Raw genomic sequence first — 72,089 nt, forward strand, 5'->3', positions numbered from 1 at the left:
AATAGGACTGTTCCTTGTGTGTTTTGCAAAATGATTTAAGCAAGGCTTAGTATAAAAATTATAAAAGCAAAACTTAGTGCTCCCCACCTACTCAATACCTTACATTATCACAGTTTATACAATAATATCCCAGTATCAAGGAAATGAAACAATTATGAAACCATCATATCAGGCATAAAAGCAAAATATGGGTAATTCCAAGATTTTTGAGTAATCTCATGTTACCAGGTAAAATCAGTCTAGCTTTTTATAAAATACTGAGTTAAACTTTTCCAAAGCAAGACTGTTTCATCCTGTTTTACTGCACGTGGTATGAACTTGAGCAAAATTCCTCAGTGGTGTGTTTGACGTGGTAACTTCAGTAGGTCAGTCTCTTTTTAAATATCTTTCCTCATTTTCACAATAAGGCCTTTCAGTTTGGGCAGTATAAGAAATGATTATGTCTTCCACCCACACACATTTCTTTAATATTAGGTGAAACTTACTACATCATAGCGTCTTTTAATGTATGCAAATTATTTCCTAGTATGAAGGGAATGATGCATTCACAAGGTTTCTTACACATCTCTATGGAGGTGAAAACTGAACTGGCTAATGACTTATTTACACTTTCCCACATATTTTGACTATAGATACTCTTCTACAAAGGACCATTCATTGTTAGCAAAGCTTTGATGTAGCATTCATAGTAAGCTGGCTTCTGATGTGCTCCGCAGAATATCTAGAGTTCACATCATGCACAGAGCATTTTACTTTCACTTATCTTACAATGCAATTTTAATTTAGTGGATTTTGTAAGAGACAATTTACCAAAGATGTAAGCATTCATAGCTATGAATTAGTAAAGCTTTTAGCATTTAGCATGTGACTTGAATTGGAAAAAAAGCTTATGCAGACTGTTCCAGGGGGACATTAATGCTAGCTGTCTCCTCACTCCATAACAACAACCCAGCATGACACTGATGTGAGGTAACATGCCATCCAGCATGTCTGTGCAACCTTCCCAGTGCTATTCTGGCCTAGCTCTCACCTCCCACTGGGTTTAAGATTCCTCCACAAACTCCTTATACTGAAGTGGTCTTACTGCCAAGGTTTTTGAACTCAGAACATCAGTTTATGAGTCCAGAAACATATACAACAATATTATGCCTCCAAATACATTATTGATAGTGACAGCATTACAAACCTAGAAGCCTAAGTATACACAGAATGGAAAAGACATTGAAAATCAGCAGTGGCAAAGAAAAAATTCTGTTTATCTTAAATTATATTTAAATGGCTAACATGGCTAGCTGCAGTTATTTTGTTATGAAAACATTTTCCATAAGTGTTTAGCTGTATGACTTTCCATGTAACTCACTTTGAACCCTGAGAATGAACATAAAACATCATACATGAAACATTATCAAACCTGTATTTACTGACTTTATCACTTGTCATTATGGTATGCTTTAGGTAGCGCTAATGACATACCAACTGAGCCAAACTGTAGCACCTCAGGAAGCAAACAGCCCAGAGCTGGTTGCACCAGTCATAATTGAACTCCCTACCTGACTGTTACAACAATGTCTTATTCACCAATGCCTGTTCATACATACAATGTACTACAGTTTCTTCTTTTAAAAAAATCTGGAGCTCTTCTTATTTCAATAATAGTAATAGCTCTGAAAGCTGATTCAGAAGTCTCAGATACCAATGAGTTACTATTTTCACCTGGATAATGAATTAGGCTGTGCTTTTTAAAAACCTCATTTTATCAATCTTCCTACCTACCTTTGGTGTAAAATGGTTCTCCAGCAATAACTAGTGAGTAGCTCCATCCAACGCTCATGCTATTTGAGTATTATTTGAGTATTTGTTGCTTATTATCTGTGTCCTCCTTAGCATGACAACTTGAGAAAGCTGTGACCGCTGTGTGAGATCTAGCGAGCCCACAAACCAGTTCCATCAATTTACAGAGCAACCTTTAATCTAATGCAATCTTCTGGCCTGGCGACAAGCACAGTAGCAAGTCGAGTGCCATTTGACTTGTAGCAGCTTAGCAGCTTTTCAAAATAAGAGCAGACCAGCAACACTTACCTGGAGGGCCTGGAAGACCTGCTTGTCCCGGAAACCCATCCACTCCTGGGTCACCTGGAAGCCCACGAATTCCACTGGGACCTGGATATCCAACGCCAGGAGAACCAGTTTCTCCACGATGGCCCTTGGAGCCAGGTAATCCTGGCAGTCCTTTTTCACCTGGGAAACCTAGCCCACCATCACCCTGTGCACAACAAAGACAATTACAGCTGATAGTCAAAGACATGTAGAAAGAATATACACCACTATCATTTTAACAAGTCCATAAGAGTTTGGTTGGTTCTGTGCAAAGTTCAGATGGGCCTGGGAAGGTACATGGAAACCACTGCAAATTATCCATCATTATTTCAAAAGGCAGGAAAACTCAGTGACTACTAAAAATAATATATTATGTTGTATTTGCTAGAATGTAAATATTGCATATTCTAAAAGACACTTACTTTCTTTATAATTAAAAAGACTCTAGTGTGATTTTTCTGTTCCAAGATTTCAGTCATAATTATGCCCACAGTATCTTTTATCTTTTAGGACTCAATATAAAAGAGCATCAGGGCCTACCCCACTACTGGAAGCTTATCTTTTGACTGGGTAACCAAAGGCATAATGGTTGCCAATTATTAATCTTGACCAAAACAGATTTTTGCTCAGCGACTGTAAGCTTTTTATGCATTTGGAGACTTACTACAGGGCTAATCAGGACTACTAAGCCAGGCCTTTCTATTGTCTCTGCTCCTTACTCCAGTTCTGAAGCACTGCTGCTAAATTAATCTGAACTTACTGGAGGGCCCGGTGGGCCTGGCAAGCCTGGAAGTCCATCTCTGCCAGGGGTTCCTGGGATGCCTGAAGGTCCTCGGGGTGCTGTTGCACCACGGTCCCCACGAGCACCTCTGCCTGTTGCGTAGGATGAATCTCCTTTTTCTCCCTTAACACCTGGAAGACCTTGCTGACCAGCCAAAGCCTACAGGCCAAAAGACAAAAAAAAACAGGAATATGAACATGCAGAGAAAAGGTTTTGCTTCTTAAAAATGTCATATGAGGACAGGACACCATGACTGGAGCTAGGAAGAATCTCCAAAGGGTTTCCTCTTGTATACATTACACTTTAAAAAAAAAAAAAAAAAAGAGGAATTTTGATTATTTCCAAATGTTTCAATCAAGTCACTACAGCTTTACAGTGGCAAGCCAAACCCTGGTATATAGCACTATAGTGACAGCGATCTTGGATGGCACCTGGGAACATTACATCACTCATGGTATAACAGGGCCCAAGTATTGAATCTTCTTCTCTGTTACTTGGTGTGCTGCATTTACTGACACCGATAAAGATACTCCAAAGACAAAAGACTGGTATCTTTATGCACTGCAATTTTCAAAAGTAAATACTGCCAATGAGCAGTGCTCAGCACTTTGGAAAATCCTGTTTGTTATGGTTGCTGTTTCATAAAAAACACAGCTTAACTCTCACTAATGTATTTAGCATACAGCAGTTGAGAAGGAGACTGCATCTATGGCAGTCCAGTTTCTATAGCTATGAGCAATGATGTGGAAAGATCTCACCATTCAGTTTTTCAGGTCTTCTCCCTGTGCAGATGTATATTTGCTTCCCCAGCCAGCCCTCACTTAAGGACAACCCTGGGTCTAATCCATGTATGCCTACGGCCAAGAAGCCCTGGGATGAATAATTGTTACTGTTTTTCTATTGACTGCTAAACGTGCAGTTCTCAGAACTTAAGAACCATTTTTTCTCCCATTTTTTTATAGGTGATAATTTCTGTACTTTCAGCTTCTTTTCACAGATCAGTTTCTTGATTGCTCTTCTTTTTTTTAATCCAAAGAAGCAGAAGAAATTATGCAAAAAAATGTGTTCTGCTTTCACTACAATCAACACTAGCAATTGCACATGGGCACTTTTTCTCCTTTAGTTCACGACAACAAATATAAACTCTTCCTGCCTTACCGGAGGGCCTCGCAGTCCTGGTGCACCCACAGTGCCTGGGTCTCCACCAATGCCCTTAATCCCAGGCACACCAGGGCTTCCCGATGGACCCGGTGGACCTGAGATGCCTTTTAGACCAGCTCGTGTAACTCCTCCATCACAAGCACAATCACCTGCCTCTCCTGGAAAATACAGTCAACACTCCAAATTCAGTTTCATTTGGATAAAGACCCTTTTCAGTCGCAAAAGCTCCAAAAGCAGTGTTTGATTCAATTAGGACAAAGTCATTCTCATATAATTTGATTTTGCAGCTACTCTGCTCAAGTCACGTGACTGTCAAGCAAGTGGAGCTCAGGTTTTGTCCAGGTTAATTTCTATGCAATGCCCATCACCAAATTACCACGTGCAGCATGAACCTCAGCACTTCTTGACCTCTTCCCAAAGATTTAGACCCTCCTAAACAGATGGTTTTATGAGAGTTTTAGGTCAGAAGCCTTGTGTTTTTTCAAGAGACAGTTGTATGTCAGACAAAGTAAATCCATACTCTCACTCACAGTAGGTTACAATGACCCTCAGCTGGGTATATTTTCCTGAATCGTAACTGGCCATAGATCCAAACAATCACAAAGCACAGTGATGTCTGCATTGCCATAGTTTTTGCTGCTGGTTCTGTCATGCACTAAGACCCAAATTCTCATCATTTTCAGCACAGAGGAGAATAAAATTACGTTTCTCTGTCATTTTCAGCCTATATTGCAAAAACCAGTGAACAAGATTTTACTTCTCTCATTATGTCTTATGGCTTTAAAGTATAAATTAGCTAATTTTCTGTGTATGAGATGTTTATCTGCTTATTTGCCTGAGCAGAGTAGGAAGTAGGAAATAGGATTTTGCTGGCAGTGCTGGGAACAACTGTCTCTAAATTGTAAAGGCTATTCATTCCTTTGATCCATCTCAGCCTCCTGTGATTTGTCATAAAGACATTTCCACCTCATCCCTTAGGATATTAAGCATGTGTAAATATCTTTCTGAGGCCCAAGGACTGCTAAAAGGGTCTCCCCAAACAAGAGTCAATTACCTTTGGACCCCTTTGGACCCAAAGCTCCCGGCAGCCCTCTTTGTCCAGGCTCCCCTGGGGCCCCAGTTCTTCCATCCAGGATTGTGTCTGGGGGGAAGGAAGGGCCTATAAGCAGAAAGGAGGTAAGCAAAAGCCATAAGAAGGCTAGATTTCCAGCTCATTAATTACTTACAATGTTAGTTATGCAACTGACAGAAATGGCACCAGATCAATCTGCAACTGTGGAAGTTACACAAGGAGATGGAACTTGGTTGGTATCACAGGCTGCAGTCCTCTGCCATATGTTTGCTTCTAGCTTCTCATACAGAAAAGCAAAAGCTCTCATAATGTGGATGCAACAGTGTTTCATTCCTTTACTGCTCTACCATTGCACTGTTTCAAAGGTTTAATAGTTGACCAAAGAACTAACTAAACTGTGAACAGGTTGTACAAAGAAAGGCAAATGGCTTAGTTCATGGCAGATGTGCCTTTACAGCTCTGGGAGAAGCTGAGACTCATATCGATAGAAGATGAAGAGACAAATCAATGTATTGGTGATTGTGATGACTGGCTATTGCCCTTTTTGTTGGCACAGAAGCCATCACCCACAAGCAGTGTTTCTGCTGCTGCTGGCATGGTAGAGTCACCTCCAGGGCTACCTGCCTTCTGCGGAGCTCCTCAACTTCTCATTAAGTTACTGCAGCTCAGGAAAGAGACTAAATGGCTAAAAAGTTAAGGGTACTTTCCGTGTCCCTCACTTTATAACTGCAGGATTATTTTCTACCTCTCTTTATATGCTGAATAGAATAAAACATGAGCTGAGAGAAACAGCAGTGAAAGGTGATCTGACATAATCTAAAACCACTGTGTCTGAAAACCCTTCCCCTCAGTGACAACAGTAAGACGGAGTGCTGACCAGCACCAGTCTGATGTTCCATGGAAATAAACTGCAACCATCAGCTAAAAACAGCTACAAGAGCTTTACAGACTCTGCAGAAAAATGAGCCAGATTTGACTAGCAAACAGTTCTTGATAAGAGAGCTCTTATTTCTTCTCCACAGAAAATCATTTCATCAGGCCATGCTCATTGGCTCCATCACTGGAGTGTGCCCTGTTTGAAAGGTTGGCTCTCAAAAATGAAACAGGCCGTTTGAACTCAGTTTATGGCATAATAGTAAAACACAAAGTTTGTGTAAAATCCACCCTTTTCATGTAATACTCAGTTTCTGAGGAAAACAAAACAATGCATAATTAATCCAATCAGGGCATCCATACAAATGAACATGTGAAAATGAAATCACATTTCCTTAGGTCTGAAAGCTGTGTCTTCAGGCATCCTGTCTGACTCCTGGTACCCAAAACACCTACTCACAAGACCAGACATTTACCCCAGGTACTCATGAGGCCATGGTCTATTCTTTATCTAAGCCAGGAGGAGACTAGAGTGGATAGAACTTCAAAGTCCTCTGTGTCATAAATTGTGTTTACACAACCTTGTGCTTCAGTCTTTCAGGCTACCACTCTAACAATAATTAGCTGTATTTTCTTTCTTCAGTGGTAGCTGCTGATACATATATTTAAGGTTGTGAGATACAATCACAATGAGGTGTCAATCAAACATGTAAGGTTTACAGATGAATAATCCTCAGTGACAAAGAAATAAATATATAAATGATTATTTGTCTTGTTTCACTCTGAATTCAATATAAAAAATAAAAATTAAAAATATACATACGTGTGGAACCAGGCAATCCTGGTGCTCCTGGCAGACCAGGTAAACCACTTCTGCCAGGAGTGCCTGGTAATCCAATCGTTGCTCTTCCTGGTTCTCCCACTTCACCCTTCACACCTGGAATACCTGGAGACCCTCCAGGGCCCATTCCGTCTAGACAACAATGACACAATGAGCAGCTCTCCAGCAGCAAACACATTCTAGTATTTTTAATGTTCTGAAAATTACGGTCTGCCCTGAACTGTGACCATGTTAGCCCAGAACAATTTATAATTGCACACAAAGGAAAAGTTCCTAATCGGAGGCACCAACTGGTTCCCATTTACGCACTCTGTAGGTCATCCAAAAAACTTCACAGGGCTGCATTTAAATCCCACTGATCAGTTAGACAATTAACTATGTAAGACTGTGGTTTATTGATTTTTTTGTTTCCTTTGAGTGAGATAATTTCTTTAGTAGTTCCCAGTCTCTGGATCATTGCAGGCCAGGACTTCATAAGTGGCATTCAAGTGAAACAGAAACTTTCGAGTGAGATCTTTGATGAGACAAATGGGTTTCACCTACAGTGGGTTTATCTAGCCAATCTGTTGCCCTCTTTTGCAAATATTTAAAGTCATTAAAAAAATAATTTTCAAAAACATTTGCTATTATTTAAAATGTAGGAACTGTTCTGCCAATCAACTAATTCAAAATGGAAATCAAACAACCAACCTCCTGTGTACACTGCTACACCAAATATTCAGACCTGAAGACCTGCCTGGCCTGTAATTATTGTGAGACTAATTCTGCTCCCATCCAAGTCAACAACAGTTGGTTTCCCTGTGTGTCATCCCTGCCTCCTATGTCTCATACAGCAGTCTGCAAATCAGCCACCTGAAGGAGCAAGGAGAGGCTTGCTCCAACAATACCTTCACCATCTCCATGCCCCTACCCAGAGTCTTCTCGGTAACAAACACAGAAAACAGCCCACTAAGGGCACTGTTAGCAGCTGCTTTACCTCTCTTCAGGCCTGGAAATCCTGGAGCTCCTGGAAGACCTGGTAAACCACTGATCCCTTCATCTCCTGGAGGGCCAGGTATTCCTGGATTTCCAGGGTCACCTGGGGCACCTATTAGATAAATACAGAAAAACAAGGAGGAAAATCTCATGAGAATTTCTGCTGAAAGACTCTGCTCAGTCAACTACCCCAGTGGCCACTGATCTCATTGACAGCAAAGGTTGCAAAGCCGTTGGCAGTAAGCCTGTCAGTCAAAGTTAACAATAATGGGAAAAATTCCTCCTGATCTGTTAGAGGTCGTTTCAAACTTGACTGCATGTGAAGGAGGAAGAATAGGAGAGATTTGTCCCCTTACCTTTATAGCTTCAGAGACTGTTCCCATCCAGGCCTCATTCAGCTGTGGCGTTAATCAAGCTCATTTTCTCAACAATATTCTTACCACATTGAACAACAAATAATAGCAGAATGGCATTCAAAGTATTCATTTCCATGCAACACAAGGAAGGTGTTTTTCCTTAGTACACTGAAGAAAGACACACAGGTAGACACACAGCAGTTCCCTGCGCCCACACACAGTCAGCCTCCCAGGCACTAAATTTCATTCTGCCTTGAAACATATCATTCTGCAACATGGGGATGAAAGGTTTATTGTAAACTCTGAAGTTATAAACATGGGACCAAACGTATTCGTATGCCAACAATACAGAAATTAAAGGAAAAATAACAAGGGATGGGTTAGACCCAATACACAATGTGGAAAAGTGGTAAAATATAGCAAGAAGGAAAGTTAGTTCAGAAAAAGTGCTTTAGATGAGTTCCAAAACAAAATGGAAACGTGTACCTGAAATGACTACACCTTCCCTGTCAATAACAATAGGAGGGCCTGGGGGACCGATGTCACCTAATTCACCCTGTAGAAGAAAACAGATTCACGCCACATTCACATGGGTGATGGAGGGGAAGACTGCTTGTCAGGAAACAGACTGTATTATGGTAGCAACATCTGTGGTCTTTCACTGACTAACCATCATTCTTTGTCTTGGTGAAGAATTCACTTTGTTCTTCTGCTATTCACAATCATCTGCTGTCCTGACTTACCTACTTCCTGCCTGAGAAAACTGATGGCTGCTTCAGGTATAGTGTTTGCTACTATCCAGCTATCCTCTGAAGGCATCCTGCTACCTCAATAGGAAGCACGGACATGTGTATACCACATGTACTGGAGACCAGTTATCATATCAGCATATCGAACAATATCAGGTAGATCATAGTTGTTCACCTTGTGGTAAAAGCGAGAGAGCTGCTCTAACATACCTATTTTTAAAAGCATTCATCACTGCAGCTATCTGTTGCCTTGGAATCCTGAATTTCACTAATAGCAGCTTCCAGGAAAATGGATTCCTCCATAAAATCACCCAGGTAAAACAAGCAAGTTGTGACAAACTGCAGTATCATTCCTTCTTCTCATTCTAACACAGTACCAAATCCTCTTTGAAACAGCAAGTGCAAAATCTGACTGTTGTCCAAATTTACATCGTATTTATAATACAAACACCATACAGTGATCCGAGGCAGTGCACACTTTGTTGCTTCTTCCAGTAATACTCTGTGCATAAACCTGTACTACTACTTCTTCCATGTGCTCTGCACAAAAAAGCCTTTCAGTACTTGCATTTCATGTGTCTGTCAACCATACACCACTCTTGGTGGCAGATAAGTGTTTTTCACAGGAAACTACTATGCAACCATTTTCCACTCAGTTTCCAGATGTCCGACTGCCCAAGTTGTGAGACACCCAGAAAATGTCTGCTATGCGTTGCATATCTTCAGTACGAGAAATTGAACGTACTCTTTTCAGGCTTGTCAATACTTGTAGATCTGTGATCTAAGACTTCAGATAGCCTTGGCAACTAATCTTAACATCCACTTACTTCCATCTAATCTCGCCTCAATTGTCCAGTAAATATGGCATTGGTGTAAGGATAAAGGAGACCAGAGAGACTACACTTACAATTATAAGTCATGAAGTTACATGAATGAATATTGTAAAGGTATTAAAATATTCGAGTGTTCATCGTTCAGCAACCATTCATTTTTACCCTTAACAATAAAGTAAATGAGGAACTGAAACATACTGAAGATTACAATGACACAGAGGTAAAGAAGAGATTTAATTGGGGCAATGACACTTATTTATTCGTGCAAATATCTTTAAAAAAGCAATGCTTTAGTATTTTCATGTGAGAAGTTACCTTCATGCCTTGGACTCCATCCAGTCCTGAATAGCCTGGAACACCTGGATGACCCTACAAAGTCACACAGGGGAACATTATTATACAGTGAGACAATAAGACAGTGGCATTATTTGTTAGCTGAGACATCTGCAGTGCCTGGACTTGAACCACAAACCCAATTCATTGTCCTGCCAAACATCTCCAGAAGAAACAAAGAAAGAGAAAACTGATGGCATCAATTTCTCAGCACTCACAAAATACCAGAGCTGCTTTAGGCCTCCTTGTGCTGCAAAGATAGTGAGAACTTGTGAGCAGGCATGAAGGTGTCCAAATCAGGAGGACACCTTGGAGTTCTCACAGAACTGTAGAAATGCTTGTGGAGTGGAGTCTAGAATATTATTTTCCTTGTCCCCCACACTTTCCTCTCCACTCTGTTCCCCCTCCAACAAATTATTGGCACCAAAACATTTAAAGTGCCACTGGAAGATCCATCTCTCCATCTCTCCATTTCCTGGTAGCATTCTCAGGGACACCAAAATTCCCCTTCCAGGTGTGTGACTGGAAATCTGTTGGGTAACTGTTCTCTGTTGGGTAACATTCAACCTGGCCCGGTATGGATTGCAAATCGCACTGCCACTGCAGACAAAATGGGACGTTGCAAGAGCTAAGGAGCAGGGAACCTTAAGTTTAAATCTTGCCTGTGATTCTGAGGTCTTGGGACAGCTGTAGGCCCCAATATAGCCCATACACAGTATTGCAGTATTGTTGAGAAACTTGTCATATAGATATGAATTAGACTATACTGGACATATCATCACCTTCAGTATATCTTGAAAAGGACATATATAAAACAAAATATACAAGAAAGTGACTGAATTCCAGGCTGCAAAACTAAAATTTTATTTCTGAAAGTTGCTTTCTTGAACAACTTCCATTGGTGTATCTGCAAGTGAAAGTGCTTTAACATGTTTTCAGCCACTTGATCACCTGGCCATTTCCACCCCCAAAAGGGGAAAAGTGGGAGAGTTGATTGTTCCAGGAGGGAATGTACAATTTTCAATCTGTGGAGGTGGTTCTCTGAATACATAGGGATAACTAGAGAGACAGTTAAAGGGATCTAGAGTTTCACGTAGACTTTCTAGTTAGCTCTCACTAGTTTAATAAGGCAGGTGCATTCATCCATCAGAGATCTGAGAGCCACTAGATACAGAAGTCAGTACATCTTAAGCAGTTAGATGGCTTCTGTAATTGTAAGTACAGTAAAAAATAAAATAAATTTCACCTTTCTCCCTGGAATCCCATCAGATCCATCCAGTCCCAAAAGGCCCTAGAACAGCAAAAAAAAACGTTTACTTTCAGAGGCTCCATCTCAGTCTGGTCTTATATCAGGCTCCAAATATTCCAGCACCGAAGAACAAAAAGGTAAAACTTTCAAAAGGAGAAGCTACCACTGATTTTCTGTATCTCCCAAATAGTAACAATCATAATTGAAAGAATTCAGCAGAATATGATAAAATAATTATTATCTTCTTTAGCCATTGTCTTTCTAATTGGCGGTTCAAGTTAAATAAGTCATGGTGTCTCAACTTACTAGGAAGTTAGGTAGGTAGTTTGTAATTATAACACCATGAAACTTAATGCAATCAAGACTTTCCATCTTGACAATTTATTCTGCACATGTAGAACAGAATGCTTTGGTCTTCCTGTTGTGTATAAGCATGTCTCCGCAAGGTCATGGTGGTTTGAAGAATCTATGGTTGGCATATGAGTGAGCATGCTGTTAACTCCTACATTCATTGACTACTTAGACCAGCATCTGTTGCTAGCTTGCCCATTTCATCCCCAAATATCTATCGATGTTCTCTCACGGCTGGTTCTGGCACTGGTTAAAAGCTCCCTAAAGCCCCTGCAAGGCCTCTTTATTATCTTCATTTGGACCTCCTGCAAGCTTCCTTTTCTGTGAAGTTTTCAAAAAAACTGGAAAAACACAGGCTCTGCAGTATCAAGACTTCCACTAAATACTTCCATATGATTTTCTCAGACTGCTTTGTCTGTACATATCTTTCATCTCACCTTTAATCTGACACTTTACTGAGATAAGAACTATCTGTTGGTTCTGTTGTTGTATGGCACTGGCTACTATGGGACCCAGTCCTGTGTCTGAGACTCCTACATCTTTTGGGAATGCTTCTGTTGATGAAAGGCCCACTTCATGTGTTTGAGAACAGGCGTTTAAGGACATTGTAAAGTTACCTACCCGGCCACCCGGTAAGCCAGGCACACCTTTTTCTCCTTTTTCTCCAACACCTCCAAAGCCCTGAGGAAAAATGTCCGTATTAAATCTGTGATACATTTGAAATTGAACAGCCCTAAGACAAATTTACATAAACCCATCTATTAGTATAAACAGCACAACAAAGAGACAAGGGGAACTGACTGTTTCTGCTGGGACTCTTTCAACCCAGAAAGAAAACCTGTATCAGACTTGGCAGTACGTGCAATACATTATCTTCTTCATTCCCCATGACTTCCACCCATTTCAACCATGGCACATCTCTCAGTTGCAAATGCAAGTAACCCCATACTATAAACAGCAAAGTCCTGCCACTGCTATTCTGTATTGTATTCTATTCTACATTTAGAAATTTTTCAAATCTCATTTCTTAACAGTAGCAGCTCAAGGGAGTGCTTAGAGCACTCTTTTTGATTTCTAAAGCCTAAGAAGGACACAAAACTAGCATTTTCATGCTCAATATTTGGGAATGTTTGGTAGTTTTCCCAGTCAGTAAGAAGTATCAAATCCAGATATAGAACACCAGGATTTAATTTCAGCAAGAGTTACAGTAGTTAAGCAATTTTCAGGCTTCAATCTTGAAATATCTTATGGTTGTGGTTAAATTCACACATGTGTTCAACCCAACCAGCTTCAATGGGCCTCTTGTGATGCATAAAGCTAAATATGCACATAATGGAACATGTCCAGAAAGGCTAATAACAAACTGTGCTTCATGTACAGGTTTTTCTTGCACGTCTTTCTGCTAAGAACATCTGTACATTCAAGAAACTGGCAAACAATTTATCTTATTAGTCAGAAGTTCCACAAAATATTTATTCCTTAAACTTATCGAAATGACCTGTGTTTACAAAAGGTTATAAGCCAGGAAAATAGCTTTCTGGAATCCAGGGATAAATTGTTGTTCTTGATTCATACATAGAAGATGCTACACATCCCTGAGTTTATGAGCGCTAATGTTAAACGGCCTGTTTAAAACTGGATATATACAGACAGACAGAAAGATCTGCATGTGCTTTACAACTTTAAAGTAAAATAACAAAAATATGTTTAGACGTAACTAAAAGAAAAAAAAAATGTATTTTTTAAAAAATATGTCCAGCTCTCTGTGGGACCTCAAGAAACACTGCCATCAAGCGGCCACGTAAAGGGTATGTCTACTTGCAGGTCTCTGCAAACTGCAGACAACATGTCCCAAAATGATGTCTGCTTTGAAACGTCTGTAGCAGGACAGCATGATCTTCTTTGTATCTCCAGGGCAAAAAAATATAAGATCACAGCTACACTCTTCAAAAGGTCTTGTGGACATTTTAACCTGTTTTTTAAAGTAGTCTGGTGCCTAGAAACTACCGTAGAGACCTTGTGAGCTCTTCAGAGTGTTGAACCATCTAACCCACACTAGGCACATATTAAAAACTCTCCTCTGTCCTTACCGGCATGCCAGGCAATCCTTTGTCTCCAGGGTGTCCTTGAGGGCCTGGCTCGCCCTGACAAGGACAAAAAATCACTGTGTCTGTGAATGCAGCTTTCCCCAATCCACCCACCATGCTCCTGACTCCTAAAGTAAGGCCTTGCAATTTGTTTGTCAGCAAGTATACTTGGTTTGTATCATCATGTGCCAGATACAGTGTCTCTCAGCACAGTGCTGGTGCATGCAACAGATTGTCTGTGACCACTTCCCATGGCTTCAAAGACCACTACTTGGGAACTGTTGTTCTACTGTCCTCCACTGCTAGAAGTCAAACTAGAAGCATTTCATATCGTCATCTAGGGAACTGGAACATGCACTGTACTTCACGGAAAACAGCAAAATAACACATGATGAGATAGCATAATGTCTTCACAATCCTGAGCCAAAAGGAACGGCATTTGTTTGAATCTCACCTGGCGCTAATGTAACTCCACCAAGTAAGACAGTATCTCTCACAACTTACGCAGGGGCTCAGGCAAGCTCAGACTGGGCTCCCAAACCAGCCTGTATAGGTCCCAGATTAATTCAATATGCCTAAATTTCATGCGTGAAGAGAATCTTTAACTCAAGATCCATACAGCTTCTATAAAAACACTGATGAGCTAAATATGCATCTCAGTAAATGCCAAGATAACAAAGTAAAGGAGAAAAATCTGATTATTTCAGAGCAGTGTGCATCATAGCCAAAGGAAAAGAGCTGGAGCTTTTTATTTATTTTTCTAAACGGATTTGGATTTTTTGCTTCAGTTGACACAATTTCACAGGTCCAACAGAAACAAACTATAGTTCATTTATGTTTAGGACTAATGATGAAAACTTGAAAATAGCTTTCGGATTTCTCCTTGTGAGAGGTATGCATTCTCCAGTGGTCCACAATGCTCTAAGCTAAGAATATTTTTATTCAATAGTCCTCTGGCAGATTAAAGCAGTACAGAAAATTATTTCGATTTGGAAATATAACAGCCCTCACTGTCCAGTAATTTCATTCAGCCTTGAATGAAGTAGCATGGGGAGGGGCAGAGTTTGTAAACTGAATTTACAGACCTTTTCTCCTTGCTTCCCTTTTGGAAATCCCATGAATTCCAGTATTCCAGTGGATGGTGGGGGACCTGGAGGGCCAGGCAGCCCTACATCGCCCTGTTGGTAAAAGAGGAATCTATTAACATAGGCAGAACATGTTTGATTTCCTTTGAAAGTGACTTGCAAATCAGAAAAAAGCCACTTTAATTATATCCCATGTACATAATATCTGTATGCCAGAATGCTGGCACAGGAGTTTGGTCATGGAAGTCAAAAGATCAGGCTGAAAATTAAGATGAACAAAATGCATTAAATCTGTTTCAGAAGAGTTGTGGATATAAAACACGGCAAGGAAAAAAAAAAAAGGCTCAGATTTTGAATCAACAGGAAAATAGTCCAGAAAAACTTTGGGGAGAAATATGAAAGAAAAGAAGACAAGAAACAATTAGAAATGTAGAACACTGAGAACTGATTTTAACAGCCACAGAATCAAGTCTCAAATTAAGAACTTTGAGAAGCTCCATTATACCACTGTCAATCCTCACACAGACTGCAGGACACCCACTTAGGATAGTGAGACTATAAATTAGACATTGGTGGACCCAAAGAATATTATGAAAGCCCAAAAGAATCAGGTCAGTAGAATAATTCAATACAAGAGGTGAGGTTCCAAAGAAACTGAAAGACAGAGATTGAAAAGATGTCTAAGGACCTCATGTCTTGATAACCATGAAAATACTGCGCTGAATTGAGATTTTCCCTTTCCCTTTCTTCATCCAGAAAAAGCTCCCATCCTTTTTTTTGTGCACCAACAGATAAGGAACAAGCAAGACTCTTCAGTATTTGGACTGTCCATCAGTCCAAGAGAAGAAAAGAAAAAGGAAAATAAGAAAATGCTGGAATCTAGCCACTTTCTAGAGGATCAAGCTATGATGGAACACTAGAGTTTATTTCATGCTCTTTCCATAATAGATCAAGTTTCACCTACCTTTTCTCCTTTCTCTCCTTGAAAGCCTAATCCCATGTTACCCTAGAAGAGGAAAAAAATCAATGATGAATGAATAATAAGACAGCAGCAAAAACAGCATCACTATCATCTAGGCCCACAGCACTGTTAAAAAAGCCAACAATCAAGCATAGACAGAAGACAGGAAAGGTAGGTACTTACTTTTGGACCTGGTGGCCCAGGGGGACCCATCGGACCCTAAATGCGAACAAGATCAAGATTTTATTTCTTTTGACTTAATTAGGATGCACAGAATTGGAGCAATGCTGGGATCTGCAGTGGTACCTGAACTTTTATCTCTTGCCCCCAAAGCAAAAGTAACTGATACACATGATCTTCAGGTCTTCACATCTATAATGGACAGCATAGCCCTTTGGTACTGCGATTAATTAAAAGCAAACTTCAATTTAAAACCAACAAGCACGTTGTTTGTTTTTACCTCTGCCCAATGGAAACTCTCTTGCAGTATCTTGAAAAAGCAACTCTTTAGCATATTTCATGAGGGCAAAGGCTCCAAACGTGCAGAGGTCAGCATATTCCCTCTAGTCCCAAGATGAGGAAGTGCTCAGAACAGTATGATATGGTGTTTGTAGACAGCACCCTAGGGCTTTGCTGGAGCCCTCATTCACAACTGCTACTCTGAACACTGCTCCAGAGAGGAGCCTTCCCTCTTGTGATTAGATTATCTAAATTCAAGTATTCTATGCTTGAAGTCAGCTGTGCTCAGTTCTTTTCTGTGCACACACACTTTTGCTCATTGTCATGACACAAATACAGACAATGAGGGAAGACTGCCAACATTTTGAACTGTTCTATCAACAAGTGAAACAGTTGAGGTCTCTCACCTGCAAACCTGGTAATCCTATAGGGCCTGCAGAACCTATTGGACCTGGAAAACCTTTTGGGCCCTATAAGAAGAACATAGGACAAATACAGAATGTGTAGCGCTCACCCCATCAAACCCCAACCAAAGACAAAGTGAGTCTCAGGAAGCATTAAGTAATATACCCTAATTAAGTACACCAATTTAAATACTATAACAATCTGTTTCATATTATTAGATGTATTTTGAAAATCAAAGTTACAGAGTTTAATGGAAGAAGGGAGTTTGATTTGAAAAAGGAAAAATGGAACAGATCACAGCAAAAATCTGACTTCCTCTACCATAATGTGGATCCATTCATACCGTTACAAAGCTGGAATTGCTCATGCTATGGGTATCACACATGTGAATACATGCCCCACTAATTTGAAAAGCATCCTGGAGAACCAACACAAGAAAAATTACCTACTTAATATTCTCTAAAATTATTATTCCCCAAATTAAATAACTTACAGAAATTCCATCCAATCCAGGAAGACCATTTTCTCCCTAAAAATCATAAATGCATGAGTAAAAAATTACGCCATGTTATTGCAACAAATCCTAAGGAACATTAAGTTTCGTATAAATAGAAGTATTTGCTGTTAGTTAATATTAGATTAAGTGTAAATGGGAAAATGTTTTGGCACCTATGCTTCCATATTTAAACTGGGTAACGGAGAGATTCCAAAACTCTGGAGAAATTACAACCATTTTATTTATGGGTAAAAAGAGAAAAATAAAGTGGCATGAAAAAAGAATTATATTAATTGTAAAAACACTGGAAAATACACTATAAAAATTTTCATTACAACACCACTATAAAATATGTAAAAGCTTATAATTATATCAAATTATCTGTATTTCCCGTAAATATCGAAGTAAATAAGTAAAGATCTATTTAACTTTTACCAACTTATGAGTGTACATAATGTGGGTAGAATTTTAGAAAAATTCTTTATTTTGACCAACAAAGTCAGGGTGAGGGGTCTTACATGACAGAATACATTTCTTAATATTTTCTATACTTAATGAAGCATAAGGCTGCTAAATATTGCTGAATTCAGTACCACAACAGGTACCGAACCCTTTGTAGATTTATTCCAAACCTAATACTTCTGGCAAAAATTAAAACCACGGTAAGCTGGTGAGTGCTCGTTTCAAGGCAACAAACAACCAAATCTCTTACATGAGCACATTCAAGAATCTATTCACTATTCTGAACAATAAACTGAAACTGTCTATCCATAGTTTGTATCTTCTGTACAGGAAAAAAAATTACAGACTTGATACAGACATTTCAGGGTGAGGTCCCTATTAAATAGAGAGAGTAAAATCCTGACTTCACAGTGACAAAGGATGGAATACTATGAGTGGGATATGATATTCATGTATTTAAATGACTGATTACTTACTAGTACGTCCCAGTACAAAAAAACACTGGGAGGCAGCTGGGATCTCACAACCCAAATCTTAACATGCACTTGCGAGTTTCCTGAGCTGTTATTTCAACAGACCTGGCACATGCAAAGAGGTCAGTCACAGGAAAATTCAGAGTGTAGGTGAAAGGTCTGTCCTTTGCTACATCTGCCTCTAGAAAGACATGTGCTACCCCACGTAAGTCAGGATAAGCTTACAAGAAATTCCTCACATCGATGGTTTGACACCACAAACGAATGGTGCTACCTCCCCAGAGACAAGAGAAGGACCAGCAACTACACTGACCAGTAACGCGATGAGCAATGTCCCAGCATCCCAGTATGGGATGAACAAGATCTCTGCAAAGACAAAGCAATTCCAGGCTCTGAGAGTATTCCGCATTGTCATTAATGAAGTTATTGTAATGCCTTTTTCACAGCTCTGCATTCAGACATACGCAGGACGCACACGTCTAACATCACGAGCAATCGAACCTGCAGAATCAGCCCTGCAACCTGTAGGACATCAAAGTGTTTCTTGTACTGCATTTTCTCCTATGTGAAGACAAGTCTTACCTTCATTCCTTTAAGACTGCCTTGAGCAAAAACAGGTTCTCCTTTAAGGCCTTTTGGGCCAGGATGACCCTGATTAAAAAAAAAAACAAACAAAAAAAAGCCAAAAATAAATTTCTGGAAAAAATACTGATTGAGTTTCGAAAGAATTGAAAGAACTTATATTCAGCTTAATGAACAAGGCAAACTCCTGGCTCCAGTAAACTGCAAAAGTACCTCTGCAGCTTTGTCAAGAAGCTGTGGTATTATGACATCTTAAGACTTCCTGCGGCTCTAGAAAAACAAGGTTCTGCAAACATTTTCTCTGGAATTTTCCTGTTTATATTAGATTTCCCTTTTATTTTAGGCCTTCAACAGCTATTAAGATCCTATTTGAATCTGTTTGACATGGTGTAACCCTCCTCTTCATATACATATCAATGTCACCCAGAGGGACCTTGACACGTGACAGAGGTGGGCCTATGCGAACCTCATGAAGTTCAACAAGGCCAAGTGCAAGGTCCTGCATCTGAGTTAGGGCAATCCCAGACATAGATTCAGGCTGAGCGATGAGTGGATTGAGAGCAGCTCTTAGGAGAAGGACTTGGGGGTACTGGTGGGTGAAAAACTGAATATGAGCTGTCAACATGCACTCATAGCCTAGAAAGCCAACCGTATCCTGGGCTGCATCACAAGCAGCGTGACCAGCAGGTTGAGGGAGGGGATTCTTCCCCTCTACTCCACCCTGGTGAGACCCCAACTCAGTGTGGGAGCGTACTGAATTCACAGGAATTTCATTTTATCCTCAGAGTGTAATTTCAATAGAGAATGATACTAAGCTCTAACAATACTAACTTACTTAGGATTATTAGGGCTCTTCCTAAGTAATTTATAGTTACTTTTCCAACAATGACATGAAAAACAAATCCTGGCTTAGTGACTACCAAATATCATATTCAAGTTGGGACATACAGGCAGCCCAGGTAGTCCAGGAAATCCATCTGATCCAGAAACGCCAGGACTCCCAGTGGTACCATTGCAGCCATCAAGGCCAGGCAGACCTCTAGGTCCAGATTGCCCAGGGTGACCCTGTGTAAACGGGAAAAAGAAAGAATGACTGACAGGATGCATTATTTTATTAGTAATAATGTCCCCAGAAAACTGATATCTTCCAAATGGTAACACAAAACAAAAGAAACGCACAACTCCCACTCAAGTTCAGTGTACAGCAGACTGCAACAGAACTAGCTGCTTTGGCCAGCATTGTTTATCCTCCCCAAAGCTTAAATCCTAGAACATTGGCTGCATTCATTTCATTACCTTTTTTTCCAAGGGATAATTTTCTGAAGTGCATAACTTGTGCATGAGTAGGTCCCAAAAGGGCAATACTCATCCCACAGCAGTCTGAAATATATGGCATATAACACTGCAAAACAGCACGCAAGGGTGCACCTGACACCAGGAATGGAAGTTGCTCGTGTGAAACCAAGGGTTGAGGCAGACTCAACAATACTCAGCATTTATAATTCCAATCTGATTAAAGTTTCAGTGACTTCTCTTCCTCTCCAGTGTGGATTCTTTCTTTTAATAGTTCAACAGATGTTACAGCTCCAGCATCAGGCCATTCAAGCAAAACAGCTTTTCTTGTTGTATTAAACTTAAAACCTTAGGCAAAGCAACTGGGAGAAAGACCTAATTAAACTAACAGCATTTAAAAGAAACTATTTGCAATGGCCAATTATTAATCAAGCAGAGTAGAATACAATTGTACCTAATTCTGCCTTCACACCTCTTTTGCCCTGGTATAGCTCTATTAATTTGACTGGAGTTTACTCAGCATGGTACTGGTGCAAAGGAGATCAAAGTATGAGACTTCAGTTACTTTTTCTTCAGTGTCATATGGGTATGTGTAGGCAAAACACAGGAAGGTTGAACACAGTCACACTACCCAGGTTTCAAGCAGCTCTTTATTTTATCCTCCTTTTCTCAGAAATGAGTTCTGTGGCACTCAAAGACAGTGTTTTGTGGCAGGATGAAAATTGAAACTTATGGAGATAGTATCAGTAACTGACAGTTCTCTCCCTCCTCTCTGTACACCCCGATCTTGACTCATCCCGAAAGTACTTTTGTTTGATCCCAAAGATTCATCCTTAAGATACGGCATTAAACAAGTTATGAGTCACACTAGGAAAGTAAGAAAATAAACATGGATAAAATGGAGATAAAGCAGAACATTAACAATCCTTCATGCCTGACACTTAAAACAAAACACATTTGTGTTGCTAAAGGTCTCCCCAGTCCAAGCCAATAGCATATGCTCTGACCAAACTCAATAAGAACTTCGCAGTAACGTAAAGCCTTTTATCTAAGGATCTCAAAATGCCTTGCAAAAATGTGGGAATGCTATAATCTTCATTTTACGGATGAGAAGCTGGGGGCACACAGTAGCAGAGTGACTTTCCCGAGGACGCAGAGCAACTTAGGCCATAATTACGTAAATGCTCAAGCTGATCGCTGGTCTCAGCTGCTGCCAGGAGAGCCATCGCACACTCCTGCTTACTCGCACCTACCTCTTCCCTGTGCTGGCATAAGCACAGGCAGAATACGTGAGTCAGAGCAGGAACCCAACACAGCAGAGAAATAACTGTTCGGTTTCTTAATGGGGTTAATTTTCAGCTAGATGAGTTCCTTGGTCCAGCTCATTTGGCAACTGCATTGCGATTTGTGCCAACAAAACAGAGAGAAGGGGACAGAGCCCAGATCAGCATAGGGTGCAAACTGCATGTAAAGTGTGTCTCCACTACACGATCAAGGCAGCTCACTCAGACAAGTATAAATTTGAGATTAAACAAGGCCTCAGGACATGGAATGAAGTCATCTCAAAGCATTAGCATCGGGCACCACTGCATACGTACTACCCGTTGCTCAGATGATTAAAGTCTGTTTGTCAAAACACCCACACGCGGTGTGCAAGCAGGGACTTGCCAGGCCTTGGTAAAGTGACAGGAGAAGGCTGAAGCACCAATTTATTGCCATTTATGTTTGCCTCTTAGAAATTATTTCATTTGGTTCCCAAAGCTGGAACAAATCAGTGGCAACCCATCCTCCTCTATCCATGCATGATGTCGTAGCCAAGGGCATCAAGTCTCTGACAGAACAGGCTCTGACAGCAGAGGGAGGGCAGAGTGGTCAACATCTACCAGGTCTTTCACTTTGTTTACAGCATCAACAAAACCAGAAGCTATGTGGGACAAGCGGACGTGTATCTGGTTACAACATAAGGTGACCAGCTGCAGGGTTTAGTGAAGCTGAACAGCCAACATCTGCCCCTCAGAGCTAGGCAGCCGGGAGCCAAGCTGCTAAGCCTTTAGTGCTGGCCAAGAGCCAGCCCCTGGCAGGCAGCTGACAGGCAGCCTCATGTCCTGGGAAACACTTTGGGTGAGATCTCCTAACTCTTGGACCAACACGGTCTGTAAGTAGCCCAAAGGATTCTGGTATCCTTTTAATATGTGAGAAGGGCTCACAAAGAGAGGACATAAAGTATGCTGACCACAGTGATTTCTTATGTGTATTAAATAAATCTATGGTCCTGTCACTTAACCCCATGGCATCCATGTCTGTGGTTCTGAGCCAACGCATGACATGGACTGACACACATGCACACATGTACACATGCTGTCTCTTTTGCTTTAGGAAAAAAATCCACAGGATTTCCTACTTTCTAGCTAATCTGCTATCAGAGTTCACAATGTTTTGTTTTAAGAACCTTACCTGAGGAGATACTGAGCACCCACAACCGACTTCCTTGAGAGCTGCAAAGTTCTGGCTTAAGCGAACCTTTTCCCCAGGGATTTAAAATACTGATTTAAAGAGCTGTTTTGACTTGAAAAATGGTGATTAATAGTTTCACTGCTCTCACCTCCTCTAATTCCTGTTTTGGCAGATGAGCCAATTCAGCACAAGAATCTCAATTGTCTAAGGCAGAAGATTTTTACAGGCTTTACTTATAGATGGCAGGGTGACTAGTTTACAGACCTGAGTTAAAACATAGGTTGGAGAGATCACTTGTGCTCTCTGTTCTTACAAAAGAAGACATTCCCTGTGAAATACATAAGGAAACTTGAACTGTTCATCTAGGCCCTTGCTTTATCTGACTCTTGCTTGTACACTAACACTGTGATCCCAAGGGGCCTCTTTTCTAAATCAAACAGCACAAAGGCGATCCCAACAGAAGAGCTCAACAAATATTTAAAAACAAGGAAACAAATGCAATTAAGAGTGAACACAAAACTAATGAATAAGCAGTTTCATGGATTGCTACAGCAAAATAACCTTTTTATAGCCATCGCAAAGTGCTTGTGTTTCCTTCAGGAGGGTCACAAAACAGACAACTTTGCCTTTCCATGTAGCTCTAGCATTCATGGTACAGACAAGGGCTCACTTCTCATAGAAATATTTCCCTCTAGAACTCCTTGGACAGTTCATGAAAAGCTATATACATCTTCCAGCTCCAGTTCCAGTCTGCCAGAGGTGTCCTTGAATCTCGTCCGATGGGAAAAAATAAACTTCCCGAGTAGGGCTAAGGATTTGAGGGTTTCTTCTACAGTGTGACACGAAAGGCTACCAATAAACACATGTAGCTGCTGTATTTACTAGGTTAAAGGGATTAGTCAGGCCAGCTGCAACAACATGATTTCCTTGTCACCAGCATTCCCTAAGGGAACTCTGTGGAACACCACTTCCCTTAAGGTCAATAGTGGGATTCCCCTCTGAACCACAACCTTGCAGTTCTTTGACCATGACTAAAAAAATACCTGCCCATGCTAACATATCTGCATACAACAAAGAATCTCCCTTCATATTTCGATGTTAATTCTTGGGCAGAGATAGCAACATACTTTTACTTCTCTCTTACATGTATCAGCACAGACACGCTCTCTCTCCTTTGCTCTGCATTTCACACATCCACATAATGTGCATAAGTTTGTATACATTTCACAACAAACCTAAGCTACTCCCTCTCCTGATATGCAACTGGCAAAAGTATAAATACTTTGTCAAGACATAATGGTTGCTATTCTCACCCTGGAATGGAAGTACTTATCTCAATGGCTAGAATGTAAACAGTATGAATTAGTTTCCTTTCCCCCTTTTTCTGTCCTGCAGTTACGGCACAGAAGAGCCCCAGGGGTGAGCGCTTTGCTGTTCATGAGCAGCAAAATCTGCCTCCTTCCCATTCACTCACCTGCAGAATACTGTAAAGCAGGCAGAATAGATCTGCATATGCTGGAGGCTTTGAATCCTCTCATCTACCTCCCCTACCTCTCTCCTTGGAATGCCTGTTGCTGCCAACTACCTGGCAATGGCTGTTGCTGTATCTCTGCCTCCCCTCACTGTTGGGAATCCCCTTTCTCCAGAGCCTCCTCTGAAAAAATACCCTGAGAACAGCATGTTCCCACAGTGTGTTCAATTAAATTAAGTATTATGGGAACAGCTTGTTCTCTTCAGAGCTAGAGAGTTGGCTGGTGGGAAAAGAAAAAAATAGCAGCAAGGGAGTAGAGCAGGAGAGAAAACAGGCAAGGATGAGCAGAGGGGGAGAGAAGGACAAGGGCCAGGAAGGAACTGGAATCAAGCAAGCTCATTTACCAGGCCAACTGTGCATTTTCAGCCAATCTATTAAAACAATTCAGTTTTTGATAGGAAGTAAGAAAACACAGCTCAACTGTTGGGGGCTCTTGGCCAGCTGAGGAAACAGGGAAGATGAGAAAGAGCACGAGGACAGACTGAAGGCACAAGGATATAGAAGATGCAAAAATATCACCAAGAAAAGAAAAAGAATTCTAACACCAGAAGGAGAAAGCAGAATAAGCTAAATAGCGTAGAGAGAGCAAGGAAGTTTGGGGCAACTTCTAAACCTGGCCCAGCTAAATCTACTGAGGTAAAGTGTCTGTAAGACATTTTTGCAAAAATCACTGGGGAAAACCAAAGCAAAAGAAAACTGGTCAAAACACTCTAGGCACCTAATTTTTTGTATGGGAAAGGAAACTATTGTCACTAGAATGTTAAAGTTTGAAAGAATGAAAGAAAGAAACAAACAAAAAATTCCTGATGGTCAGGGAAAGTGGTTACCTACCCCATCATCTGGAAAATGCAGCATTTATATCTTTCCAGTCTTAGATTTCTGAAACGCTCAGATCTAAACCAGAACTAATGCCTAGGGGAGATGCAAGGATTCTCTGGAGGGCCTCAGCTCTAATCACTGTTTTCATTCACATCATAGCAAAAGAAGATTGAGGGAGACCTGATAACAGTTATCACAAGGAAGAAGGCTAACACAGAGTAAAAGGGAACAATCTGCTCTCTGTGTCCAGACGAGTAAGATGAGAACTAAGAGGTTTAAGTTGCAGAAAGAAAGACTGGTTAGCCATTAGCAAAGCTTTTCTAACAGAGAAGTTAAAGAGTCTCCATCGTTACAAGGTTTTAAGAATTGGTTAGGAAACACATAGTAAAAATGGCCTGAAGCACAGCTGATCATGCCTGTTTGACTGTCTGAGGTCCCCTTCAATTCCATAAGTCTATGATTTTATGATACGGTGTTTTCTAGACATGGTGCTGAGAGAACATGGTGCTGAAAGAAAAGCTTATCAATGATGCATTGGATCCCCATGTAACCCAGGCTCACTTCCTGATAGGGATCAACTTCCTATCATCCCATAATAGGATGGAAACCTCTTACAAAACAGCATGGGATCACCAGGTAGACTAACAAACACTGCCACTTCCCTCCAGAGAGAAGTAAGCACTTGCAAGATACCTTACACGTGTGCTAGGACAGTCTCATTGTGCTTACATGCTTTTGGTTGTGATTAACATTCTGGTGGTTTATATTTACGTATGCAAACTTACTGGGATCCCGTTGATGCCTTGAAATCCTGGAACTCCCATTGGGCCCTGAAGAAAAAGAGTACACATTATATTTCACTTCATTAATCTGTATATTTCGGTTACCTGTGAGATACTTTTCACTCCAGCATTTTCAGTCTTGGACTTTAGCTTTCAAAACCAAAAGGAGCAAACTATCTCATGCAGATTCTCTCTGACCGCAGGGCTCAGTGAAGATAGGAACTGAGCATCTGAGCTTGACTGGATGCCAAATGAGTGTTTCAGGAATGTTTTAATCGGGCAGTTTAAAGTAAAAATATAATCTCCTACTGCACATCTGGGGAAAACAAGATGCCAGGAAAATAAACAAACCAGTATAAGCTTAACTCTCAGTGTCACACTTGACCTTCCCAGAGTTTTAACAGGACTTATGGGTTTTTCTGTCTATACTTGGAGATATGTAGACCACTGTATTAGCTTCAGACCACCCCTAGCTGAGTTGTAAGTAATTACCACTTTGTTCTACTGCTCTGCTCTGGGTAGGAGCAAAACAGATGGTGTAAGCAGAATCTCCAGCCTAAACTGCTCTTGGTTTGGAAAGGTAAAGCATATTGCTTCCACGAGGGATAAAGAGATAGAATCTTATTGCATATTGGTATTGCATATGTATCCATTTCAATGTATGAAAACAGCAGTTCTGGAGGAAATAAGGGATTTTTTCAGTGCAAGGAAATCCTTCCAATCATTAAAGGCCAGTTCTTATCCTGGGTTTCTGTGTCTTCCAAAATCCAGGTTCAATGATTTCAGTGTTATCTGCTAGAATTATGGAAATGCTATCATTCATACTGGCACTCAGTCCTTGTTTTGAATCCTCCATTCACTGACTTTCAGATGAATGCAACACCAAAGCAATGACTTTCATTGTCATCATTTTCAGTTCTTTGTCTTATGAGAAAAGGTGACTACAACTGCAACGTGTTGACTAATATTAAATGAGAAGAGGGTGTAACTGCAAGTGTATGCAAGTACAGTTGAGCTGGTTTTCATTTAGCTAGCACACTCAGCTAGTAGCTGGGAAAACATGGAAGACAAAGTCTACTTTGCAGGTCCTGGTACCTAAACTATCTGTCTTTTTCTTATTTGCACACATGACCTGCGCATCTTGCATCAAGTAGACTGGTAAGATGCTCTGGGACAGTTCCAGAATGCAAGATCTTCTCCTGATGTCCCAGACTTCCTTCAGGTTTTAGAAACCAGGCACAGCATACAGGACTTCCTCTGCCTTTTAAGTTTTCAAGCTATTGTCCTTGAAATATTCTTTTTGCCCAACTGCATAGGCACAAAAGTAGGAATCTCATCCCAGCCCCTGCATCAGACAGTATCAGACTTCCTCATTTTATAATCTGCTATATAAGCTCTGTCAGGCTATGTGGTGGGAGCACATACACTGCTCCGGCCGATGCGGCAGGACTCAGTGAGTTCTCTGCAGGCAACCCAAAACTCATGATGTGAACACATGCCTGGTGCACAATGTAAGATTTCCTTAAGGTGAACTATCCACATGTATCCACTCTTTACTGCTGAAAGTATTTGTTCATACTTCCATTCATTCTTTTGCCTAGCTCCAAACTCCCCTTTTGATACTTCCTTCCTAAGAAGAGACAGCAGAACAGATCTGAAGGGCATCAAGACATTTCTACGTTTGCTGTTCTGCCCATTCTTGCACACTGCATTCATTGACACCCACACCTTATGGGTTATTCCATCTAATATGACATAGGTTATAACATTCTTTCTCTTATAGATAACTTTGCACCTGCAAAAATGAATTGCAGGTTTCATTTAGTGCTCATTCCTTTTGCTTTTCTAGACACCAATTCGGGATCTTCTACACAGAAACCATCTCCAGGTCTCTCTGAACGTAGTGTCAGTAACACCCATCTATTCCTAGGCATGGGAAGTGAAAGACTACTTGCAACAGCAATACTCGTTTGGCTATGGTTCATCTACCAGGATGGCTACAATGTTCAGCAGCTTTAGGAACTATATTCTCATTAAAAAATAAAAGCAGGGGATTCTCTAAAGATACTAATGAAATGCTGTTGTGTTCTTACCCCTGGGCAGATAGTCCAAAATTATCTTTATTAATTCAAAAATATATACAAGGCCATGGATCTATTGCAGGGACAGAAAAGTCACTGTTGAACCTACCTTGTCGCCTTTCTGTCCAGCTGGTCCAGGGGGGCCCACTGCTCCTCTCTCACCTTTTGCTCCCGGCAAACCTTCTGGGCCAGTAAATCCAGGTGCACCTATCGGTCCTTGAAGTCCAATTGGTCCTGGTCGACCCTAATATACAACAAAAAATAAGTCAATACATCATGTTCACAAACTCCTTTGCAATTACTCTATCCCACTCAATTTTTAATGCAATTTGATACCTCTCAGGGTAGTTAGGACATCCTAAAATTTTGCCTGTACGTTCTCAGATACAGAGATTTTAGAGGTTTTTGGAGGTAGGTCATGAGTAATAGTAAGAAGTCTCCCCTTTTTCCTGGAAGATTTATTACTACCCATATTGCTGTAGGAAGGAACAAAGGAGGACAACAGCATTTTGAGTTCAAACTGCCTGGTGCTTCTTGAGTTTGCATCTCTATTTCCAAGTTGCATAGTGCAAAAAGTTTTGCTTATGCTTTAGATTAAGCACAACAAAAAGGTAACACAAGATGCAAGAAGTGCACGGGTCGCATACAGTCAGAAAGCACAATTTAGAGTATTTGAGACTAGTGCAATGGTTAGCTCAAGATTGGGATTGGTTCCACCGTGCTTTCCTGGTCACCTTATAGTCAGGGTGTGGATTTTGATTCTCGAGCAGAAAAAGGAGGGTGCAATGACGGAGCACTGCCCCGAGATGGCAGCCTTTTCTACAACTGCAGAGCTGAATCTGGGACTGATGAACTTTCATTGTTCTAGTCCTACAGGGGTGTGCAGAGTAGTCTGGTACTTGTTTCTGAAACAAGGCAATGTTTAGAAATTTTGCTCTGGGGCTCTGATTTTTTTGTTAGCCTCAGAAGCTGCCTCTTGGCAGCTGAACACTTAACACAGAGTTTTGTATTAACATTTTTGTACTTTTCATTTGGTTCATTTTGAGAGAATCTGAAAGAGATCAACAGAGCCTAAGGTCCCAGAGTGTCAGTAGAAAATGGCAGTTCAGGGCTATGGTTTCTCCTGGTAAGACAGTCAACGGGTTACATGAACTTCTCCATGCAAAGAATCAAGCCTTACATTAAAAAGTATAGAACAGAGGAGGAAGTTAAAAAAAAAAAAAACAAACCATAACCCTCCTCCTTTCCATTCTCCTCCACATTCATGTTCATGGTAGTGCGTTTCCCTTCTATTTCTCTAACTCCTTAAAACAGCAGAAGGAATGCAGCTCCCTGCTGCAAGTGTTTTAGTAATCTCAGCTGGAGACATACAAAGTCCTGACTCCATGCCTTGGCAGGTAAAAGACTTTACAGTTAATTTAAAAGCGCATTTTTACATGTTAATAATCAAAGTGAAACAAACTGTAATTGATTTTTAAAATTCTTTATCCAGCATCATTTTTAGTACCTGTTTAGGCTAAAACATTTCATCCCGTATTCCATGATTCTTCACTACTGGAGCAGTTTTCTTTCAAACTGCCGCAATTCCCCATGTCACTCTTTCTGTTGTGATTGTTTCATCCTGGCCTTTTAACTGAGGTCAAGTGCATGTTTTGTATTTCATACCTTTTCTGTCTAGACACTGTCCATACTGTGCGCTTCCAGAGGCACAGAGTCCTATCTGAAAAGGCTTTTCTGTTGACTATTTTTAGCTTTCTTCACTCCGGGCTAATTATCAATGGAATCCTTTATATTGGGAACCATATGATCAGAACATTAATCCCCAAATCTTCTGTGGTCCTTGGCAACGGTACACAACAAGGAACATGTTAGGAAAATCACATGCTTTGCTCTCACTTTTGGTCTCAGCTTTAACTTTTTAATTCCCTGCAGTCACAAGCTATTCAGAGCCTTTCAGGCCACGTCTCACTTACGAGCCATGGGTTGTGGACTGTTTGCCCCAAGGCAACGCAGCAATGGAGCCCGTACCCTAAAAATGGGCACTGTTACAGCCAGCCACCACCCACAAAAGCAACAGCATCCAAGAGTCCACCAAGTTTTCTAGAGAAAGCACACTGTGAATTCCTCACTTGTTTGAATTGCTAACACTTCTGTATTCAATTAGTTTGATTGCCTGGTTAATGACAGTGTTTCACAACGACTGGAAATGAAGAGGAATTAAAATTTTAGGAGGCTTTTGTTTTGCTCTGCTGCAGGTCACTTTGAGAAATATATCTAGATGAGACAGTAAAAACCAGTAACTACACCCTCTGCTTGTGTTTGGCTCTGCAGCCCTCTGACAGGAGAATTAAACACGTTCTCCGTGATTTCAGGGCCCTTTTGCCTTAGTGCCCTACAAGAAAGATTTTAACAGCACTTGAAGATTTTGTCCAGTGCCTTAGAGTGTCACTAAACCATAAAGGCACAGTAAAGTGCTTCTAATCTCTCTGATAATGGGATTATGCCATGATAATCAGACTCTCAAGAATTTCTACTGTTTCTTTTGAAGTCTATGCGGATGGAAATCATGTTTTCTATGCTGAAACAAAGGGCTTGCCTCCACTGCTAAAAAAGCAGCATTTTTCATCACTCAATGGCACTCCCATGAACCGTCCCAAGATAAAAGCATTATAAAGACCAGGCACTGTGGTGTGCAGGAGCAATTCCAGGATAAAAGCATAATGAAGACTCAGGTTTTACCACAAGGTAAACTTACAGGGTTCAATGCCAGGTGGAACTACTGTTTGACCTCAATGAGTTTACCTTGTGGTAAAAAGTTAAGTGCCTGGTCTTTACTGTGCTTTGGCATCAAGATTGCTCCTACTTCTCCAAAGGATAAAAAGAATAAAACATCTCTTAGTAGTGAGGACAACTTAAACATAAAATGTGGATTACTTCAAACAGAAACTACAGTGAATCAACAGAGCTCCCTATTTTTAATCTTTATTGTTCAATATATACAGTCCAGTAGCCTGTAGAAATGTCATTAGTAATTAATGCAAATGGTATAATTTTGGTCCCCTGGCTGCATGACAACCATTTTTAAAACCAGGAAAATTATAGAAACCTAGTAACACCAAGCAAGGACAAAGTCTATGAAATCACTGTGACCTGTGAATGTTTTCTCAAATGCCCACCAGAAATTCATATATTTGAAAACCATGACCTGCATTCTCAAACATATTTGTGCACCAGGCTTTTACTACACAAGCAGCACTAAATGCAGCCTGTCTTTCTGTAATAAATATGATGCTGGCAAAAAATGGCGTTATTTCTTGATATACCATGGCTTTTCCATAGATAATTTCAGAATTTTGACAAAGTTTGTGCCACAAGTTCAATATGAGTCATATGCAACTCTGTTATGCACTTAGCCATTGCAAACCACTAAAAAGACAGGGATGTCTCAGACATGCAGGTGTCCACTCTCAATGTGTGGTAACCAAGAGGTAAAAATGGCTGGGATAGGAACCTCCCATTGTTTCTGAATCACCACACTGCAGAAGGCAGTAAAACAAGATGGCCTGAAAATATAGTTTGATGGCAGTGTGTTTCAAGATGGAAAAGGTTGTACAACACGCGCCTTCTTCCCTTCACCCTTTGAATTCATCTGCATCCCAGGGTGTCATGAGGAAAGGCCAGTATGGTGGGTAATGATGGGGCCTCCCTACTGCTATACAATCCAATCCATCACAGTTCCTCTATTGTCCCTACCCCTTTTGCCAACTCTAATACCCCACATAAATTTTCGCCCACTAAAGCAGAGCTGCTACACAGCATTGCAAATTCCAAACATTCTTTTTTTCCCATTGCCTCTGTGAGCTTGGAGAATAAAGTGTAAATCTATTTGATTTGTCACTGTGCAAAGGAACACATGTGGCAGTGGTATGGAACGCCTGGACATGGCCCTTATTTCAGGGACAAAAAATAATACAAGTTCTTACTTACTCAGGGGCCAGTTCTACTAGCCTTACTCACTATCAAATACCAGCTCAGTGATCCATCACCAAAAAAGGATACTGGAACTCACCAAAGTGGGATAAATTTAGCAGGATTTGTAACTAAGCAGAATACTACTGGTCAGGTAGGGCAGAACTGATCCCCACTTCAAGCAGCAAAGCATTTTTATTACTTTTCTAAGCAAAACTAAGGTTCAGTTTATGAAAAGAGCAACTGAATGTAAAGATGTTCATGCTCTGTCAAACTAACACACAGTTGCTTCTCTATGAGAATTCAGTGACCAAATTTTAAAAAACAGTCTTATTCACACGCTCTATTTCTTCACCCATTATTTCCCCCATAAACAATGTTTTATCGACACAGAAAATTGCTAGCGGCAAAGATTTATTTCATGAGCAAGTAGTCTGAAGCATCTTATACTCGGTTAATTACATTAAGGCAAACCAAAGAGCCCACCATTAAATCATTATGGCCCTAACAATGTATGTTTTGATATACTGCATACACTAAGCAGAATCTAGCCCGAAACTTTCAAGGAAGACCTATGTACTCGATTCCCATGTTGTACAGGATAGCCCGTACAAGGGACTGAGACCCTTCGAGATGCTTTTTCACACAGGCAAATGGCATTACCCATTTAAGTCATGGCCATTCTCCCTGATCAGGGATGCCACTTTACAAAAGGCAACACACGACTCATGCCGAACTCGGATGGTGTCTATAGGTGACTTATTGGTGCAAGGCAGCAGTGTCCATTAGTGAGTAGCATGACCTTGGGCTAACCACTTCTACTTTCTACCTCCATTTCCTCCCTTCTCCTCTTCGGTCTGCCCTGCCTTTGCTGCAAGACTCCTGCGGCAGTGGTTATCTCTTGATAGACAGACAGTGCCTAGCACAAGAAAGTCCTGGTCTCAACTGGGGCCCCACAGTTCTACTGTAATAGTAATAATTACTGATGAAAAACCCTTCACTATTTTCCTAAATTACAGGTCAGGTATCCAGTGCCCTGCTCACATTCCAGAGTGAGTAATTATTTTCCCTACTGAAAAATGCTTTGTACTTTTAAAGAAAATTATTCTTCAGTTTTGTCTTCTAAAAACTTAGGGAAAGTCTTGTTCAAAATGGTTTCTTTATTTCTGTCATATAATTTACTGTTCCTTTACACAGCTTTTTACCCACACAGCATGAGATGAATACACAAAATTGTATATACACACAGAAATAATGGACCAGGAAAAGCATCTGGTGCAACAATCCTACTTCATTCAGCACCTTCCCAAAAATCTCATAGTTTCCTTTTCTTTGTTGTTCTCTGTTTTTTAAGGAAGGTTATCAGGGTAATATTTTTTTAAATTTACTTTTAAGGAAAGAGACAAGTTATTCCTGTACCATGTGAAATTCTTTAATAACATAATTCATTTATAGAAGTTTTCTGTTTATGCAAAGCAGCGCTTGGCATGCTCACGCTGCAGACCATCCAAGGCTGCTCTGGTCATCTCAGGAGCAACCTTTTAATGTAGTAATGAGCAACTGCAGGCTGTTTCTCATAATAATTTCCAATTTTAGTTCATATGATAAATTCCATTTTCAAAAAGTACTTCTATTTCCACTAAGCCTGACGAGACATGACCACAAGTAGAAAATCCAGGTGATAAAAAAAAGTGTGTGTCCATCTCTCTCTCTCTCTCTCTCTCTCTGGTTTTACATCCTATTTTTAAACTGCTTTAAAAAAAAAATAATGAAATTTGATTCCATAAACCATTTGCTTCCTGAATCCTGTACTTTAATAACATAAATAAAGTTGCAATGGAAAGTTTACCATGTTATAAATATAGAACTGCATATAAACCCTGGACATTTTTTTAAAAAAATATTTATTTTTAAATATCTTTATTTTTAAACTGGATATTTAAATCTCTGAAAAGTTTGTTCTTCAGAATGCTCAATTTCTAGTTAAAAACTTTCATGGAACATCCTGATCCAATCAATTCCACATATTTGCTATTTTATTTATAGCACACAAAAAGACCACATACCGTGATCTTTTTCCCCACCACAGACAATGCCAGGACCGACTCAGTGTTAAATCTAAGTAATTATTCCATTTTATACTTCATAACCTTTAAAGAAACCACTTTTTTTAAAAAAAAAGTAAGACAGTCAAAAAAGATGACCTTAACTCAGACTGCTTTTTTGCTTTGATGTACTGCAATGCCCAAGTTAGATAAGAAAGTAAGAGCATGTGGAAAGGTTCCAGGTCACAGAGAACCCAGATAACACGAAAGTAAGAGAAAGTCACTTGTGGGTTGTAACATCTGTGCGAGAGATGCGCCGGCTCGGCGACAGCCTTCCTGCGCTCCACTCCGGGGAGAAGAGGATCCACGTGTAACACTGAGCGTCATACAGAATGACACGCACTACAGAAATATAAAGACAGGATTCGTGGACATTTTTTAAAATAAAGAACAAGCAGCAGGATTTACGAAGTATAGTGATGACTTACATTGTATTTCAATTAAACGAATAACCGCTATATGAAAAGTATGAATTAGCTTATTTTAAAGGATCTAGGCTATACATTTGAATGACATTTATTCGCCCTTTTCATGATCACCACTCAGAATTACACCTTAATTTCAGCAGAAACTGCACAAAACAGTTCTCATGGTTTGCGGAGACTAGATACTGATGAACTGTGTCCCCGAGTATCACCACAGCAGAGGTGATTACCTCTGAATCCCTGGCTTACCCACTGTTTAAGCTAACTGGCCACAAGGCTCAGGTGACACATAGTCATCTGGGATGAACTTTTCGTGACTTGCCGTGGCAAAAGGTTTTTTTGCTAGCTTGACTGATATCTTTAGGGCCTTTTTGTGTTTTAAACTGGAAGGGCAATTCTAGGTTCATATAGAAACAGAGGGCAATTCACGCAGTGGCACTACCCCTCTGAAATCACGCACATGTTTAAGCCTGACTTAGAGGCAACTGAGGAAATGACGCATGAAGGAGAAGGTAACAGTAGGCAGGAACTGCTCCCACACCTCATGGAGCTCTGCCATTACATTACTCGTCAACATTCCAAAAAATAGGGTTTGTATTGAAAGGATGGATTACATGATTATGAAATCTTAGCAAAAATGTTGCAGCAAGTGAGGTCTAACTGACTTCAATTTACTTATGAACTAAGCATTTTTTTATTTAACAAAAGAGCATAGTACAGCCAAAGGTTTGAATGGTTTATGAGATTTTATGGTCTTTTGCAACCTCAGTTCATTTTCTCTCCCTCAAGTCTTTGGTGCCTAATCTCTAAAAAATGTTTTAGAAAGCCTTTACAGTTCCCCGACCTGTTCACAAAGGACAGCAGCTGTCATAACATTTTCCTGCCCTTAACTGAGGGAAGGGCACTTCTGAATATTGTGTACGTCTCTTGACAGCAGCACAAGTCCTGAGCTGAATTTTAATAGAAAAGAATTAGTTATTTCAGAAGAAAACACAGGGTTTCTCTAGGACTTCTTTCCATTTTCCTGAGGGCTGTACAGGAAAGTAGACAAGGTAGCATACACAAGGCATTTTTTTTCCCCAGAATGCACACAAGTCATTTCTGGTGAGAGCATGGCAGTATAAAATGACCAAATGACGGCTCCCCACCAGTCAGTCCCCAAACCAGGAGATGGGTCAAATGAAAAGTGAGGGTCATAGCCCCTGCCTCCACTGGCTTTGGTTGCAGGGCTTTTCTCCAAACTGACCGATCTGCAGATGCCACTGGTTCTATTGCCAACTATTTTTTGTCCCTTACAGGCCAGTAAAGCCTTTTACAGTGATACGGAACAGCAGGTATCTACATCACTGTTGCTCAAGCAAAGGATCAGCTAACTGGTTATAATTAGTTTTCATGTTTACTGAAAACTGTGTGAATTAAAAGGATAATTAAAATTGCTTCATTCTTGAGTAACCCATAGTGATATGCTACACACAAGCGTGACCTGCAAGGGAGGGCAGCCCACAATCACTGCCAGCTTCGCTTTGCTTTCTTCTTCTTCAGCCTTACAATCCTTCTGGCAGTACTTTTATGGTCCTCAGAAATACTTTGCAATCTGCTTTTACATTTTGTGTTTAAAGTTGTCTCTTACTCAATATTTTTTTTGTTCCAATCAGACAATCAAATGGGATCACCTAGATTTATCTCATGTTTTAATTGTTTCTATCTGTTGCTTTTTCACATGACAAACAATATGGATGAACATCAGACACACACTGGGGTTTATTAACCAAGCTTATACAATTTCCAGCACCTAACTACAGGCTCTGCATTATGTACTATGTATATACACTATATATGTGTACATATATTGTCTCTCCAACAAATTTGTTAAGATCAAGTACACTATTTTTCACAAACCATTTAAAGGGGTTTTACCTAACTCATTACTGAGGAAGACACCACACTAATTACAGATATTAGACTAAGTTCCTTGGGGAAAACTGATATGAATCATCGTGACTTCACGGGCAGTCACATCCGGACTGCTGCCTGTGAAACCACAGCTTCTGACTCTCCTTAAGATATAGCCTACAACACACAACTTTTTCATCTGCTATGGTTCTCATGAGGAAAGAAGAACATGCATGGTCGTATTATTTTCTCTTCCACTTATCCCTAGCACCCTACAGAACAAACCAAAAAAGCCCAAAGTGTTTCTAAAGAACTATTTAACTGAACAGCTACACTGAACTTCTTGCTACCTCCCTCTCTGGCTGGCATTTCCAAGCTGCCTTCTTCATGGACTCAAGTGACAGAAGATTCATTGTTGCAAAAAAATGTTGTCAGTAGAAAATTAGCTGTATTAAGTAGTGTACTGAACAAGTGAAATCTTGCCAGTGTCAGGCCTGTTAAGACTATTAATGGGACATTGTATCTAGAAAGGCAGGGAGGGTTCAGCCACATGCTGAAGCCGAACAGGCTCCAAAACTCCTCAGGGTCTGCTCTGTCCAGATCTGTTAATTTGCTTTGGGCTCTTCTCCAGTTCTTTCTTTTACAACAAATGCAATTTTAAAATTTCTAATTCCCCTTGCAAGCAAAGGCAGTGAATAGTTAGTGTTTCCTCAGAGACAGAACAGGGATGTGGGCACGGAGTAGATCTAGCAGGAAGAGATTCCCCATATGAGCATTTTCCCAGTACCACTATTCCTTAGCAGACGGATGGTTTGGTCCTCCCTGTCGCCCTGCGGGGCAGAGCCCCTGACTCTCATGCATCCCACAAAGGCAGCAGCTACGAGAGTCTGGGCCGTGCACTGAGAAAGCGGCAGTTCAACTCTCCAAGAAGCAAAAGAGCAGGAGGAACTGCCCATCTCCGCGGGCACCTCTCTGTCACACACAGAATTCTCTGTCCATCAGCCTCTACAGCACCCATCAAGAGTTGAGGGATTCTGATAACGCAAGACTGAGACAGGAAGGAAGGAAACAGGGAATTCGTAATAAAAAGGTCAAAATCACCTCTCCACTGGCTCACAATTTCTAATACTACATTATAACTACATGTAACTACTTTTCTCTTTCTGCCTGGGAACTGGAAATCAAGCACAGTCAAGACACGTCCTGCTCCCCCAATAACACAGCGATAAGGAGATAACTCAGAGATAAAGAATAGACCCAGCAGCGTGAGACAAAGAGATGGAAAAGGAGTTACGGAAGCCCCTTCTGCTCTGTGGATGATACAGAGAGTTTTCCATTTCCCTCATGCTGTGGGAACAGAGAGTGTCCTCTTGCACCAGAACTTCCCCAAACATGACATTCATCCAATAAAGAAAGGAACAAGGATGAAGAAATCAGTAACGAAAAGACAAAAAACCCTTGCGGTTTCCATGCACGGAAACGGTTACAGAGCTCTAGTGATCACTTACCTTACGTGATACCTCCTCGGCCTTTCTAAAGGGCCTCATGCTAGAGACAAAAAATAGCTCGTGAACCCTTTAGAGAAATTTCACTCACTGGAGCTCTTTATTGCGGTTTCAACTGCAGATAAGCTATTCCCAGCTTTAGTTTCTATCAGCAGCTAAACTAAGTTCCCAGTCTATTGAAGTCCTGGCAATCATCCTGCGGAGCTCATTTCCACAAGATGCATCACAGGAACAGCCACACAGAGGAGAAGAACATGGAGATGCACAAGAACAGCTTACATAAATGTCAGTTAAAGACTTCTAGCAAAGATTTAATGCCCTGTGCACTTGTACAGAGAAACTACCCACTAATCAACCAGAGCCAGGAAGAAGTTAAGGGGTACCAGCCTTTAGGACAATTACTTCTTGCTTACCAGCTGGGTCCCCCGGTAAGCACTGGAATGGATAGGCAAGATCCTGCCCTAGTTTTTTCTGGGCTAGCAATAGCAATATTCCCTCTCTTTGGGCAATTTTAGACCTAGATCTGGAGTGTGCAGCCTGGGCTAGGCTCATCCATTCCCAGATTGCTCCAATGCCAAATCAACCCCATTTTTAAATTATATGGAAGGGCTGGAGGGGTTTGGTCATTCAAAGCAAATTCACTCAATAAAGTATCTGTTTACTTTGCATAGATTCAAAAACCTCCAAAATGTTTTCTGCCAGGCAAAGACTTTCAATCTGAGTGGGATATTTAGATAGCTTAGTTCATCACAGCTACAGAAAAGTCTTGTCTTTGATTCCAAAGACTTGGTTAGTTTCCACTTGATTTGCTTCTGCTTTGAAGGCGGCTATCAACGAATTGTATCTGTGAACTGCTAATGGGAAATGTTGGACTCCAGTATCTCTGAACAGATTATAGTAAAAAAATGGCTAGATGTAATCTGAGCAAAAAGTGATAATGTAGTATATGACACATCTCAAGGGAGACTGATCATTTATTTTCCATGGTAATTACTCTAGAGCAATGAATTCTCTCAAAGTATCATAACTGAGGACCATTTTAATGGAGATCTCATAATATCATGTGAATTTGTTAATTAGCAGCTGTAGCTCTACTGAGGCTATGACACCCTTAGTTTTCACACATCTTATGGAAGTTTCCTGTGTTGCTGTCAACCTTTTACTGCTAACACAGAAAAACTTATTTTGGTTTAAATGCTGCAAAATTATCAACTAAAGAACAGTCTTCATATTTAACAGCTTGCCTTTGAATCTTCATAAAAGTTGCTCAATCTTTTCTTATTACTCTTTGTCTAGCAGAAATTCTAGCTAGTAATGTGGCCATTCATATTAGAGCTATATTAGTTTGTCTTACTGCATTTTGTAATAATTTATATATTGAGGTGAGTTGTTTGCAGAAACTACTTAATACTAACTAAAATAGCACAGATTTATTTTAATATTTGGAATAAAACATAGTTGTGGTTTTTCGGGTGGTAACTAACCTGATAAATAAAAGATGACTTTTTAATGTTTGTCACTGTGTTCTCTGTTTCTTCAGAACGTAAAGTGAATCATTAGAATATGAACAATAGTAATTTGGATCACAAACATAACATTGGTATTCTAAAAGCAGATTTAAATGCCTGTATCAATTCTTGCCTTTAGGAGTTTCTCTCAATTTGACTCAAGCTCCTGAGACAACAAGTTCGTAGAATGCTGAGATAGCTGAATTTAAAATCTGAACCTTTCCTCTAACTTAGCTTGCAATCCAAATCAGAATCTAACCTATTCTGGACCACTATTTAAGATTGCTTTTTTTGGCTCACTTTTATCATATTGGATTACTCTATTATTTTTCTAATCTAATTGTTCTACTAAATTTCACTGTTGCACAGAAAATGTGTATCTATAAATTGCCACAAGCAATGTTGCAGAAAAAAGAAGCTTGTCTTTTTTCCCTTGTTCTTACTGATGCATTACTTACGTCCCTTCCCCTGTCCGATATCCAGTCTTTGTGCTATTACAACCAAATTTTAGTACTTAGTACAATGTAATTCTGAAACCAAGTCTGAAACTAGCATCAGATCTATGCAGCATGGAGCTACCTCTAAGCCCTGGTACCGTATCATGTCTTAACATTATCCATCTGGTGAATAAAGTAGCCTTTTTCGGAAAAGAAAAACAAAACAAAACCACCACCACCAAGAAACACACACACCCCCCCCAATTAAAAAAAAAATATCCATTTTAGTCACGTGACCATGTTCCACACGCTAAACATTCTGTTTACAAGACAGAAACACAGCAAAAGTTCTCATTATCCACTAAGGTCATTCAGCCCCAAAGGATGCTTCTAGTTAGAAGGCAGGCGGTGAAAGTAGGCCATTCACAGATCTGTCCAGTAAGGGGTCAGTGGCGAACAATAGATTCTCTGCAAGCAGTTTCCCCTACATTTTGCCTCCCATAGCCTTCCCAGCATGTTCCTGGCACTTCAGAAAGGTCTGAGAGGCTTTCCTGGCACACGGTTCTTGCTAAAAACAAAATTATCTGTTGGAATAGATAATATTACTCAAGATTTAAAACTCAGATGGGAACCATTTGCTTATTCAAGATAGCAGATTTAGAACAAAAACTCTTCCCAGAGACCTGTTACACAGCACAGCCGAGGGGAGATTTGCAAACATGTAAACAGTTCACTTTAAAGGGGAAAAAATGGAGTCTGTGAATTCTCATCTACACATTGCTTGGAAATACACAGACCAAAGCAGGAGGAGTGGAGCATGGTAGAGGCCTGCAAATCTACAAACATAACATTTGGCAAGATTCCAGTTATCTCTAGAGGCTTAAGCAGAGCAGGTCCAGGCAAAATTTTACTGCAGTGCCTGATAACAAGAAGCGCCAGTCAGTCAGGGGCTGGTTTACTAGGCAGTGTCAGAGAATAAACTGCAATTAGTAAAAATAACTTCAAACCAAAGTCAGGGAGAGAAAAAAAATAGAGGATTTTTCATTTCTCCTAATAAGTGTTGCATATTGATCAAGATAAGGACGGAAATGAACTCTTCACCTACTTGAATTCCCACTGGCTAAGGTATATAGAATAAATGATTAATTCCAATGTTGCTTGTCATCACATAAATTGTATGTTTAAGTCCTTGGACATTTACTACGTGGCTGTATTAACACTCCAAAAAGCTTCATTCATTTGTTGGTATAAACCACACTTCCAGTCTGCTTAATCTCTGATAGACAGGTCTCATTGTCCCCAAAATCCCTTGCTACACAATACAACAAAGACTTAAATGACTCTGTAGGCCTGCCCTGCTACCCACACTGCTCTGCGCTTCCTGCCCATATATCCCTGGAATTCATGACCATGCAGATTACTAAATTACACACTAGCCTAGGGATTAAGCATGGCTCTTTGTATGGGAGCATCTGAGGTCTGGAAGAAGATTTTACCTGTCACGGTCTGTGCTCATTGGGCCTTGATGAGAGACAGAAGGAAGCAGTGCTGCAGAAGATCACAAACACTGGTGTGTGATAATCAGCGATCTGTATATGATGACAGGATAACCTGACTGGTGCTGCCCTGCACACAGGTCTAGGGAGCTTTAGACAGACAATAACCAGCCCACTATTTCCAAAGCAGCTCAGCAGCCTCTTCCCTCTTAAAATAAAAGGAGAAAATGTTCCCTATTCTGACAGACCGCAAGCCAGATAATGGCCTTCACTGTACCCAAGCAGAACTGAAATGTCTAAGGGTTAGGAAAGCAAACATACCAACAAGCCAAAAGGAAGGGTATGGTAGCGCATCAGTTGTTTTAAATTAGCTGCTAATCAAAGCCGGAATTGCTTCTGATTGCTTTCAGAATGCTTAAGAGTTACATATCCAAAAGAAAAAATAAAACCAAGAAAAAAAGGCTTGAAATAACAGCATAAATTTACACACCTCAAGGATATCAAATACCTTTTATCCATACGTACATACAAAAGTCACATTGCTTCTCACTTGAAAAATCAGAAGTCTTTAGTAAGCCTTAATCTTGATGTCTAGATAGGACAGAGGAGAGTAGTCTTTACCCAGTTGTAACTTACAGATGGCTGCCAACTCCAAGCTTTGGCTAAGTCTGTTTAGAAGTTCAGTAGTTAAAGAATTACTGTAGGCAGGACAGTATAATGATGGAAATCAGGAAAAGTCTGTAGAGAGAGACAGCACATTTCACAAAAACAAGTTGCTTGCCTTTTTTTTTTTTTTTTTTTAACAGATAGTAGGTGTTACCATCTTGTTTGGTTTCCTTCTTTTTGCATGCATGTTTTTCATTTCAAACCGCAAATACTGACAGCTTCCAGTTTTTGTTAGTAACGTTGATGTGGCCATACTGGTCTGAAAGATGATATTGCATTTCTCATTGTATTTTGCACCCACTTGGAGCCCAGTGAATGACAGGAATTATCTAAGGCCTGAGAGATACAAAGCTCACAGCACAGTCACTTTTATAGGTTTGTTTTAGACAGCAAACTCTGCTAACAAGATATACTGAATAGGGACCAGTACACTACAATGCAGTGATTCTTTGGTCCAGCATCATCCTATTACATCAAAGAGCAGTGTTACTACATGGCAACACGATGACACGTCATTTTAGAAGAACCAAAACTGCCTCAGATCTGCAAATAGCCTTCTAGCAGCGCATAAAAAATTGCCAAGCCCCAGAAAACCCGGGAGGACAAGCACTGGAAGCGGATCTGGTCTGCACGGACTCAGCAGGACTCTTTGGAAGTTGCTGCCAGTGCTCCTTTTGCAGCCAGAACAGCCACTGTTGAGCTACACAAACTACTCTAAGCCCTTTCCCTAGAGCCATCAGCTAGGGAACAATCATCAGACTGCTGTTTGAGAAAAATAAGCAAAGCATACTTTAAATGAATAGAGAAAAAAGAATCCTCTATTGATCACTGCTACAAACTGGCTTTGTGTTTCCCTTGTTCATAAAGTGACTCCAGTTTCAGTTAAACCACAGCTATCTGCAGCAATGTTTTTCCATAGGATTTTTTTAAAAGCCTCACACCGTGTGGTATTTGCATAGTGTGCAATAAACTGTGCCCTCAGCCACACACATACATACCAGCCCCCTTCAGCCACTAGATTAAGTTGTTCGTAATCCCCACAGGTATTTATAACGGCCTATCTTTAAGCCAACAAGAACAGCAAAACAGTGAATGAGTTAATGCATTCTCTGTACCTGGATCTCTGAATAAACATTCACTTCTATGGTGTTTTAGATCATATGAAGACTCCAGTGTCTTCTCACTAACATCAATATAGACAAATAATGACTTCAGTGAAGTACGACCCTGACATCAGAGACAGAAGAATCAGGCCCAATATGCATCATCCCTTTACTGCCATTGCTCTTGCCAACACAGCTGACCCTTGCTTGGCTGAATCAGCATCAGCAGAAACATCGTCTTGCATCTGCCACTGACTGGAAATGCCAGCTGTGCAAGTGTCTGCTGACCAAAGCCTGAGAGGAATCATGCCACTGAGGAAGGCTAAAGGGTCAAGGCTTAAAAGCAGAATAAAGGAAAAGGGATCCGAGAAATAAAAGAAAGGAGATAATGGTAAGAAATACAGAAGGGGCACAGCTATACTGTCCACCTTCAGTTTGCAGCACAGACTGAAGAGCACACAAGGGGAAAGCCCATAAAAGTCAACAGTCCTACATGCAGGGTAAGATGAAGCGTCTCAACTTGTGGTAAGGGAACGGACTGTGTCCTTGCTCCCATCATGAAACTAAGTACTGAGGATGCACATGGGAGACTCTTGCTTGTTGTTTTTTATGTGAATCTGGTGGCCATCTCCCTGCTTTTACTATTGCTCCAAATGATAAAGCCAAGAAACAGGCACATGAATGCTGAGCGGCAGTTTCACAGGTGGCCATGGAAAAGGCAGGCTGCAGAGCCTGGGTTTCATTTTCCCAGCTCTCACAGAGGACGTGTCGAAGCACAGGACTTAGATCCTGAACACTGGGATTTCACCCGAGTCTCAAAAGCTGCATCATCTTGTCTTTCCTTTCCAGAAACAAATTTTTTCTATTGACACAAGTAACACTGCAGTGTCAAAGCTCTATCTGTCAACTAGAATAACAGCTATTTTATCCTGGCAAAGTGAAATTTAACTATCCAGAAACTTTGTCTTTGGTGAACAAAGAAAAGTACATTTTCCTTATCTTCCTGTAACTGGATGCAACAGCAAGTGAGGAAGAAATCTGGGACTTCTTCTGTTCTTCAGATCGTGATTTACCAGTATCAAATCAGTATTGCTTGTTTGATAGCAGGTTTTTTTTCCATCACTACACCACTCTATTGTTAACAGCTCATACTGTATTTGTTAAAGAAACAACTAGCCATTAACACCAACTATTTTCTTTTCCTCTCCACTGAAGCCATATGTGAAGTGCATATCCTTTTCAAAATATCAGCAGCTTCAAAGGCTTCTTTTTTAAGTATCTCCAGGTCCAGCAGCCTTCCAGGAAAGCAAGAGAGATCAGATCCCCACCTGTATTTAGCACTTAGCAGGTCAGCACTTGGAGGGACAATACTACCTTGAAGATATCTTGCACCACTGACTGTAAGTCTATCTAAATTATGTGATCTACATACATTCAGCCATCCAATAAGCATCAAATTAGTGATCTATCTTTCTTTAAATTAAACGAAAGAATGTTAAAACTCGATCCATGCTCTAATGATTAGAAATAGGACATTCCACAGCTTCTTATGATGTTCTTATGGTTCCTTAACTCTGTTGAGGGCCTGCATGCTCTGAGAGCACGTTTACCTGGTCACGTATGGACAGCTGTACGCTGCCTCACTCCATACCAAGCGTACTCAAGGGTAGAGGCCACTTAAACTTATGTGCTTGCCTGAATCAGACTGTACCAGCATACTCTCAGACTCTCTGGCTCATGTTTCTTGAGTGTCTTATCTGTCAACATTGCCTGTGTATATATTTGGGATCATTTTATTTTAATTATCATGTGGATCCATTAAATGGATCTTTAAACATCCCTGTTACGTCTGCAGTGAACACTAATTCCAAATGCTTCACAGCTGAAAGCAGATGGATGAAAATCCACAGCTGCCCTTACGTCTAGCTACAGTTTGGGACAGTTCCATGGTTTTGTCCCAGCTGTGTGCTTTTCTCCAAAAATCAGTAAATTTAATGCTTAGAAGAAAAGTTTGTTGGTGCAGGGCTTTTTTGGTTGTTTATACAAACTACAAGTGATCCTGATGTGTAACTGAGGCCCTGGGCCCTGCTGTACTATAAATATTGAAAACAATCATCAGACCAAAGAAATTAGAGTCTTTGCACAAATGTTCTTTTTAAAATGTGAACCATTTGGATGGTGTCTTCCAATTCTGCCAGAAATAGTGTTTTACCTCCTACTTTAATATAGCTGTTACAGGACAGATACATTTCTAATTTACTGGAATAATCTCATTCTTATGTAGAAATCGTGTAAGAAATGTCTGTAGTACTTCTAGCGCTATGCAAGTTCAACACAAGGAGAAAGTAATCAAGTGAAAAGTAACTGATTTAAAGAAAATCTCTTCCACAATTAAATTTTCAGGTTAGGTTTCAACACAAAAGTATTGGGAAATTGTGATATTTTTACACTGATATATCAGAAGAAGGGTATCTCAAACACTGCCTTGCATGGCAAGAACCATAAAAATTAATCTAAGCAGACAATTTGTAAATATACTTTTTGTTTAGACTGGAATGCAAATTTTACACAGCACATACAACTCTCAAATCCTATCCAAACAAATTCAAGGACAAAGCAGATTTTGGGCATACATACCTAGAACTGTAGGTTTTATTTGCTTCCAAAACTTGTGCAAAATATTTGGAAATTAATTTAAACATCGGAAGCATTAGCTCAGAAAGACTCACCGGAAAAAAGCAAAGCACTTTATTAGTCATAACTACATTTCATTAGTTCTTCATTTTGCAAGAGTAAGGCTCCTTCACTCTTGGAATACAGAGGTTAAAACATTAACTCCATAAACCTAAAATCAGATCAAATGCTATATGTTAGCAATAGAGACTAAACCCTACTAGTTCTGACAAGCAAGTGGTGCTTGCTATGGTTTTGGAAACCCTCCAAAGTTTGTAACTTGAATAGCTAGTTGTGCTTAGAAAGAATTAGGGTAGGGAGTTTCTGATAGGCAGCGGCATTTAGGAGCAAGCAAAGGGCACTAGATCTTAGAAATGTGTGTAAATTTGTTCAGAGGCCATTTATATTCAAAGTTGCCTAAGAGCCTAGGCCACCACACTCAAGAGAAACAGTCAATGTTCCTTTATGTTCACACCTCATGGTGAAGTGAGCAGAAAACTGCTGGAGGTGAGTGCTGATCAGAGGAGCTCTTGCTAGATTTGCAACATGGACGGCAGCAACACTTCCAGTGTTGTACAGACTGAGCAAGATTAGAGACCACACTGAAAAAACACTGGCAATTGTTTAAAACCAGTGCTCCCCAATCTAATAAAGTGCACAACCTAGCAAGATAACACACAAATAACTAGCTTTCACTTCGAATAGCTATAGCTTTTGTTCTACAGATCAGCGAAGTTTTTCACTCACACTTTTGTAGTTTAAAGAATATTAAGGTTTTTACATGTTTCTTCAAGTGATACAACTGTTAAACACACAGGCTCTCAGTGTTTCAACACCAAGAAACTGGATTATCCTCTACAAAGTAACTTCAGGCTTTTTTTCTGCTTTCTGCCTAATCAGTGAAACTGTTCTTGCACTAGTCTCTACTTCTGGGTATCAGATTATATACGTATAGTTACACCTAAAGACGGAAAGGAAGGCTAGATCTACAGCGTCTCCTAAAAAAAGAGAAAGATGCTTTACATGGCCAGCACACCTGTAACACTGTGGTCCATGACCCCATTGACTTACTTTTTTTACATAAATCTAGAGTAGCATCACTGAAGTCAGCCAAGTGACTTCTTAATGCTAGCAACTGGTTTTCACTAGTGTAAAGAACAGACCTCCAACAAAGCTAAACCAGGCGAAACTCTGGTATTTCTCTGATATTTCTGATACTTCTCTATCTGAGAAGTGTAGGAATACAGGAGAACCAGAGTGCAATCAAGACCTAGTATTCACGAACATTTTGTTAATCACAATTTTAGAAATGTACTTAGAACTGATACCTCTCCATTTAAGACTCTGCTGTCATACACTCAGTAATTCAGTGAGCTCTTAATCTTTGATTTGGAAAGTTGAAGCAAACTTTCCTTAAGACCTCACTAAAACCCAGGTGTTCTGGATCTTCCCAATACAACTATACTATGAGGTGCAAAGTAAACAGTCTAGTCCATGTATAAATATTTAATAAGACGCTTGCATCTGGAGCAAAATGGAGCTATCTTAGTGTTCCCTACTTATAACGTAAACAGATTAGTTGCATGACACAGTGTTAGTACAAACTTTCCTTGACTATAAACATTTGCTGATGTATTTCACTGATAACGTAATGTATAGGAAGGATTTACTCTGAAGAGCACACATGGATAAGGTCCAATTTTGCAACCTCCTCTCACCTGACAGTGCCTTCTCCTGAAGGCTCTTGAGACAAGTTTCCTGTGCAACATGCTCCTTTCTACTGGCAAAGTGACCCCAGTTAAAAATCAATGGCAGACACCAAGAGAAGATGCTGCTGTGCCTCCTGTATCCCCACACAAACCAGATGTCACCACACTCATGATACTCTGTTTGCTGAAGGACTGGCTCTCCAGCCACTTCAAACAAGGACCTGCAAGTCAGATTTCTTAAAACTAAACAACTTCAAAAATGTTCACTAATTGCCTGAAGAAAAGCTTGTACTGAAGACCTAATCCTGCAATGTCCCGATTGCCCTCAGCTTTTGTTCATGTTTCTGTGTCTTCAGCGAGGCTGTCAATGGTATTACTGGATTGGACAATGACAACTAAGTCTGAAGACGACACAAGCAATGGCAGGAAAAGCAGGTCATATTACCTTCCTTCTCCGACAGTCTCCCTCTCTTTGTACTTACGATGGAAGCTTGAATGTCTCCCCACAGCTCTTCTTATTGTTTACAATGCTGAGAACTCACATACCTAGAGACTAGTTACAGGGCAAGATAACTTAGTACCAGCCGCGCTGGAGAGCTTCCCCTCTGCAACCTGGTTGCATTCAGCTATCAGTGTGGACTCAACGCTATCTACCTGAACCAGTTCCTCTCTTTGCACGAGGGGTGACCATAGAGTATATTGTCCTCAATGCTGTAGGGAAGGAAATAAAAAGCAAAGGCTCCATGGTAACAGGGAGAGTGACAGCAGAAGCCCACACTGAATTGGCAGGGACATTCAACTGGGAGATCCCATCAGAATGCAAGAAGTGATGAGTCCTTCCCGCTCCCTGAAGACTACTGGCACAAAGGGCACTCCTTAGTCACTGTTCCATCAGGAGAAATGAAATAGCTACGCCTCTCAAAACAGGTCAGCAGAAGACCAAGGATATTAAGACATTCAAATCCCATTACTGTTGGGAACAGGGAACTCAATTCTATCCAATTTCAGACCCCTTCTTTGAGGGTTCCGAAAAATCTCAGCCTAAAGTCACAACAAGTATTTGCTAAAGACAATTCAGACGGGATCAAGAGCAGGCAAAATTTTTGAGGTATTAAAAATGCACTATTTCCTCCTAGAAGGAACTGCTCATTCCTGTGTTACTCTCTTTTAGGAAGAGACCACCGAAAGGTGAGTGGCAATACATTTCCTCTCCCACCTCTTGAATTAATTCTATTCATCTTCTATAAAATCAGACCATTTCTGTGTGTCCTTGTGATTTGAGACAGGATGAAAAGACAGTAATTCTGTCAGAGATTTTTCACATGCAAGTTTTCATATTCCAGAAACAGTAATATAGTAAAACCACATTGGCCACAGTGCTCCTTAACTAAGCAAACACTGAAGAGAGGCAGCTTCGTTATAGTGGATATTTCTATTGCTGATCTGTTGAGGGGATGGAAAAGCAGCTACGAATTCCACGGAAGCATAAAAGTCTCATAACTCTCCTGTTCACAGTTTACTTTATATCTATTCTCAAACCAACATTTCCACACATAAAATAAGTGAGACAATATTTAAACTCTTTGTTGAAGTGAATCAACTTACATTTAATATCCAAGAGGATTATTTTAAGAAATAACAAGTAGGACAGGCAGAAAGTAAATTATTTCCACTGCTCCGTATCTTGAATAGGGCTAGTCAGCCTCCTAGGGATGGTCATTTGCCATTCAAAAAGCCAATTTTTCACTGTGTATACCCATGATTCAACTTAATTTCTGAAGTCAGGCCATAAACATAAATTACAGACTTATCAGGAACTGCAGTTCCCTTTTTATTAACAGAATTTCCATCCTCAAACAGGACCAGGCTCTTCTCTGAGCTAAAGTTGCACACTTCGAGTGGCAAACATATAAGATAGATCAACACTGAATTTTGAGTGTAGACCTGACTCCAAGTTGAAGTCCGCACTTAGCTGACATCCAAGCAGGCAGATGCACATCTCTGCCCAGCCGTAGGCTTTAGATAAGTTTGGGTATACATCAAAGGAAAAAAACTCACGCTCACTCCCGTGCAACTTGGAAGGGACAGGTCCAAGTTCCTAGCCTGAACCATAAAACTCAACATTCCCTGCTGTTACATAGCATAACCAGTGTGGGAAGTAGAAGCAGTTGCAGGCCCTCTCTGAAAAACATGAGTTGCATGAAATGAGCACTGATGGGATGTGTGAGCAGCCTGTATCGATGAAGACCTTATCATAGGTGTGCCAAGGCATATGCTGCTGCCTTTGGTAGTCTCTGACCTATGCTCCTGAAGGCAACCCAGACAGCCCTAGAATAAACAGCTGAGACCAGCAATAAATGGAAATGAAAACAGTCACAGAAACATGAAACAACTTTTCCAAGGTAATTTTTGCCAGGTCCTCCAAGAATTTTATGGCTGTAGTCTGAAACACTAAAAGCAATCCCTATTAAAACAGCTGGCTACCAAGATAATAACTGCAGCTGTACTATTAACCATGTGGAAATCGGTCATTGTTTTCTTTTCAGTATCTTCACAATCATCAAACCGGGAACTATGATATTTGTTTATGCTCACGTACTTACTAGGCAGAAGCCAGTTGTACCATATGCTTTCCAATATATAACAAAAAAGTGATTAAAAAAAAAAATCCTACAAACAGGGCTTTAGGCTTCAAGTCAAATATTTTTAATCTATTAGGCTTTAGTCATAAGTAACCTCAAAGTACAAAGAGGAAATGTGAACCAAATGCTGAGCTTGTTAGTAAAGCATAAGTGAAAAAAATTAATTATGTATATGCCACACGGTTCTTATCAGAGGTAAGTCAGTATTTCTCAAGAATCTTTATTTTTGTTTGTCAGTTATTTGTTTCTATGTCCAGTTAAAACAGAGGAAATTTAAATAAGTGTAGGATTATTTAACAATTTTTTTTTTAAATGAAACACACTCCCACTTCAATTTCCCTTGTGCCAAGAGATGCATTTACTGAAAAAGTGTAAGTAAAAGAAAAGAAAAAAAAGAGACTTGTAAACTGCATTTTCCTCTGCAGCTCTTTAAATATTGAAACATCATTGAAACGAATACAACAAGTACCACAATTGCTCAGAAGGCATTAAGACATTTTACAAAATAACAATAAAAATCCCAAACCTATTTTGCAAAGGCAAGGAAATTACTTTTAAACGCTTCTCCTGATGTGGCACTGCAAGTCACAGCCTGGGAACATGGCAAAATTGTGCTGTTCCAAGAGGAGGTCTGGAAAAGAGCACATATCTGGAGGTTTCAAAGCAGCCCATTGCACAAGATGGAAGGACCATTCAAGCTTCACCACCCTTGAGGGACACAACTTGGTTTTTTCTCCAGGGCAAACTACACTGTGATACAGTAAGACAGGAAAAAACCCAATGTTCCCTCCCTGCCCGTTCCTGTTTGTCCATCTGTTGAAGAGAAAATCTTCACCTCTGGGAAGCAATTGAACTGATCAAAAATTCAACATCAGGAACTTGTCTGTGTTTCTAGTAGTGAGCTCACAGAGCTGTTCCTGAAACCTCCTCCAAGGGCAGTGCCCTGCACTGGAACTCAGTGAAGTATGATGGACACTGTTCTGAAACGCCACATCTACCCACCATGGTCACAATTAAGTAGCATTTGCAAAATAAATCAAGTGTTCATTTTGCAAAGGAGATTGGGTTTACAGAAATACATTTCCTTCAGCTATAACATCCTGCCAACCCTCTATGTAGCATTCACACAGCTTCTCTTAAACAAGTGTGAAAAGTACATTGGGAGGTATTTCTCTTGAAACTGCTTCCCTCATGCAAAATTCACATAAAATGGCCCACACAAATGGTTGTTTGAGCAGTCATTCTTAAACGCCTGAAAACAACCTGCTTTAAAGGTTTGAAAATTAAAATCCTGGCTTCCTTACAGCTGATGGAAAATCTCTCAATAATACCAATGGAACCCAGCTTTCCTCTTCAGTATAGACTGAAGAGTTCATAGTACCGGTAACAACAAAAGCATGCGACAGAGCCAAGGCACTGCTTCCAGCAATTATTATCTTATCAAATGAAATAAATCTAAAGACATCTAAATGTGGTACACCTGACATGTGCCCATGCAAGAAAAAATAATGCAGAAAACAGCAGCTGCATTAACACTGTGAAGGAAACCCTGACCGCTTTCTGTCATCCAGTGCACAAAATCAAGCCACTGTAAGCAGAACTATTATTCACCCAAAGGTTCTCAGGAGTTAATGCACATTCCAGCTGATAAAAAAGAAGGGAATGGTTAGAATAGATTAGTTCAGGTTTTAGTCCTGATGTTAGAAAAACAAATGAAGTTTAATTACTTCACTTCTCTGGAAAAAGTCTGGAGATAACACTTATGTCATTTATTGTTTCAAGAGAAAACATTAAATCTTAGGAAAATTTCCTTTAATGTCCCAGGAACACTGATCCAAGCCTACAAGGAACCACCGGGTGTCCTGCTGCTAGTTTTGTAATGCTTTTGGATTTACAGCTCCAGTGCAGCTGGAGTTATACAGGGAATGACCACCTGCTGCCTTGATTTTGCATGCAGACTTTATTTATTTATTTTGAATTTGCTGTGAGACAGGCTGGGCTATATTTCCACTGCTAAGGATATTCCAAATGGTTGATATCTTCCAAAAACATTTTGTACTGTTAGGAAGACATATGCTAATTAAAATGAGACAAGAACAACCTCTTCTGCTATGCTCTCTTTCACGTGTCCAAGTTTGGAGAGAAAATAAAATCCAGAAGAATTAATTAAATATTTTTGGAGGTCTCTTGTTAAGGAGTACAGAGTGCTAGCTTTTTAGCATTTTATTTCAAAAGATTTTCTGTTAAGTCACTTACTTTCCTGAAAATACAGTTGAGTAAGTAACAGATTTCTTAACTAAAACTTGAGAAAACATACAACTAAAGCGATTCTTGCAGAGTGAAAGGACTTTGGAGCACCAACTGTCTCCTACTGTACGTTTGTAACTGCCCTGCACTGCAGGACTTCCCCCATCTCAGCTGGGATCCTCAGTCATTAGTCATCATAATAAAAGAAATGCCACAACAACATCATGTAGGTATTCAGAATGGCCAACACAGCCAGTAAGTATCAAGGGAAATCAAGCTTACAAAGAAGAAACAAAACCTGTTTAAAAATGTGCTAGAAATTACCCATTACCTATATTTGCCATGTAAGAAAGAATATCCTGATTTACATTCCAGCTGTTCACAAAGTGTGATTCATGACGACGGGGTAAGCAGTCCTCAATATATTTGTGGAACTACATTAAACAGTGTTTCCAATGAAAAGATTGCTGATAAGCATGCAAGATGATTCACAGGAAGGGCTGAGGGTAAGCATGACTGCATCAGCCCAAATAACTGGAAGCTAGGACGCTGTACATCTCCCAGGAAGCATCTGTCAATGGATACAAGCTATAACTTCTGCACTTTTGAGAGTGATGTCATTGTTCATCAATCCAAACCAGCCCTCACTGCAGTTAAGGGGTCAAGTTACAAATAATAAATTAATTATAAACAAAAGGAACACCTTTACTGAACAGGATTATGTAGGAGTCTTGCAACTATAGGGGGATAGGACACTCAGATCCAAGACACTTCTTTGGTTCCATGACCTACGTTCACTATGTCTAACCCACAGGTATACTCTGAAAATATAGTGTATATATAGTGACCTAGCCTTGCAGAGCATGGGCGCTCTGTGTATAGTCCGACAGCTTACGCCTCTTTCACACTAAAATCTGTTTCCTAAGCGTAGCAGTTTGCAGCAAACATAGCTATGGCAAGAACATCCTGGCTGATGCATTTGTTATTTTTTTCCACATTTAGAAATTTTGATTGTGTTTCTGGAACCTGACAGGAAATGGAAATACCCAGACACACAAGCAGGCGGATGCTGCTGGTCTGGCCACAGAGATGTGAGCCGAACAAATTCGGCATTGAAGTGGATTTGCCACTGTGCTAATACATACCCCAGCTTCAGGAGCAGGTGGACTGAGCACAGCCCAACTGAACAGCAGAAGTTCTGCTACACTGTTCCAGCAGAATATTATGGACATGAACACAAATCTAAGAAATCTATCTTAAATCTATCTTAAAAGATAACAGCTTTATAGAACTTTGAAAAACAAAATTAGGCACAGAACTGCATCACCCTTAGCGCTAACACTAGATACTAAAAAATTCTTCATTTACTATACACTGAGAATTCAGCACACACAGAGTCATTTTATTAGAGAGCCTTCTTTGATCATTTAAAAAAGTACAAGAAGCTTTAAGAGACAACCAGGGATCTCTTTTTAATAGTCCTTCAGAAGTTGTGCATCGTTTGTACAATATTTGTTATGGATTAAAACAAGACTTTTTAAATTACTTTGGCCTTTTTATCAGTTCCGGCAACACTCTGCTGGTTTTAAAAAAAGACAAAAAAAAAATCTGTCAAAAATCACCCATTATTAATAAGGACATTTGCATCTTGGCTACTTTGCAGACTACTAAAATGTTCCTTTTTCCGAAACAAGTAACTGGATGAGATACCTCGTACAACTCAGGTATCCCTTTCTTGTTGCAGTTCGCACCTTCCCTCCAAGTTTTCCATGTTAGTAATTCCACAGAAAGTCAAAGAATAGGAACTATGTCACCCATAAAATCAGCTTACCATTAGATAGTTGTGAAAGTATGCTGGCTCTAACAGATTTATGATTTATTGGAGAGCAACAGCTAAAAAGTCCCTAATCATCAGTGTAAAACAAGGAGACTGGTAAACATCTGAGTTTTTCCTCCTATTTTTGCAGAATTAAGTCAAGGGAAGGTCCTTTCTTTACCTTGTTTTACAGGCATCTCTCTTTTTCCACACTTAAGAAACTTGGGAATCTTTGATACAGGATATTTTGGAAACTGCCATTTTCCCCTCAGCCATGCTGCATTCTGATTCCTACACACAAGCTCAGAATGCACCATTCCACTGCTCCCTCATCTTTCTTAAGGGCTACGTGCTCCATCATTTTACAGTTATTTTTATACAATTCATGCTTATACCCAGATTCTCAGCCAGACCATCCTGTATCCTGCATGCTACTCGTTCATCTCTTATTCCCACTTGGGAATAACAGATTTGGGTGTTATTTGGGTGCTCCTTTATTTGTCCAAAATAAAGTCATCATTCCCTTTTCTTCTTGGTCAGATCTCCTATGTGAGATGCCTATTATGATAACAATCCCTGGTTTTCCTTCCTTTCATTTTCCTCACCATCAAGTGTTTAGAAAGTCAGTCTTGACATTTTCCTGGACACCAGCAAGCATACATATTTCTCATTCACAAGGAGACAGCTTCTCCCCATTCTCCTTGCCTATCATTCATGAACAAACTATAGCCTATTTGTACCACTCTTGCATTTATTTTAATAACCCTAAGCTGATGAAACTTAGTCTTAGACTAAGATTTTCAGTTGTTCTTTGTTATTTCCCAAAATCACTTTTTTTTTGCTTCTTGGATGATCAGCAAACTGTTTCCTTTCTTTTTCCATGACCCTAGAGTAATCCCCCACCTACTCACAGACAAAAAAGCCAATTGAGGAAGTCATCTTTTGTTTTAAACTTATCAGACTCTGTCATACAGAGGGATCAGGTAACACGCTCCAGAATCCTCCAGATGATACCAAGCAATAAAAACTAATTTTGAAATAAACTTTTTTGCACCAATAATACGTATATGGCATTGCAATTCAGACTCCCTTTCTTGTTTTCTTCTTCTTGTATTACCTTTTCCAAACTCAGAGAATACTTGGTTATTTCCATTAAAGGTGCAAGAGGTTTCATATACCAGGGCCAAAAAGAAGCATTAACCTACAGTTACTTCACAGGTCCTACTCTTTTTTGCTGTAGATATATGTGTCCTTTTCTCCTCTGAAGCAGGGAAACTATCACTAAACAACTTTTCAACGTCGTTCACCATGGAAAGCTGAGAAATGTCAAGATGTTCTCCTATCTTCTGAAATCTATGATTTTCTACCAGGAAAAGCTGCAATTCACACCAAATATACTGCATATTTTTCCCAAAAAACAGGGATTGACAGCTAGCCTTGGGGACCCATTATTCAACTTTACCCCCAACTAATTGGCACTACTGCCTTTTTTACAACTACAAACAGAGTTTTGCCTGGTTAACCATCCTCATTGTGTGCTCTATCTGGCTGCAGGCTCCATGACTGGCGTACTTCCTGCCTATCTGTTGCCTAATTAAGTTTGCTTTGTAGTAATCCCCGCTGTCGGCTGTTTTCCTGGCTCATGAATTGGCTCCTAACCTGACTGTCGGCCAAATCTCTTAGAACTGGGTCTTGCTCATAGCTTGGTTCTGTGATCCTTCTGTATCCGAGAGGCTGACTTACTCAAGAGATCACACTGAAAATCTGTCACACCTTTCACTTACTGCCAATGGAAACTGTTTAAAAAAGACTCTCGTTTCTGCAAAGGGCATCTCTTATCGTTTTTAAGAAGTTTAAAAGAATAATCAGTACCAGGAGTATTCTGAAACAATCATAATTAGAAGATGGACAAGTTTTGGAATGGGGTGAGAGGAGCAAGGTACAAAGAAAATGAGGTATTAAAGAGAACTTAACCTGAAGAAAAAGGCTACTAAGATAGTCTAGGTGGCAAATTCCATACACAACTTACATAGAATGTGATGGAAGAAAATGCCAATTGGGCAATTTCAAGGCAGGATATAAGTTACCCTTTCTTGTCTGTTGACTACTTGGAGAAGAAAGGCAAAGTCTTGTGCCATTTCTCAAATGTAAGAGGGCATTAATCATCTCTTTTCTGCTGAGACATCATTGCAGGAATCACCAGACAAAATCCTACAGCTTTTGTTAAGAAAAAGCCCAACTAGATTCATATGTTCCAAAGACTCACGTTAACATTCGCTTTTCCTGTCCTGGGCAGGACACCAAAGTTTCTCTTCCTACAGGAATTCTTAGTTGTCTTTCTGACTGCAAGAAGAAGTGGCTGACAGAAAACAATTTTAAGTTTACAACTCCTTACCTACTGTGAATAAACAAATGAACAAGAGAAACTGAAGGGTCGATCTCAGTCCTGTTCTAAGGAGTTACATGGCAAGTAAAACATCACAGATTCATCAAACACTCCATTCCATAGCCAAGAAAGACTTAACAATTTTGACAAAGAAAAAATTTGGATACAGGGATGTTTTTATTCTCCAGTATTTAGGAAGCAGGGGGGTTACTAGGAAACTGTCGTTGAACTCTGGTTTGTCCACATGGATCAAATCTGTAGCACAACTTGTCATTTTTCGTCTTGGAGAAACTACCACAGATCCAAAGCTAGAACAGAAGGCCAGTCATGGCAAGGCTCCAAAGAGGGAGGGAAAAGGCTAGTCTGGTTCTGTCTTTCCATCTGTCTACACACACAAAATGAAATCAGTGGGTGTGATGGCATTGGCTTCAAGGGGAACAGCACTTCACTCACTCAGATTACCAATGGTAGCAGTGGCAGCTTGTATAAGCAAAAAATTATTAAGTATCTACTCCCAGGGCAACATTCCTGCACCCTCAGCTCACAACGCAAGCATCAGAACAGAATCATGGTTTACTATGTCTCCAGGTGAGGAGGACATACCACAGTACACTGCAGAGCAATCCGACTCTGCCACCAGCTGACCACATGACTTTCAGTAGTCATCTTAGCTTAAATCCATACCAGTAACACCTCCCTTTTGAGAAGCTCAATTTGAGAAAACCAGAGACTTTTTTCAGGCTAGAAAGGAGAAATAGAAAAGATATTCACCTAGTACAGTGACACTACATAACTTCTCAAGCTAAGGCAACTCACATCATTGTAGGATGCAGCAAGGAGATTTTTTAATGCTCCATTTGCTCCTAAAACACCGGAAAGACTTTAAACTCACATGAAGCACAGTCACTTGAACAGTGACAGAAACTTCTTTGCTGGGCTTTTCCAAGCCATCTGGAAGCACTCAATGGAGCACAGTTTGAGGACCCATGTTCTGGTTGATTTCATAAGTAAACACATGGCCCCACTGCAATTGCCCTTGCAGGCAGATTCAGAAACAGTTTCAGGTCACAGAGTCACCTCAGCCACCCTGGTGATACAGCAGTGCTACGGTTTCTGGTTAGTTTTGAAAGCCAGGGAAATCTTCTTAATGGGATATGTGTCCTAGAATATGTTTAGCCTCATTTAGTGCACACGTCCTTTCAGCCAAACTGCAAAACACATCATGGAAACATGATTTGCTACCAGTGACTCCTTGGTTGGCCTGCTTGACTACAGTTGTTCACCATTACTGAATTCTACGATGTCTGTAAGTGAGATAAGACGGTGCCTGTCCCCTCCAGAAGTCTTCACAAGTGTACTTGAGATTATGAGAGATGATGTAAGACTGTACATGTGAACAGGTTTGGTCTTGATACTCATTGCATAAGGGACACTTTCAAATGCAATGAGATCTGTTTTATTTATGTTGTTTTAGTTAGTATATGGTGTGGTTCTCATTAGAGGGCTAGGCTCAATGTATTTAGGTTGAGTCAGGAGGACATGTACAATAATTGCTTAATGCCGCATTTGGCAAAGTTAGTTTTATTACTTAAAAAAAAAATAATCTTGGCAGCTGTTAAAAAAAGCAGCTGGCATGTAAGTTGTTTGACTTAACTATTACCTCATTTTCTCTCAAAATATTGCCAAAACTTCTTAATGACAGAGAACAGATGGCGAACATTTTTTCCTCTTAATCCTCTTCCCAAATCAAATGATGGCATTTTATTTGTTTAACCACAAGGGGATTTGAACAAGAACTAGACATCATTTACATATATTCCATGACCAGTATTTACTAAGGAGCAAAGTACTGCAATATTGTCAAAACTGAAACATATCAAAATAATTTAAAACAAAGTGTAGCTCTTATATTCATATTTGGAGAAGGGTCTGGTTGCAGGCTGATTGCTAGTGCCCAGAAGCCTTGGTAGACAGCAGCCTGCCTGCCTTCCTAAGCTGCTGTGCACATTCAACTACGTTGCAGTCAGTCCACCGCAGAGTTCAGCCTAAGATATCACACAATCAGCTGGTATAGAAAGAAGGATGAGGAGAGAAATTGGACAGGCTGACGAAGTCTCTTACATGAGGTACACATACACAAAAGTCCAAGATCTTCCATCTTCAGATACAACTAAAAGACAATAAAAAGATACAAAGAGATGAAACAGAGAAAACCAGGTCAGGATAATAGCTTATAAGCAGTATTTCAAGCCACCAGTCAGAAAGGAGACTATAGCTTCTTCTGCTGTAGCCAGAAGAAAGCGACATGAATTGTTGATGTGTAGACAGGAAGGAAATGGAGTTAGAGAAATTGTAGAGAATGTCAGAAATTGGTTTTAACCTGGCAGGAATGGACAAGTCAAGCACGGCATCTAAGACAGCTGATTAACTGAAAAGATGCTGGTGTTGACAACAGCAAAGAGAACAGGAGGAAAAGGAGGACTTAGTTAAAAACAGGACATTGGCTTCTGGCACTGTTGCATCTAAGGTGGCAGTGAGACATTTATAAGGACATTTGTACAGGTCTGGTGGGATGTACAGCTGAGAGAAAAGGAAAACAACTCGCTATACTGAGACAGTGAATGAATAAATAGGAAAATAGAAGAGAGGAATTGTGAAAGCCAGAGGAGGGAGAAGTACTGAGGCCTAGCATGTCTACCGGATCTGAGGCCCTGAAATTTGGATACAAGATTTTAACAAAGTATTTTCCGGGACCACAGTACACTAGTTGGACTGCAGGTTACCCACAACGCAAGTGGAAAGGAACAATAACAGCTGGAGAAGCCTGGGGGTGAAACCAGAAATTATGGTAAGACATACATGTAGCCTAGTCTAAACTTTCTTCTGCAACAGGAAAAAATAATTGGCTGTACTTATTCCAAGAGGAAGGATCCTGCAAAGGAATCTTTGGGTGTAGGTAACAAGGAGAGAAAGCCAGGAAGCATGGCTTCACAGGTTGTTTTAAACTGGACGACGAAGGACTCACTTCAGAATTAAGCAACATTTTGTTCCCACCTGAATTATCTAACCTTGTTTTCTGAGATCATACTAACTAAAGAACTGCCTCCATGTACCTACATATGAATTTAGTGGTATTTGCTACTGTGTACTATCTTGCTTGACCAAGCTTAAACATATTACAAGAACCAGTGATTACAACCACTGTTAAATGTCCAACATTTCTCAAGAACTCCTATAATGTAATAATCCCTCCTTCTCTTGGATGTGAAAAGATCTTTATAAAAATAACTAGACAATGATCCCGGTGTTACCTCTACCAGGCTGATTATGCACGGTTAGTACACTAAGCCAACATTTAGAACTGGTCATATCTTGGCACTGTCAGTTTGAAGGAAATGTCAACATCTCATAGCCTGGTTCGATTTTAATTGGTATGGCAGGCCAACCTGCAGGCCACGGATATCGAAATAGCAGCACTATGTCCTACAGTGCTTGTCAAGCCAGGTAGTAGGAAGCCACATAGAAACAGAGAAAAGTTTGAAGCAGTAGCTTAACAGAATTTTGTCTCCAGCAAATATGTTTGTGTAAAACACTTCTGCAAAAAAAAAAATCCATTTTGTTGAGTTTACACTTCCAAAGAAATTGTTTTTCATCAGGAAATCCCTAAACTGTTCCAATTAGGGTGTTTAACCAGCCAAAGCAGAATTCAGCAAACATTATTAAAAAATACAAGTTGTAATTATTACAATTTCATAGCAAAGAAATGTCAACCAATCTTCAACTAATTATCACAAGAGAGGTACTTTGTGCACCCAGTATTAAGTTGAGAGGATTAGTTCCAGACAAAAGTTAATCTAAGATCTCTTGCCAATGCGACATTAGTTTATGCTAGATAACAATTAGATTAAATCATCCAACGTTCTGACCTCAGGTTATGCTGTTCAGTGCATGGATGCTGGGGATCTGTCTATCTTTTCTAGCTTGTTTGATCTGCAGCAATTGTATCAAAAACTCTTTGATTGCCCATAGAAGATTTACACTACATTTACTGTCATCACTTTAACTTCAGAGAAAACCTGTTGAATCTCACGTATCTCTGGGTACACTAGCCTTTAATTCAGATAGCAACTGCATTTTTGAGCAAAATCTCTCAATCTTACTCAATGCCTCCTGCTTATGGTGCTGTGCTTCACATTGCAGTATAGTCTTGGACTACACAAATAGGATTTCTTTTGAGGGAGGCTAGGTCAAGACATGGGCTCCACAGCATACCTGCTGCACTCCAGTGGTCCTTCACTTCATGGCACCGGACTTGATTTAGTGTAAAATGTCCACCAGGCCCTCAGAACCACTTGCCTCATTCTACGGATACACTCCTTTCCAACCACACCAGTTGCTAGAAATACCTTCTGTGTGGATTTTTTCTGAGACAGGAAAGAGGTTCTATAATGCCATTAATACTTTTCTAATTGATCATATCATCATATTTTAATGGGCTTTAAAGAATACATGATGCATAAGAAATATATACATTATTTGACGTGACCACATATCACAGGAAAAAATGAAATATAATTGGAAACATCAAGTTCTCCCAATTTACAGCAATTCTAATTTGTAAAAGCCCGCCTGGGACACAGTCTCTGCTAAGCAATTTGTGGGACCTTAGAAACAATTTCTAATTTTTTTTTTCCTTGAAATTATTTTTTTTTGGTGGGGGAGGTGAGGACGGGACTTAGAATGAAAAAATGAAAGATTAGCATCAGCTGAAGAGCTCCAGCACATGTTGAGCAAAGTTTAAAACAAACCTTAATATTGTTATAAATTCCAAGATAAGTGAACAGGCATCAAGAGAAGGTATACATGCAACAAGGACTGCGTCTGCTAATTTATCTTTGTGAGTGTTTGAAATTAGATGACAGTATATAAAAACAAAAAAGCCAACACTATCATAAACAAATGCAAAATGAGCTGCAAAGATGAAATGGTGCAGGCTGTCTACTATTTAGTGCTCCTTGAAACTCTGCAAATAGGGAAAATGCCCCCCCAGTCACTCCTGACATATCTTAGCAAGACAGCCATCAATACAGCATGAAATTTTCAAAGGGCATTATCCCTGCCCATAAACTGTGGATCAAATAGTGAGAAAGGGGAGTGAAAAACAATTTTTTGAACACAATTTATTTTTTCTGACAGTCCCAAAAACGTTCAAGCTGTAGACCGCTCACCTGCACTGCAACTATACACATTAGAAATCCAGTCTTTCCAGTTAGCATCAGAATTTACATTCACTTCCTCACACTATAACATGGTTGCTTCTTCCACCTTCCCTCTTGTGCTTCATAGTTAATATAAAGCGTTTTTTCTACCCATCAGTTGTTGTTCTAAAAGAGCACTGTATGAAAGACTTGTATGCAGAAGTGGGTTCAAGAAGTGTAAGTTCGCATTCAGACTGTCTCCCTTCCCCAAAAGATTGCAGACATCATGGTACATTTGGGTACCTCCACTATCACAGCAGACTCTCTTTTAAAACTGACTTGTACTAGTTTGATAGCTGGTCTCGGAAGAACAGGAGTAAGGATACAAAAATTTAGAATTCCCATACATTCACCTAGAGACTCCAGCTGTAGGTAGGGGCTCTCATATTCTCAGCATTTCCTTTGCACAGCATTATGTTAGATTTCATATTAAAGTCAGTGTAAGTTCCAACAATGCAGTTTAGGGAAACTGAACAACCATATCCAAAATTCCTAGATTTATAACTGGCCAAAATCAGTTTGGTGGGCTTCTGCTATTACACTTGCTCTTAGACTGTCATATGACATGTAAGCTTGACTAAATATCTTCTTGTGCACTTAAGTAGTAAGAGCCACAAACTTAGTTTAATCTTTTCATTTGACCTCTGACAAAACTTCCAGAAAAGGTCCTAGCTGGGATCTTTCAGTGAAGGTAACACTTCTCCACTAAGAACTGGACTTCTGCACAAATCACTGGACTGTGACCCATGAATCTTTACAAGATAAGAACTGTTAAAGAGGGGAGAATGGCTGCAATGTGGTCCAGGAGTTTTGCCATTGAATTACATAGAGCCAGGTTTTTAATTAACTTATCATTAGATACAAGAACCAATTCTGAATCACTGGCTAAGATAAAGGATGCTTCTGTAACAGATTTCTCCTTGTGCAGGCTTCACAATAAATTGGATCACATTAAACTTCACCAAACAGCCTAGAACAGGTACCAGCTAGCGTTATGACTTTTCAAAGTTAATGCAAGCCACTGGGACAACTAACAGGAAGGAAATTTTGCTCTTGTAGGAGACGTGCCTTACCACTCTGCTACAAGAACTCCCTAAGCGGCTGTTAGACAAACACTGTACCACCCTTCCTTCTAAAAAGAATCCCAAACTATTCCACAAAAAGCTGACTCACTTTATAGATATTAGTCTTCTATCAAGCTCCGTCTTAAAGATAAGGAGGTTATACTTTTTTCTTTTTTTCTTTTTTTTCTTTCTTGCACATGCCCTAACAGTCTATATCAATAGCAAGGACATGAGGACATGGGGCTTCTACATGCCTACATCCCATTTCTAGAAATATCTTTAGCTAAGCAGGCAGTGGGTCTTAAGCACTTTTGACAATTTTATTGCCTAAATAATTTTTTTAAAGTATCTGGTCAGAAACAAGTTCATCACAGCTTGATCTAATCAGAAGTGCACCCAAGGAAGAGGACATTTAAGGACACTGCCTATATTAGTTTCATGGAGCTGTCAGCTTATTGTCATTTTTCTTGTGCTTTTTAGCTATTTCTTTTTTAAAAGAAAGTTCAGCTTTATTCTGATCTGGTGAATTGTGCAAAATTGACAGCTGAAACCTTTTAAACAAAATATGGATTCAGGGCACAGGCAAAGTCCCATCTCCCATTTGCCTTTTCTGAACTTAAAGGTTTTGCAGCAATGGAGGAGAAGCTAGGCAGGAAGCCAAGGAATTAGCCTCCAGCTGTACAGTCTCCTCCAAGAAACAAGCTGTGCTGTAGGATACATAATCACACCATCCCCTTTCCCAGTTCAGCCAGTCACCCCTCCTTATCCTCTGGCATGGCAGGACTCCAGTAACTGCCTGCAGATGTCCAAGAAGGTGTCAGCAGGGCTCAGTATGTCTTGATGGAAGTAGCGTTGTAAAAGGGAAAGATTACCACTTCTAGCAGACAGTTTACTCCACGGAGAGGTCTCAGTAGGATGGAACACGTGTTTAAAGGAGTGAAAAAGCCTACCGATGCAGCTCACATAAGAAGCAAGCTAAAAGCCAAATGAGTTCTCAGGTCAGCAATGAAAACAGTCTAAAATCTTTGTGACATCTTAACAAAAGAGATGCCAAGAGCTCAAACTGCAAGGTCAACAGTGTTGTGGCCAGTTCAAACAATCAAGTTGAACCCCAGGAATGTAAAAGAGACAGAAGAATGATGCTCATTGCTATCTAAAGGTCAAAGCATTTACAAGATATCGTGTTCCAGAACCAAACTAGGTCTATCCCTTACTGCATCTAATCACAAAAGGTGTTGAGCAATTGGCTTTAGCTCATATTCTGGGTTACGTTGAGAACTTCCTTGCAAAGTTCTTCCGCTTATCTGTTTAGACATGTTTTCACCCTGCCACACGATGATTTGAAAGAATTTTTATATTTCCAGAGCAAATACATCATCAGTTATCAATTAAGAATTCATGCTCAAGTCTGTCTGCAATTAGGGAAACATTTAAGTCCATGCTGATGATCATTTCTAAATAGCAACATTTCCTAAGTTCAGTCCTAGAAAGCGTTGTCTTGAATTTACCCATAATGTGTCACTGAAATACACAGGGAAAAAAAGCAGGATTGCTAGTGTTTAAATAAGACTTAATTTCTTTTGTTTTCCCTCAGAGGATGACTTTTCAATACGATTTGAGCAAGAATCAACAAGACAACTGCTATTATTTCCCTTCTCCGTAAGCCCTTCCAAGTTAATTCTTCAAATGCCTACAATACAGCTCTTTCCTCATTTCATCTCCGTAAGGAAAATCTGTAAGAGTCATTTTGATATGTGCTAAAATACTTTACAGAACTCAAGAGAAAATATTAAGTAGATGGTGTCTGGACAAAAATTAACATTTTAATTGAAGGCAGAGTGAAGTCAGCAGCTCTGCATTATGCTAAGATAGGAAATAACCAGCTGCATTAAGATAAAAGTTATAACCTTCAAAAGAAATTAAAGATTTTTACACAAAACTTGCTTAAACATTTGGTTGCTTCACATACAGACTTCAGAGAGAGCAGCTTTGGCTAAACAAAAGACTTTCTCAAAGGGAAATGCTTAGATTCATTCAGAGTTATTGCTCCTTCACAAATACCAAAGTCAAAACCACTTCCACAAACAAACAGAAGCTATTACAGTAAGGACTGGGCAAAATCTGTACTGGAAACCCACGCTACTTTAATTTCCCTTTTTAATTGTTTTAATCTACTTAAAAACCACCTGACTTTTTTGAACTAGGGCTCAGATCACATAAAGAAATGAGATTCCATTGAAGACTCATTGCAAAGCTAGCAATTTGTAAACCTTTAGAACAGCTTTTGAAATCTTGGCCAGGGACATTTGAAATGCAGCTGGTCTTCATCATTTCTCTTGTTTCATGAGGTCATTAGATTGAGAATTGCACATATGAACTTGAGTTTTATTTATTTCTTTATAAAAAAGATTGATAAGAGACACAAGGACAAGTCATATTAGTGAAGACAAACTTACCCGTGCACCCTTCTCTGGAAAACATTTGCATCCAGCACCGCAATCGCGGCCCCCACATGGCCCACTGTAAGACTTCTTTCCACCCTATTAAAAAAAAAAAAGAAGAAAACTGAATTTCATAACTATTTGTCAGTTGAACATCTTCTTTAATTAAAACACTTTGTTTCAGCACTTTTTACCTACTTTACATTTGTCATATGAATTTGCTGGGAAATAAGTGGCAAAATATAGTTACATTTTAACTTCTCCATAATTGGGTCATTTTCAGATTCACCAAATAGTCAGAAAAAGTTGGTTTAGAAATTGTTTGAGGACAAGTGAATTTACACAAATTGGTGCTAGTCTGCAAGATGGTGAGTGCCTTCTAGGGCTACCAAAACCCATGTAACTAGATGATGTTTTGAGATACTCAGTACACTATTAGACTAGGATCACAATCAGTAAGTACAACTTGTGCCTCAGCCATCCTGTACACCCAAGTATCTCTACATCAGTGAGAGCTACCAAGACAAAGGATCTAAGAGCAAGAAGCTGTACCCCCTGAGCCACAAGAACAGAGAAACTCCTGGATGAGAGAAGGTGGCGTTTTTAACTAAGAACAGATGTGCAAGGAAGACAGTAGGAAACCACTGTGGATTTGGATTTAATCTGGAAATATATTCTGAGTTTGCCGCACTAGCATTAGTTATTTCAAAGATAATTTCAATATTTATGTAAAATCTGAAGTCTTTATATCACAAACTTAATTGCCAGCTAATATAGATTGTGACAGTACCTGAAAGTCAACTACATGAGTTTAGTTTAGAGAGTTTAACTCATTCCCTCCCACACTCAACAGGTTTGAAATACTGCGTTGCCAAACCCCTGCAACATTACTATGAAACAATACCGTAACAGTCCTGGAAAAAACTTCATTTTAGCATTGTAATTTAGGCACTCATTAAGAACACCCCTCTCTAAGGAAACTGTCTCTCACTGTCAAGTGTGCTCAGGTACAGTCCCTAGGTTTTGGAAGTCTGAAAGGAATAAACATTTAAGCTTCTCATATCAAGGTGACCAAACTAAGTGCTGAAACATGTTCAGACTGGAACTGAACAATTCCTTACTAAAAGCATTCACAAAAAAATATTTTTAAAGCCTTTAAAATTTCCTGACATCTGTCGGTGAGGAACGTGAAAAGTGAAAGGTAATCCATGCAAGTTTCTCATGTACTTTTGAACTTCTTTGCATCAGCTTTCTCAAAGAAAGTAACTAGTCTGACATCACTTGATAAGTTTTCTGCTAAAGGTAAATAAAAAAAACCCTATACACCGTGATGTTCGGACCGTTTTGTTAAACATCTCTGGTTTTAAGGCAGTGTAGAATGAACAGATACTAATAAAAAGCCTTAAATCCAACCTCCCGTACTCCCTACCCTGAAGGTAGCATTATCTCTTGCTCCAAAATAGTCATAATGACCTTCAAGCAATTCTAAGAGGCATCAAGTATAAAAAACCCAAGCAAACAGTACTTTTGCAGACTGTTTGGTAGTTTTGTTCAGATGAGACCCCATCAGATACGGGGCTTTTGGACTACTCATTAACATCCTATGGTAGGATGTAACAGAATACTTGAGTTAGACCACAGAAAGAGCGATACATCGCAAGAGAGGCACCGTAACAGGAAACACCATGCAGGCAATCCTGACCCTAGGCAGCAGGGAACAGAAGTAAGCTTAATGCAGTAAAGGTAAAAACAAAACAAAACAAAACAATGAGCAGAAAAATTGCATCTAGAGGTTATATAATAGACTGTCAGAGCACATCCAAACTGTCTGCTCAGACAATGAATGATCAGCATGAACCCTAGTCTGCAATGTATGCAACGTACATTGGCAAGGGCTCGGTACATAAAAATTGGTCCCTGTCTTAACAGACACACTGCTGAGAGGTCATTTCTGACCACAAGTGTTATTAAGACTTTAGGATCTTGTTCAGATGAGACTTAAGACTGAAGTGCACCAAGACACACCTTTTGCCACGATTATATGCATATTTTGCAATGGAAATTTAGAATCATTGTTAGCCAATGTATACCTCTATTCCTGACAATTAACCTTACATTTACACTCATAGCAGTTAGCTTTATGCCTCCAGGGAATCAGATTATGCCTTCCCAGACATTTATGCAACCTTAAATTCTTCAAAGATTTCAACTTCCAATTAATTTTTTCTCCAGATTATTCTTTGTTCCAACAGTCATTTGCATGAGCCTTTGGGTCCTATGGTTCTGTTAATTCTGCTTGCCTCCTAAGAGTGAGTAATGGTAAAGAAACTTTATTTTATCGCAGGTCTGGATTCCTCTAAGGTCATTGCCTTGACACAGTTGCTGTCTCAGAGCGCTGAAGCTCACTTGATTAGAAATCCCCCATCTCTGGTGGCAATCGGGTCCTTCTCAGTGACACAGAACTGGACAAAAAGCAATGATTCTTCCACCCCTGCTGCTCCCCTGAGTGCTGTGGTTAGCAAACATGGTTCTAGTTAAAATCCCACAGAAGTCAAAAGAAATCTTTCCATTTAATTTATTGGGAGTTGGATCAAACTCTCACTGAGGTTTATTAAAAACCGAAAATATGTCCTTATTTTGTGTAAAACTGTGTTCACAATGTATTTCCAGGTTCCTTTTCACAGCCTGAGGAGTCATTTTGCTCACTTGTGAACGAAAGCATTTGGAAAGGAAGCAAACCAAAGCCAGTTGGCTCCAAACCAGGTGTTACATGTCCTAAGTATTTTATTTAGGGGAAGTAACTGACATCAGACACTCCAATGCTACTTAAATAGCAGCCATGTGCATAATAGTTATGAATACAAGTCTAAAGGCTGCATATAAGATTCTAGGCCACAGTGTTGTCTTCTGAAAAGGTTTAATACATTTTTCCGTTCAAATGTATGAATGCACAGGTCATTTGAACATTTATAGATTGCAATTTGAACGTGTAAGCATGGGTCGTTCATACTTGTTCTGTGTATGTATTCAGAGAAGAGATTTTTCCAACTGCTCTGAGATATATTTAAGATTGATGAATAGGGCTCCTCAGAAACAATAAAAATTTACAAAATAAGGGTACTAGTTATAGTGGTAAGTGCCATCATTATAACAGAAAATAATTAAACTATTTTAATGTCATTGGTTAGAAGTAGACCAAGGTTTTCAAAACAGAAAACATAAACATAAAATAGCAGCACTGTTCAAAAATACATTCTCTGATATTTAAATAGCCATAATATAAACTGAGTAACATACACACTGAATTTAATTGAGTTATTTCAGGCTTACATAAGAATCACTAGCATTTCAATGTAGGAAAACCCACTTGATTTCAGAAGTATTGATAGGAGTGAGAAACTATTTTTAAAAGACATTCAAAAACAAGAGTCAGTGTAAGAATAATTTTCCTCTCCTGCTTCTGGTGTACCTCCATCAAGCATTTATGCACAGTTGACTCATTTAGATGGAATGCCGTTCGCATCTTTCCATTGACTTCAGCTTGTTCTGGAGCAGAGCCAAAGAGAGTAAAGAAACCCAACAGCTGTGATGGCATAAGAGGTGTCCCAGACTCACATTAATTCCAGCTTCTCTAGAGCAACACACAGGACCACAGAAGAGCTGTAAATGATCTTGAAAGCCTTGCCTGCAAATCCAAAGAAAATTATACCTGTAGCACAGGCAAGAGTAGACCAACTAACAGAGGACTTCAGTTAGTTTGGAGACCTGGGAGATCTCCAGGAAGCAGAGCTCAGATGCATGAGCTGGGGCCCAATTTTGCCACAAAACTTCTGCTCGATATCAAAGGGTCAACTGTAGAAGACTTGAAATCCACTGGCTGAAGACGATTTCAATCAGCTAGAAGGGTGAACCCCCACAAGCCAGCAGAGGAACATGATGAGGGCACATTTTGGCAAAAAAAGCAGAAAGGTTAAAAACATCATCTTTAACATAAGAAAGTTAAAGTAGCAGTAGCGGTAATGGGAAAATAAATTGGAAACTTTTAGAAAAGAACAGATTCTAAGGAATGCTTGCAAAATTGGAGGATGCAAAGTACACCAAAAAAAGAGCATGCCTGTGATAAAGGAGGAAAAAAAGATGAAAGAAAGTTGATAATGATAAAACAGAAAGTGAAAGAATCTCAGACTTGCATAAAGATATATGGCAAGGATGAAATTCTTTCCCCCAAGACTTATTTCCAGTAAGTTCCCAACTCCAGTTAAGGACTGGTCCAGTCCAGAGCGAAATCCTAACAAGAAACTTCATAATCAAAAGCTGGAAATGGAGCATAATGAAAACTTCTGGAATCTTCAAATAAACATCTTTCATATAGCTCAGGATCCTATTATCTGCAGATAACTAATAAGGATAACTAATATTTACAGTACCAGACATTCAGACACCCTTGTAAAATTTCACAGCAGAAAAACTAACAAAACATAGTATCTGTTTACTTCATAAGCTACATAATGCTGCTGTGTTAACTTTACTACTTTAGCCTTCATGGTTTTTAGGAATTAAATTCATTATATCATTTTCTTGGTCTATTATTCTTTTAGTTGTTGTATTACAGAACTTAGAGCCCAATTCTGAAAACACTTATCCATGTGTTCAACTCCTCCCTCTGAAATCAGCAGATTCTACTTTGTTACGCAGGTGTTAATATGTGGTTGCCTTACTGACATGAAAAGAACTTCTTCAAGGCTAAAAATCCTTAAAAAAAAAAAAGATAAATCAGGAACCACAGCAATCTTTGCACTCAGAAATGGCAGTGTGACCCATCAAAGATAGCATAACATGATGCAGCAAATGGATTCAGTAATTCTTCCTAACATGAGGTGTCACAGAGCAGAAATAAACTGACAGACTTGCCAGTCAGAGTGTATGAAAACAGTTGCTGGGATTTGTTTGGCAGTGAAATACTGAACAGGTGAGAATAAAATTAATCATGTCAGCAAAACATCAGATAAAATTAAAATACAGACACATTTTTCCCCTGAAGAATATCAAGTGCCTGAACTCATTTCAACTTTTTTCTTAGTGAGGTTCCCCAAACTTTGACTTGTCCTGTCTGCTCAGGCTTTTTTTAATAGTATTAAGAGCCTTCATGCTACACCGCATGATTTATTTGGGCCAGCAAAATGAAGACTTGGAGGTGATACCATGGCCATCTATACATTCATCAGAAAGGTATATGCCAGAGAAGTGAACAAACTTTATTTAAACAATGTTCTGGATACCACCCTGCTGCTTAGGAGCATTTTACACCTCTGACTGTCAATAACTGAGAAGGTATGTCGACAGGAAGATCTCTTTGTGCTAAGAGTATATAACCCAGCACTATAGGTGACTGTCAGGGATGGTTGTCTTATCCTACCTAACTAGTTAGAGGAAAGGATGATGCTGGCACAAGAGCAAGTCTGTATAAGCTTCCATGAATACAAGCAGGAGAAATTAAGTTTCTAAGCAGAGGGCAAGATCCTTCCAGTTATAAAGGCAAAAGACTTCATAATTTTGATGAACTGGTAATCCCTTTCAATGGAGATTGATATGACACAGTGGCCAGTCACAGTATGAGACAGGACTCAGTGACTGCCGCTTTTCCTTTGTTGCTAAAGCATTTCATGCCAAAGCACCACCTTCCCATCCAGTCCAGTTCCAGCCATTAGCACCAAAAGTGTCTAGAAAGCAAAGCAGTGAGAAAAAAAAAAATTGACCTCACGAAATAACAATTAGTGGAAACTGTCCTCAAGGTCTCCACTTTTTACACCTACACATTTCTCCTATGATTTGCGACATTAAAACCTTGTGTTAAACCGTGACAAGCCTGGAAAACCATTTTTCATTGACTCTAACAGGATTAGAGTGTAAGAAACACACATTCAAAAGAACGAACCTGCAGAGTTTAAATACTAACTCCTGAACCACGTCTAAAGCAAGACTTTAAGCTCTTCTCTCATCCTGAGTACCACCTGATTCTTCTTACAGTCCCATGGAAGTGACTGGCCTCCAAACACTACGGCAGTAGGAATGTCACATACTGGTTATTCAGTGTTAATAGATTTGAATCTAGCTCTGAACAGCTCCGTCTTCTGATATTTTTCAGTTTTGCTGATACAACTACACAAAGCTGCAGATACTTTTTTGTGAATAGTCTATCAGTCGATGAACATGTAGTTAAAATCAGACAGTTTATTTACGGCTTACATAAGCACCGACACAACATAAAGCCTCAAGCTTATCTTTTACTGCACAAAAGGTCTTTCAAATGGAGCTATTAAATGCGAATTTGTAGCTAAGATACTAATTCACTTTAGGGTTCACTGACTTCTTCGGTTAACCAATGTCCTCAAATATTTTCATTCATTTCATAGAGCTGGCAAACATCTTAACTGGCAGCTGAGACTGAATGATAGTTACTAATAGAAACCAACCCTCCTCCAATTCAAATGGCACATGAGGTTACAAAACTTGGAGGAAATCCTGCCCTAGAGAAACTAGTGGCATATTCCGACTGAAGCAAATTCCATCCCATACCCACTCCCTGCTTTCATTCCTGCCAGCGAGACAGGCGTGCTGTTGCATTGGAAAACAGGTTCAAAACAAAACAAAAGAAATGTTAAAGGTGAATTCTTCCACTTTATACACACAGCAAAAATGAACCGATGTCTTTCAAACCAAGAAGAGGTGCCTGACTTGTTTTTTGAGAAAACATGCATTTCTTATGCATTGGATGGAATTTGGAGATGGAGTTTGCAGACTTTTTATTCATGGAAGTAATTTTCACTCATACTAATAATGTCATTAACTTCTGTGAAGGGAAACATTCTCCCAGTAAAGGACTCTTAGAGTACAAATTTGCCTATGACAGCTGCCAAGTACACCATTTATTATATTTGGGGTGTACAAATGGCCACAGACCTCATTGCATACGTTAGTAGGTTAGAAAATTGATAAGCAGAGAATGGGTGACCACCTGGTCTGAAAACACAAGTAATAAAATTCCAAATAGCTCCATGTGGTTTAGAAAAATCAAAAGCTTCATCTTTGCAGTTACATAGAAGGA

General features: G+C 39.8%; 1 protein-coding gene across 1 annotated transcript; it reads right to left on the minus strand.

The window, feature by feature from the left end:
• Positions 1 to 2,079: 2,079 nt before the first annotated feature.
• LOC104160528 (collagen alpha-6(IV) chain-like) lies at positions 2,080 to 27,885 on the minus strand (the record flags this gene model as incomplete). Its single annotated transcript, XM_009698663.1, has 20 exons — positions 2,080 to 2,238; positions 2,858 to 3,037; positions 4,037 to 4,197; positions 5,094 to 5,198; positions 6,808 to 6,957; positions 7,802 to 7,912; positions 8,643 to 8,712; positions 10,054 to 10,107; positions 11,318 to 11,362; positions 12,293 to 12,352; positions 13,762 to 13,815; positions 14,844 to 14,936; positions 15,808 to 15,849; positions 15,988 to 16,023; positions 16,671 to 16,733; positions 17,162 to 17,197; positions 18,682 to 18,750; positions 19,630 to 19,746; positions 25,564 to 25,608; positions 27,751 to 27,885. Coding segments are annotated over 20 exons (1,785 nt in total), but the record flags the coding sequence as incomplete, so codon positions are not given.
• Positions 27,886 to 72,089: the final 44,204 nt, after the last annotated feature.

Source organism: Cariama cristata, unplaced genomic scaffold (assembly GCF_000690535.1).
Source record: "Cariama cristata isolate BGI_N322 unplaced genomic scaffold, ASM69053v1 scaffold14584, whole genome shotgun sequence".
Classification (NCBI taxonomy): Eukaryota; Metazoa; Chordata; class Aves; order Cariamiformes; family Cariamidae; genus Cariama; species Cariama cristata.